This window comes from Nicotiana tabacum, chromosome 2 (genome assembly GCF_000715075.1).
Source record: "Nicotiana tabacum cultivar K326 chromosome 2, ASM71507v2, whole genome shotgun sequence".
Taxonomy (NCBI): domain Eukaryota; kingdom Viridiplantae; phylum Streptophyta; class Magnoliopsida; order Solanales; family Solanaceae; genus Nicotiana; species Nicotiana tabacum.
This window is the reverse complement of record NC_134081.1, coordinates 33,194,319-33,266,407: the sequence shown is the minus strand read 5'-3', so window position 1 is coordinate 33,266,407 and position 72,089 is coordinate 33,194,319. Positions and strand designations below refer to the sequence as shown.

The following is a 72,089-nucleotide window of genomic DNA, read 5'->3' as shown; positions in this document are numbered from 1 at the left end:
AGATTGTACTCTCGAACACTTATACCACTCTGCTTGAGGCCCAAGAACCGATCCACTATAGAATCTCGTACCTCTAATGGAAATTAGTGATCAAGAAAGGCATCTGAATACTCCTTCCATATAGCTGGAGGTGCATCTGATCCTCTAGACCGTTCCCAAGACTCACACTATAAAATGGCCACATCTCGTAGCCTAAACGATTCTCCAATGCCTCTGTCTCTGAAGCATGCATAACTATCAATACCCTCTTGAGTTGGTCAATAAAGTCTTGAGGATCCTCATCTGGAGTAGAACCTTTAAGCATTGGTGGGTTCAAACTGATGAACTCTCGGACTCTAGAACTCCCTGCACTATCAGAAGGACCAACACCTGTTGATGCACTGATATATCACTGCTGAGTAACTACTAGCTGTGTCAGCAGCTATACTGCGCCTGCAACCCCTTGATCTGCAAGCTCGGCTGGAGGAACTAGAGGGACTGGGTCTTGAGGAGCTTGTGGTATTGTGTCCCCTCTAGCATCCTCGAGTGGTGATGGAGTAGGAGATACATGAGAAGGTGACTCTCTCTGCGCCTAATATCTAAACACATAGCCAGGTGGGGCCTTACTAGTACCTTCTCCTGCATCCGTATAGGTTCAATGACTAGCGGTAGTCTTTCTAGTGACTGGCATCACTGAAATGTATAAAGAACGAATTAGACTCGAATTCCTTAGAACTCAGATCTTTTGCACGATCTATGAGATGAAATAATAGTAACCATTCATACATGCTCGGAAACCTCTTGTTTATAAGTATGGTGCATAACACGCCCATAAGCAAGACTCGACTAGACACGACTTGTAGACTCCCTAGGATAGACCTGCTTTAATACCAAGTTTGTCACACCCTAACCTAGGGTGGTGTGGCTAGCACTCGGTGCCTCCTTTCCCAAGCGTAGCACTCTAAAACGAAAATCACATGAACATATAGAAACTTCGGCCGACAAGGCCTCAACAAACCATAATCTGTATGGAGATACAATCAACATATATATATATAGGTCGACGAGGCCACAATTCATGACCATGGGATGTCATCTGGACATCTCAATCTGAAGAGGGTAGATAACCCAAAACATATATACCTATATACAAAGCCGACAAGGCCACAACACAGGTTTACAGACCAAAAACAAGGCCGACAAGGCGATACATAACATCTAGACAACCCCAACTAAGTTTACAAGCATCTAAGTTCAACATAAATGTCATATGGTCGAGATAGGGCCCCGTCCTACCCTTCATCTGTATATACCCAAGACACAACTCGAAACATCAGACTCGGTAGCTCCGAAAGAAGTGAAGCTTATCATCCAATAGCTAAATTCAACAAGATCCTACTGGAGAGGTCTATCTAGGCCTCTACTTGAACCTGCCGTATAAAATGCAACGCCCCCAGAAAAAGGGGCATTAGTACGAATGAAATGTACTGGTATGTAAGGCATGGGAAGCAATATGAAAGCATAAGTTGTAAATAGGGCATAAGAAGCAACACGATAACCTAAAATGCCACACAGGGCGAATAATGTAACCATGGAACTGTACTAAAATATCAATATATATATATATATATATATATATATATATATATATATATATATATATATATATATATATCTACTTATACTTATCCATCGCCTACCGATTATATCTCGATAGTATTTACATGTATCCATCGGCCAACCTATAATCGTTCGGTGGTGTTTATATATATCTACATCCATCACCCAACCGATATTCACTCGGTGTTTTTTATTTATTTATATACATTAATATTAATAGAACTATTTTCCCATTTAACTTGTAAGGCTCTTCCTTTTTATTCTTAATACGAAATTTGATCGACTCGTTGAATAACACTTTGCATACTCTTCATTTTGGGGAACAAGATGTACAACCAACTCAGAATAGTGTAACGACCCAGCCGGTCGTTTCGAGAGTTATAGCCCCGTTCCCCCATTTACTACTCTATTTGTGCTTTAAAGCTGTTATATGACTTATCGGGTTAGTTGGTTCGGGTCCGTAGAGATTTCGGAATGAATTGAGATACTTAGTCTCATAATGGAATACTTAAGTTGGAAAAGTTGACTGAATGTTGACTTATATGTAAACGACCTCGGATTTGAATTTTGATGGTTCTGTTAGCTATGTTAGGTGATATTGGACTTAGGGGCGCGTCCGAATTGTGATTTGGAGGTCCGTAGTAGAATTAGGCTTGAAATGGTGAAAGTTGGAATTTTTGAAAGTTTGACCGGTAGTGGACTTTTTGTTATCGGGGTCGGATTCCAATTCCGGAAGTTAGAGTAGGTCTGTGGTGTCATTTGTGACTTGTGTGCAAAATTTGAGGTCAATCGGACGTGATTTGATAGGTTTTGATGTCGTTTGTAGAATTTAGAAATTTCAAAGTTCATTAGGCTTGAATCCATATACAATTCGTGTTTTTGATGTTGTTTGAGGTGATTTGAGGGTTCGACTAAGTTCGTATCGTGTTTTGGGACTTGATGGTGTATTTGGTTGAGGTCCCGGGGGCCTCGGGTGAGTTTTGAATGGTTGGCGGATCATTTTTAGACTTGGCTTGATGGCTGAAGACTGTTGGTGTAATTGTTCTGGTTTCCTCTTACGCATTCGCGAGAGTGGTCTCGCGTTCGCGAAGGAGGCGTACCTGGGTAGAATAAAAGATTCAAAATCGACAGTTTCAAATTCATATCACAAAAATTATTTGGGAGATCGGTAGAAGGCGATATTTGGAGAGATTTTCACGTGGGTGTTTGGTGTAAGTGATTTCTATCTAGTTTTGGTTAATTTCCATGATTATGCCTTTAATTCTATCATAAATTTGTTATTTGGGGTGGGAAATTGGGGAAAATAAGGAAGAGTTCTTGGGCTAGATTTTTGAGGTTTTGAATGGGATTTTAAGATTGGATTTGATTAAGTTTGGTATGGTAGACTCGTGGTTGAATGGGCTTTCGGATTTTGTGACTTTTGTCGAATTTCAAGACGTGGGCCCGGGGGCCGGTTTGTAGCCAATTTCGGATTTTTGAATTATAACTTCATAATTTCTTGTAGAATTGATCACTTTAGCCCGTATTGATTGTATTGTACTGCTTGTGGCTAGATTCGGGTCATTTAGAGGTTGACTTGCGAGGCAAAGGCGTATTGGAGTAGGGATTTGCTCAGATTGAGGTAAGTAACACTTCTAAACATGGTTCTAAGGGTACGAAACCCCGAACTTATGTGTTATGTAATTGGTATTGAGGTGACACACATGCCGAGTGACAGGCGTGCGGGCGTACACCGTGAGAATTGTGACCTGGTCGATTCCAAGGCACTGTACAGTGGTTCTATCTTGTTGATATCCTTGTTTTCATCATGTGATAAAGTAATTGATCTGTCACTCATGCTAGATATCATGTTTAGGCTTTATGTCGGTACTGTTGGGGCCCATAGTGGTCGTTTCTTGCTGTTGTCTTATTGATTTCATTGATATTTCGTACTCAGTCTTATTCATTCATTTCATATCATATCTCAGTCTCTGTTGTTATTTATTGATACATCATATTATTGTTTCCGGGCTAGTTTCATGACATTTTGAGCCCGTGAGAGAGAGCCTAGAGAGATTGATGACTGAGTGAGGCCGAGGGCCTGATTATGAGTGACATTTATGGGATCGGGCTGCACACCGCAGCGGTTATACTGATTTATGATAGCACTTGGACTGAAGGAGCCCCTCCGAAGTCTTCATACACCCCAGTGATGCGGTTGATTATATTGAGGGATGGATCTGCCCTGGATATGGATCTTGTCCAAAGTATTATATACCTGGAGATGGATCTTCTCCACGGGCTGGATTGGCCCTACTCAGTACTGGGTGACTGATGGTCAGTGATGTATATATTTCGGGATGGATCTTCCCTGGGCTGTAAGGGCCATATACGGTACTGAGGTATTGAGCCTTTGAGAGTGTGAGCACATGAGGCTGCCAGCATAGTGTGTCACATATAGCATGTGCATTGGCATGTAGAAGTAGAGGAGTTATATTCTTCATATCATTCAGATTTAATCCATTTTACTATTTTGAGATATGTATCGAACTTGAAAGCATGTCTACGTTTCTGCACTATTACTTTCTATATTGAACTGTGCCAGTTGAGTTCGTCACTACTTTCAGTCCAAAGTTTGGATTTATTACTTATTGAGTTAGTGGTACTCACGCTACACCCTGCACCCCGTGTACAGATCAAGGTGCTTACGGTCACGACAGCTGCTGAGTGAGGAGTCGAGATCTCGGAGACTATCGAGGTAGCTGCATGGCATTCGCAGGCCTTGACTGTCCTTCATTATTTTTATTTGTATTTCAGTTTTATTCCTCACACATTGTAGTAGGTTGTATCCTAGTATAGATGCTCATGTACTCGGTGACACCCTAATTTTGGGAGAGATTTGTATTTCGTTGTGGTTTTAATTCGGTTTTTAAAAGTTTTTGTTTATATTAACTGCTTCCGTTTAATTTTCAAAGCTTTTACTTGGTTGAACTGGTGGAGTAGTTAGCTTGCCTTGTTCCATGATAGGCACCATCACGACGGTTGGTTTTGGGTCGTGATAAGTTGGTATTAGAGCTTAGGTTACACAGGTCTCACAATTCATGAGCAGGTTTAGTAGAGTCTTACGGATCGGTACAGAGATGTCTGTACTTATCTTTGAGAGGCTGTTGAACCCTTAAGAAATTTCATATACTTGTATTCTTGTCGTGCTGATTTGTTGGTTCCTGTAACTAAGCTTTTGTTATTCTATTCTCTCACTGATGGTGAGGACACGTACTACTGGGCAGGATGGACAGCCACAGGTACCACTAGTTAGGGCCGCGAGAGGCCGAGGTCGCCGTAGAGGCCGCGGTAGGGACAGGGATGCAGCTCGAACAACAACTAGGGAAGCACCTACAGACCCACCAGTCGCTCTAGCTCAAGAGTAGGTACCCGATATAGTTGAGCCAGTGGGGCCAGCTCAGGCACCCGTTGTGCCCATTGTGATTCTAGGCCTTCAGGAGGCTTTGTTCCAGATATTGACAGTTTGCACTAGCCTTGCTCAAGTGGTTTTGGCTCAGGCCGCACCTGCCACTTCTCAGGCCGGGGAGGTACTCATACCCCTATTGCCCGTACTCCAGAGCAAGTAGTGCAGGGACTTCAGATACCGGGGGCACTACCAGCCCAGCCGGCTGCAACTGTTCAGGCCTCGGTAGTCCCTGTTATGGCTGATGATGAACAGAGGTGACTTGAGAGATTTGGGAGGCTTTGACCTCCATCATTTAGCGGTGCTGAGTGAGAGGATGCTTAGGGCTTTCTGGATAAGTACGAGCGGATGCTTCGGACAACGGGTATTCTGGAGATCAGTGGGGTCTCGTTCACTACTTTTCAGTTTTATAGGGCTGCCTTCAAATGGTGGGAGGATTATGAGAGGCGCAGGTCGGTCGGTGCAGCACCGCTTACATTGCAAGAGTTCTCCGTTCTCTTCTTGGAGAAGTTTGTGCCGTAGTCTTGCAGGGAGGAGCTGCGCAAACAGTTTGAGTAGCTTCGTCAGGATAGCATGTCGATGATGCAGTACGAGATGAGGTTTTCTGAGTTGTCTCATAATACAGTTTTGCTGGTTCACACTGATAGGGAGAGGATTCAGAGGTTCATCAATGGCCTCACATATCAGTTGCAGTGGCTTATGACTAGGGAGAAGGTATCTGGTGCTACTTTTGATGAGGTAGTCGACATTGCTCAGCAGATAGAGATGGTCCACAGTCAGGAGCGGGTTGAGAAGGAGGCCAAGAGACCTCGGGGGTCAGGAGGTTTTAGTGGTGTTCTTTCTTGAGGTTAGTTCCACCACGGCAGGGGTCGTCCTTATAGGTATGCTCAGACGGATCATCCAGTTCATCGTGGTGTATCATCAGGCCATGGTTCATATAGTACACATCAAGTCCAGTCATCTCTCAGTGACGTTCCAGCTCAGAGTTCATCCCATGCACCTTCAATTCAGGGCTCATCGACACCGGGATCTTCTAGCGGGTATTCTGGTGCTCGGGGCTCCCTCCAGTCCCCACTGCCATTTGTGGAGAGGGGTTATTTTGAGTGTGGAGATATGGGTCACATCAAGAGGTATTATCCCCACCTTGCGGGAGGTCCAGCTCAGCAGAGGAATCAGCCTACAACTTCAGCACCCGTTACTTCACCACCCGCCCAGCCAGCTCAGGGTGGAGCTTAGTCAGTTAGGGGTCGCCCTAGAGGGGGAGGCCGATTAGGTGGCGGTCAGGCCATGCTATTCCTGACAGACCAAATGCTATTTTTTCAGACGCAATGATCACAGGTATTGTCTCAGTTTGCCACAGGGAGGCCTCTGTACTATTTGACCCTGGTTCCACTTATTCATATGTATCTTCGTATTTTGCTCATCATTTAGATATGCCCCGTGATTCCTTAGTTTCATCTGTTCATGTCTCTACGCCGGTGGGAGCCTGGAAACTAGAGTTGACCATTATTGTGGACCGTGTATATCGGCCGTGTGTAGTGACCATTGGGAGCCTAGAAACTAGAGTTGATCTCTTATTGCTTAGTATGGTTGATTTTGACGTGATCTTGGGTATGGATTAGTTGTCGCCATGTCATGCTGTTCAAGATTGTCACGCTAAGACTGTGATGTTGGCGATGCCGGGGTTGCCGAGTATTGAGTGGAGAGGTTCTTTAGACTATGTTCGCAGTAGAGAAATTTCATACTTAAAGGATCGGTGGATGGTTGGGAAGGGTTGTTTATATTACATGGCCTTTGTGAGGGATGTTAGTGCCGATGCTCCCACTATTGATTCGGTTCCGGTGGTGCGGGAGTTTTCAGACATATTTCCTGTAGACTTGTCATACATGCCGCCCGGCGGGGATATTGACTTTGGTATCAACTTGGTGCCGGGCACTCAGCCTATTTCTATTTCACCCCATCGCATGGCACCCACTGAGTAGAAGGATTTGAAGGAGCAGCTTCAGAAACTCCTTGATAAGGGGTTTATTTAGCCTAGCGTGTCACCTTGGGTGCACAAGTTCTGTTTGTGAAGAAGAAGGATGGTAATATTAAGATGTGCATTGATTATAGGTAGTTGAACAAAGTTACAATCAAGAACAAGTATCATTTGTCGTGTATTGATGATCTGTTTGACGATCTTCAGGGAGCGAGGGTGTTCTCCGAGATTGATTTGAGGTCTGGGTATCACCAATTAAAGATTCGGGACTCAGATATTCTAAAGATAGCATTCAGGACCCGTTATGGTCATTATGAGTTCCTTGTGATGTCTTTTTGGCTGACCAACGCCCGAACAACGTTCATGCATCTGATGAACAGTGTGTTTCAGCCTTATCTGGACTCGTTTGTTATAGTGTTCATTGATGATATCCTGGTGTACTCTCGTAGCCAGGAGGAGCATGCCCATCATTTGAGGATTGTATTGCAGCGGTTAAGGGAGGAGAAGCTTTATGCCAAGTTCTCCAAATGTGAGTTTTGGCTCAGCTTAGTGGCGTTTTTGGGGCACGTGGTGTCCAGTGAGGGTATTCAGGTGGATCCGAATAAGATAGAGGCGATTCAGAGTTGGCCCAAGCCGTCCTCAGCTACGGAGATTCGGAAATTTCTCAGCTTGGCCGGTTACTATCGTCTCTTCGTGGAGGGTTTCGCATCTATTTTATCGCCCTTAACCAAATTGACCCAAAAGGGTGCTCCTTTCAGGTGGTCATATGAGTGTGAGGAGAGCTTTCAGAAGCTCAAGACTGCCTTGACCACAACTTCAGTTCTAGTTTTGCCTTTAGCTTCAGGCTCTTATATAATATATTGTGATGCTTCTCGTATCGGTATTGGGTGTGTCTTGATGCAAGAGGGTAGAGTGATTGCTTATGCTTCATGCCAGTTGAATCCTCATGAGAAGAACTATCACGTTCATGATTTGGAGTTAGCTGCCATCATTCATGCATTAAAGATTTGTAGGCATTATCTCTACGATGTGTCTTGTGAGGTGTTTACGGATCAGGGAGTCGCTAGCAGTTGTTCAAACAAAAGGATCAAAATTTGAGACAGCGGAGGTGGTTGGAGCTGCTAAAGGACTATGATATCACCATTCTGTATTATCCCGGGAAGGCCAATATGGTGGCCGATGCCTTGAGTATAAAGACGGTGTGTATGGGTTGATTGGATTCATTCCCATTGAAGAGAGACCTTCTGCAGTTGATGTTCCGTCTTTGGCCAACCAGTTCATGAGATTGGATATTTTGGAACTCAGTCGGGTTCTAACTTGTGTCATTTCTCGGTCTTCCTTATATGATCGCATCAGAAGCGCCAGTATGATGATCCCCATTTGCTTGTCCTTAAGGACAGGGTTCATCACGGTGATGCCAGAGATGTGACTATTGGGGATGATAGGGGTATTGAGGATGCAGGGTCGGATTTGTGTGCCCAATATGGATGCGCTACGTGAGTTGATTCTTGAGGAGGCCCACAGTTCGCGGTATTCCACTCATACGGGTGTCGCGAAGATGTATCAAGACTTGAGGCAACACTATTGGTGGAGGAGAATGAAAAAAGATACAGTAGGGTTTGTAGCTCAGTGCCTTAACTATTAGCAGGTGACGTATGAGCATCAGAGACCGGGTGGATTGCTTCAGAGGTTAGAGATTCCAGAGTGGAAGTGGGAGTGGATCATCATGGATTTCGTAGTTGGGCTCCCACGAACTTCGAGGAAGTTCGATGCTAATTGGGTGATTGTGGATCGGCTGACCAAGTCCGCACACTTCATTCTGTTTGGTACTACTTCTTCTTCAGAGCGGTTGGCTGAGATTTACATCCGAGAGATCGTCCGCCTTCACGATGTGCCAGTGTTCATCATTTCAGATTGAGGCACGCAGTTTACATCACAGTTCTGGAGAGCAGTACAGCGAGCGTTCGGCACCCAAGTTGCGTTGAGCATAACATTTCGCCCTTAGATGGACAGACAGTCCGAGCACACTATTCAGATATTGGAGGACATGCTACACGCTTTTGTCATTGATTTTGGGGGTTCTTGGGATCAGTTTCTGTGACACGCGGAGTTTGCCTACAACAACAGCTACCAGTCAAGCATTCAGATGGCTCCATATGAGGCTTTGTGTGTGAGACGGTGTAGATCTCTGGTGGGTTGGTTCGAGATGGGGGAGGCTAGACTACTAGGTACTGACTTGGTTCATGATGCATTGGACAAGGTTAAATTGATTCAGGAGTGGCTTCACATGGCACAGTCCAGACAGAAGAGTTATGCCGACAGGAAGGTCCGTGATGTTACTTACATGGTTGGGGAGAAGGTTTTGTTGAAGGTTTCACCCATGAAGGGTGTTGTGAGATTCGGGAAAAAGGACAAGTTGAGCCCTCGGTTCATTGGGCCTTTTAAGGTACTTCAGAGGATTGGAGAGGTGGCTTATATGCTTTCCCTTCCACCTAGCTTGGCGAGTGTGCATCAAGTATTTCATGTTTCTATGCTCCGGAAGTATGTCGGTGATCAGTCTCATGTTCTAGATTTCAGCACAGTTCAATTGGATGGTGATTTGACTTATGATGTGGAGCCGGTGGCCATTTTGGATCGGCTGGTTTGAAAGTTGAGATCAAAGGATATAGCATCAGTGAAGGTGCAGTGGAGAGGTCAGCCCGCTGAGGAGGCTACTTGGGAGACTGAGCGGGAGATGCGGAGCAAATATCCATGCCTATTTGAGACTCCAGGTATATTTCTAGACCCGTTAGGGGATGAATGTTTGTTTATGAGGGGGAGGATATAACGACGCGGCCGGTCGTTTCGAGAGTTATAGCCTCGTTCCCCCATTTACTGCTCCATTTGTGATTTATAGCTGTTATATGACTTATCGGGTTAGTTGGTTTGGGTCCGGAGAGATTTCAGAATAAATTGAGTCACTTAGTCTCATAATGGAATGCTTAAGTTAGAAAAGTTGACTGGATGTTGACTTATGTGTAAACGACCTCGGATTTGAATGTTGATGGTTCCGTTAGCTCCGTTAAGCGATATTGGACTTAGAGGCACGTCCGGATTGTGATTTGGAGGTGTGTAATAGAATTAGGCTTGAAATGGAGAAAGTTAGAATTTTGGATAGTTTGACCGGGAGTGGACTTTTTGATATCGGGGTCGGATTCCGATTTCAGAAGTTAGAGTAGGTTCGTAATGTCATTTGTGACTTGTGTGCAAAATATGAGGTCAATCGGACATGATTTGATAGGTTTTGACGTCATTTGAAGAATTTGAAAATTTCAAAGTTCATTAATCTTGAATCCATGTGCAATTCATGTTTTTGATGTTGTTTGAGGTGATTTGAGGGTTCGACTAAGTTCGTATCATGTTTTGGGACTTGATGGTATGCTTGGTTGAGGTCCCAGGGGCCTCGGTTGAGTTTTGGATGGTTAGCGGATCATTTTTGGACTTGGCTCGATGGTTGAAGACTGCTGGTATAATTGTTCTGGTTTTCTTTTACGCGTTCACGAGAGTGGTGTCGCATTTGCGAAGGAGGCGTACCTGGGAAGAATAAAAGATTCAAAATCAAGGGTTTCGAGTTCATATCACAAAATTGATATGGGAGCTTGGTAGAAGGCGATATTTGGAGGGGTTTTCACATGGGTGTTTGGGGTAAGTGATTTTCATCTAGTTTTGGTTAATTTCCATGATTATGCCTTTAATTCTACCATTAAATTTGTGATTTGGGAAAAATAAGGAAGAGTTCTTGGGCTAGATTTTTGAGGTTTTGAATGGGGTTTCGTGACCATATTTGAGTAAGTTTGGTATGGTTAGACTCATTTTTGAATGGGCTTTCGGATTTTGTTACTTTTATCGGATTTCGAGACGTGGGCCCGGAGCCGGTTTGGAGCCAATTTTGGATTTTTGAGTTTTAACTTTGTAATTTCTTGTAGAATTGATCCATTTAGCCCGTATTGATTGTATTATACTACTTGTGGCTAGATTCGGATCATTTGGAGGCCGACTTGCGAGGCAAAGCGTATTGGAGTAGAGATTTGCTCGGACTGTGGCAAGTAACACTTCTAAACTTGGTTCTGAGGGTCCGCAACCCCAAACATATGTGTTATGCAATTGGTATTGAGGTGACGAACATGCTGAGTTACGGTCGTGCGGGCGTGCACCGTGAGAATTGTGACTTGGTCGATTCCATGGCACTGTATAGTGGTTCTATCTTATTGATATCCTTGTTTTCATCATGTGATAAAGAAATTGAGCTTTCACTCATGCTAGATATCACACGTTTAGGCTTTATGCCGGTATTGTTGGGGCCCATAGTGGTCGTTTCTTGCTGTTGTCTTACCGATTTCATTGATATTTCGTACTCAGTCATATTCATTCATTTTATATCATATCTCAGTCTTTGTTATTATTTATTGATACATCATATCATTATTTCCGGGCTAGTATCATGACACTGTGAGCCCGTGAGAGAGAGAGACTGGAGAGATTGATGACTGAGTGAGGCCGTGGGCCTGATTATGAGTGACATTTATGGGATCGGGATACACGCCGCAGTGGTTATACCGATTTATGATAGCACTTGGGCTGAAGGAGCCCCTTTGGAGTCTGCGCACACCCCCAATGAGCGCGGCTGATTATATTGAGGGATGGATCTTCCCTGGATATGGATCTTGTCTGAAGCATTATATACCTGGATATGGATCTTCTCCACAAGCTGGATTGGCCCTACTCAGTATTGGGTGACTGATGGTCAGTGATGTATATATTTCGGGATGGATCTTCCCTGGGCCGTATGGGCCATATACAATACTGAGGGATTGTGTATTTGAGAGTGTGAGCACATGAAGCTGTCAGCATGGCGTGTCACATACAGTATGTGCATTGGCATATAGAAGTAGAGGAGTTATATTCTTCATATCATTCAGATTTGATACCTATCGATCTTGAAAGCATGTCTACGTTTCTGTACTATTATTTTCTATATTGAATTGTGCCGGTTGAGTTCGTCACTACTTTCAGTCCAAATTTTGGATTTGTTACTTATTAAGTTGGTTGTACTCACGCTACACCCTGCAGCCAGTGTGCAGATCCAGGTACTTATGGTCACGGCGGCTACTGAGTGAGGAGTCGAGATCTCGGAGACTATCGAGGTAGCTGCATGGCATTCGTAGGCCTTGGCTCTCCTTCATTATTTTTATTTGTATTTCAGTTTTTATTCCTCAGACATTGTAGTGGGATGTATCCTAGTTTAGATGCTCATGTACTCGGTGACGCCCCGATTTAGGAAGAGATTTGTATTGCGTTGTGGTTTTACTTCGATTTTAAAAGGTTTTTTATATTAACTTCTTTCGTTTAATTTTCAAAGCTTTTACTTGGTTGAACTGCTTGAGTAGTTGACTTGTTTTGTTCCACGATAGGCGACATCACGACGGTTGATTTTGGATCGTGACAAATAGCATCTAATATGTCAATTAGTGACGAGAGATAACTTATGAAACAAATATACTCCCAGTAAGGGACAACAGAGTACAAGAATAGAATACTCATTTAGATACTTCGTTTGGGAAGACGATATTCATTCGGAATCGTGCTATGAAAGAAGGGACTGACATTATATACCTTTCTCTCTTCACTCAATGACAACGACGAACCTAGTCCACTCAACAAGTTAATCTACAATAATTACAATAATTCTAAGGTCAAACTAACGAAGCAAGTATAACAATACGTTGAGCGGCAAGCTCGCTTTACAACTAACTAAATCAAGTTTCTCCTCCGCCCTTCCTCTCTCTAAAGCTTACAACTACAACAGCAACAACAATAACAACAACACACCTATATTCTTATCAAAATATTTTCAGCCCTTCAACACAACAAGAACATCCTCAAATACACTACAACAACCCAAATAGTCCGACAATTTTGTAACAATAATAATAACATAGATTCACGGCTTTCGATTATCGTCCCATAAGTCCTTTGTCAATACAAATACTCGAACCGCTCATCCAAACTCATATACAATGCTAGGATAAAAATCTTACCTCAATAAATGGAGAATTAGATCCTTAGCTTGCTCACACCACAAGAAACTTCACTTCTACATCAAGAAGAACTCAAGGTGAAATCTTCCAAGTTGAAGACAAACTAAACTAGAAGGGTTTGTTTAATTCTTACCTTATTTCTTTGAAGAAGAAGAATAAGATGAGCTAGAGTGAATTTTCCCTAAGCTTGTGAAAGTAAAATATCCCCAAAAATGAGGATTTGCAAGATCATGAACTTATACAAAAGGCTAGCCGTAAGGATTCTTACAAAGGAGCTTTTGAATAACAAAGTCACATCTTATCTCTATTTGTATAGGTTGGTGGACAACACTTACCTAGAAATGAGTGTCTTAACTTTGCATAATTGATACTATTGATAAGTATCAATTTGTATGGACAAAATAGCTTGGATGGTGGAGGAGGCAAGTTTTGTCTTTACTTGATAGAAGATAATTAAAAAGATTATATATACATGGACACTTTGAACTTATCTCTAATAATTATTGAATTTATTTAATGTTAATAATATGAGTTATGTATAAATACATGTACCTATATGTCATATAATAAATCATAAAATATTCTCATTAACTCTCTAAATTATACAACTTCTATTCTTCATTACTATATTAATTAGCCAACTCCTAGAATTTACTTTCACTTGATATATTCTTGTATATACAAACAAGGGTCCAAACTCGCTGGGTAAATCATACTATAACTTTACGAATGACTGTAATCCGCCGAGTTCATATGGATCAACTACGACACATTCTAACGTAAAAGATATTGAATGTTACAAGAAAGTTCCTCAGGATCGAGTTTACCTACATACGTTGAGCGGTCCAAGACATAACCTAAAAGTATGGGGTGTAACACCATATTAGCTTTATTACTATTAATATTATTGTTGATCGGGCTACACGCTGCAGTAGGCCTTATTGTCTTATTTATTATTATGGGATCGGACTGCACGCCACAGTAGGCCACGTTGGATTTATATTAGCGTTTGGGCAGGATCTCCCCCTCCAGAGTCTGACATACCAGCAGTGAGCACAGGCACAATGATATATATACACGTGCTTTGGTGAGGGGCTTATGAGCCAGGCACCCATACAGTGCTGAGTGATTGTGTGTGTGTTATAAAGTGGGCAAATGAGTCCGACAACTTGGGTATGTTGAGGGTGAGAGTACCTGGGAATATCATCGTGAAATCATTCATTTGACATACATACTTGGCATGTAGGCATAGAGATATATTCTTCCTCATGTTAGACGGTACTGTGATATTTATGATTTGACATGTAGGCATAGAGATGTATATTCCTCATTCTAGATGGTATATGATAATTGATGACTTGACATGTATATTAACATGTAGGCATAAATATGTATTTTCCTCACGCTAATTGGTAAACGAAAATTCTTATCTGCTATTGTGAATTGGAAATACAATTATATTGATAAACTCATGTTTAGTTGATTTCAGTTGTAATATCTAGACTTGACAGTTATACTTGAAAATCATGTCTACCTTTCCGTAACTGTGAACGAGCTGAGCATAGTATATTTTGAGCTATCAGTTTTACTGCCTCCATTAAAATATTATGAGTTAATATTGGCTATTGGTGTGGGACACTCACTTTCTTCCGAGCTCGTCACTACTTTCAACCTAAGGTTAGGTTTATTACTTATTACATACATGGGGTCGATTGTACTCATACTAAACTTCTGCATCTTGCGTGCAGACTTTTGAGCTGATGTTGATGTGTATGGTGGGAGCGGGCATTGAAGATGTACCTGCGTTCTGATTATAGCTTCATATTGTTCTTGATAGCTTTAGATTTATAAATTTATTTATATATATTTCGAACAGATTATGTATTTATTTTGTACCGGCTTTATAAATTCTAAGTCTTAAAAGCTCATGACTTGTATCACCAATTCTTGGAATTTTGTATAGAAAGTTCAGTTATTTTATTAATTAATTCTTGTTATCCTATTTGAGTTGTGTTGTCTATCATTTGGCTTACCTAGCGAGTTAGGTTAGGTGCCATCACGACTAGCTGAATTTTGGATCGTGACGGTCCTGGTCCACCAAAACAACCTCCAATAACCTCAATTGTGAATAGGATGTAATTGTTGATGCCACTGATTTGTAAAGAAATTGCTGACATAAACACCTCTCTGTCACTGATTGAGCGACGTTAGTGTCCGGTATCAACGTAGTAAAAATTGTGCTGTGTTTCTTTCTTCCAAAAATTGCCAAAAGATGGTTTGAAATTCAATTTATAAGGAATCAAGTAGAAGCCCTTGTGCCGCCTTCGTATATCCCACTGTAATGATGGATTTAGCCTCTAATTATATATATATTTTAATCTATTTTGTTGTTGCAGCAAACAAGGCTAAGAAACCAAATTCTTATCCCTTTTCTAAACCCCTTGCCATAGTGCATCTTTTCCGTAAGTAACCATGTATTAATTTCTTTTTTTTTTACCTCACGTTTTGGCTTTAGAAGCCATATGCTCAATTATAATAGGTTCTGCCCGGGAAGCTCTAGCAACAACCATATTTGCCAAGAGTTCTCTTAAACAATGATATCATAGAAAATCCCATTAAAAATAGCAGCCATGATTCTCCAATTCAGCGCCTCCAAAATTGTCCTTTTACATATTCCTCGGCGTTTTAAATGCAGCTAGCAAGAAAAGTATGGGCTTAGCGCACTTCACCATTATAACGTGCACAATAGTAAATAAGGCCCATTAACTATTTATCTAATTCAACTATTCAAGCGACATTCTTCATATCCTTCAATATATAATGTTACTTTCAATGTAAATATGCATCTATGCACTCATAGGTAAACTCAATGATTTTAATTATCTCTATAAGTATTTCTAACAACTCTATAAAAATAGGAAACTCTTAATAAGACAATAAGTTAATAGTCCTTTCTAACAAATACAATCCACTTCCAAATATCATAATATTATTTGCATAAATTTTATTATCTCCAACCACTATAGATGATTAAATCAAGCGACGAGAATGTTATTGTCTTAAAACGAGTCACGAAGATATCCCGGGGTGTCACATTCTCTCCCACTTAAATGAATATCGAACATAGGATGTTCGTACCCGTGAAAGTAAGATGTGAATACTTCACCGTTATATTTACTCTATCTTTTCATACTTATAAGTATATATGCACCACGTAACCCAATTCAAAACCATTGCCTCTCGTGTCCTTGACACGAGAAATGCCTGAAGCAGTCTCTTTAAATATAATTGTGTTACTGACATCCAAAACATTTCTTAATGACAACAAAATAGTAACATTTTCTAGTCACATAGTCTAATTATTTTATACCAAAACCCAATTAGTCTACCACCTAAAATACCAATTTAGCCGCCCCACAACTCTTCATGATATACAAATTTCTTCGAAAAGGCATTTAGAAGAGCATCCCATAGTACTTGATACCTACAAATTCCTTTCACTTATTTTACTAACGTTTCTACAAAATCCATTATTAATATAACTAGTTTTTGTTACTAAATATTAGCATGGTAATAATCCACCGTAAAGATTAGGTATTAGGCTCTTAAATTCAAGCATGACATATCTACTCTTATTTTAAAACTTTGTATACGGTCAAAATCATTTTCAACCTTCGTATGAACTGGTCGAAATAGTAATGCATTGGATCGAAGAGAGTCTTCGTAATATCAGGTTGAGGTCCGGAGTCGGGTCATCAAGCTTCGAGCCCTAGGGACCGATCAATGTCGAGCTCGATATTATTATCGAGCTCGAATCCAAATCGAACTATGATGAGAAGTGAAGTTATCGAGCTTATAAGGCAGAGACCGACCAACACTGACCCTGAATCAATACAAGGCTCCGAATCAGAATCGAACTCGAGTCAATATCGAGCTCGAGTCAATATCGAGCTCATATACAAGAGCTATTGCAACCGCACTAGAGGAAGGAATCCTGGCAGGAATTATGGAAAAACTGATTCATCATGTGTTCCCTACTATGTATTTTTTATTATATCTAAAGTAGAATCCCCCACTATAAAAGGGATGGTTGTATTTCTGTAAAGGGCAAGTTTTTGACATACATTGTAACTGAGATATCATACACTCATATATGGAAGAGTTACCCTTTTTAGCTTCATAGATTGGTTCATCTTGCCTAATCCATAAATTATCTTCTTTCCAACTTTGCTTATTTTTCATTCTTTGCAATCAATATTTAATATTTCCATTTTACTCTTATGATTTGAGTCAAGTTATACCACGTATCCTTAGAACTACATACAAATTCAACTCCATCCGTTTTTCGGGTAAACAGTTTGGCGCCCACCGTGGGGCTAAGGATAATAGTGATTATTTGATACGAATCTGCAAATAAACACCAATTCACGCTTAATTTCGGAAGTGCCTTTGATTTCTGATTAGCAACGACGAACTCTCAATTTAAATGGCCTTACCTGTCGACAACGAAGCTGGCCTTCAAGGCGACAACAACAACTTGACGCCCAGGGCCGGAATGCCACTTGTCGATGCCCCTGGAGCTCGAGTCGAAGTGCCATTAGATGTTAATTCTCATGTGGCCATTAAGGCAAACCTACATTCTGAACCTGAAAGTAGCATTCACGGTTGCACTCAATCTGTAGTTCGAGATACCCATAACGTCGAGGAAAACGACGTCAGCTTGCGTATGATTTTTAAAATGCTGCAAGCTCAACAGGTAGCGAAAGCTCAGTCACAGAGTCTAACCCAGGTACCGAGCAGGACGGAGCCCAGTCCACCCAGATAAGTCATCCATAGAACAGAACCAGCTATAGTAAAGTCAAATGTGCAAGAGTCAGGGACTAATCCCGAAATTGCTAAGATGTTCAATAACTGACCAAACGAGTAGAATCAGGAGAAAGGAGGATCGAGGCAAACGATAAAAATGTGGAAACATATAACTCTACGGTTGATCAGATCCCGGGAGCACCACCGATACTGAAGACCTTAGATTCTAAAACATTTACACAAAAGCCTTTCCCCTCAAGCGCAGCTCCTAAACCGATCCCAAAGAAGTTTCGCATGCCCTAGATTCCTAAATATAATGGAACGACCGATCCCAACGAACATGTCACCTCTTTTACATGTGCCATCAAAGGGAACAATCTAGAGGACGATGAGATCGAATTTGTATTATTGAAAAAATTCGGTGAAACCCTGACAAAGGGAGCAACAGTATGGTATCATAATTTACCGTCTAACTCTATCGATTCTTTTTCTTTGCTTGAAGATTCTTTCGTAAAAGCACATGCTGGGGCCATAAAGGTCGAGACCAGGAAGTTGGACCTATTCAGGGTAAGACAAAATGATAACGGGATGCTAAGAGAATTCGTATCTCGCTTCCAAATGGAACGAATGGGTCTACCGCCAGTCACAGATGATTGGGCTATTCAAGCTTTCACTCAAGGTCTAAACGAACAAAGCTCAATGGCTTCACGGCGGCTGAAGTGTAACCTAATCAAGTACCCAGCTTTTACTTGGGCCGATGTGCATAATCGATATCAATCCAAAATAATAGTCGAAGACGACCAGTTGGGCTCTGGGTCCGTTATTAATAGGGCTGCCAACTGAGAACAGAGGTCGATCAAAGACCGATACCGGCCGTATAAAGGAAATCCTACAAGCTTGGTATGATAAATGACTAAAACGATACTACTGTAAAGGTACGATCCCCTCCCCTATTCAATTATATTTCGAAACTAACCCTTGCAGATGTTCGACCAAAGACGAGGATTAATGAATTCGATCAGGAACAAAGACGGATTACTCAACACGAAGCCTTAGTATCCGAGGCCTCATTACAATCAACCTCGAATACTAGGGGGCATACCATTGTCACTCAACATATCAACGATGATTATCAAGAACGGTGCAAAGGAAGTTACTTCGTTATATCATGGCAACAAGGTCTCAACAGGAAATATTGTAAGGGCCAAATGGTCAAACGAGCCATGCCCATGTAGTTGGCCCGAGCCCTGACACAAAAACACATGTATAATGACTTACAAGGAAAAATTTCTTCTTTACCGATATCTCATGTCCAAGAAAAATTCCTCTATTTTGAGATCTATTATGAAAAAGGGCCGATCATTACCCCATATATCGGGGGCTGCCAACCGAACAATCAACGAGTTCGAGCAACACTCACTCGACTATAAAGCCCAAGGGCTACATAGACTCAAGTTCAAGCAATCATTCTCACTCGGGGACTATCTACGAAGCCCAAGGGCTACCCTATTTTGAGTTTGAGCAAGAACTCACTCGACTACTAAGCCTACGGGCTACATTACTTCGGGTTCGAGCAATCACTCACTCAACTACTAAGCCTAAGGGCTACATTGCTTAGAGTTTAAGCAATCACTCACTCGAACACTAAGCCTACGGGCTACATTATTTTGAGTTCGAGTAATCACTCACTCAAATACTAAGCCTACGGAATACATTACTTCGAGTTCGAGCAATCACTCACTTGACTACTAAGCCTACAGGCTACTCTTATTTCGAGTACGAGCAATCACTCACTCGACTACTAATCCTACGGGCTACTCTTATTTCGAGTGCATCACTCACTCGACTACTAAGCCTATGGGCTACATTACTTCGAGTTCGAGCAATCACTTACTCGACTACTAAGCCTACGGGCTACATTACTTCGAGTTCGAGCAATCACTCACTCGACTACTAAGCCTACGGGCTACTCTTATTTTGAGTACGAGCAATTACTCACTTGACTACTAAGCCTATGGGCTACTCTTATTTCGAGTGCATCACTCACTCAACTACTAAGCCTACGGGCTACATTACTTTGAGTTCGAGCAATCACTCACTCGACTACTAAGCCTACAAGCTACATTACTTCGAGTTTGAGCAATCACTCACTCGACTACTAAGCCTACGAGCTATATTACTTCGAGTTTGAGCAATCACTCACTTGGCTATTAAGCCTACGGGCTACTCTTATTTCGAGTACGAGCAATCACTCACTCGACTACTAAGCCTACGGGCTACTCTTATTTCGAGTTCGAGCAAACAAACACTCGACTATTCAAAGCTGAAAAAGCAAAGGGAACCACCCACAAAGCCCGAAGGCAACAATGATTGAAATTCAAACTATCTATTTAGCTTAAAACGCTATTTTGCTTCAAGAAGAAGAAAATTTCATATTTACAAATTTTGTACTACGGCAACTCAGCCAAAAGGAAGTTCTTTATACAAAGACCGAAAGCGGTATCAAAACAACACAACAAACTTCCTAAGACCCTAAATGGCTCGATCTTCATCGGAGGCAGTGTTCTTGGCATATTCCTCATCTTCAGACTCACCTAAGTTATTGGAGTCCTCTTTAGGAAAGGCCAACTTTCGAGCCATGGTCTCCTCCGCCCTGGCAACTTCAATCTCGGCCCCAACATCGAAGCCCTGGGTACTGACCTCCTCGAGTTCTTCTCTCCGAACTGAGCCAATTTGGCATCGACTCTTTTGTTGGCCTCGATCACCTCAGATCTGGCCACTTCAAGTTCATTAGCCAAGCCTACTTTATCTGAAATGGCCAAATCTAACTGATGCTGAAGCTCTTTCATCTTCTCGATTAGCCCCGAGGCATTTTCTTTCGTAGATCGAAGTTGGGCATCAGACAACTCCAACTGAGCTTGAACGGCTTTCTTTTTCGAGGCAAGGATATCCATACTCTTTTTAAATTCTTCTGCCTCAGCCAGTAGCCCATCTACATGTGAGTTAAGCCGTCTGATCTGCTCGATCCTCTGCCGAACCTGCAGAATCGGATCGTTAGTGGTTATCTCTTTTTCATCTTCACTATCATGGAAAATTCGGAATACCTGCTCAGCCATCTCCTCATGCTCTTCCTGAGTTGCTGTCAAATCTGCTCGAAGTTTTTCACTAAGGAGCTTGTAAGAGTCACTCTTCTCAGTGAGGCTCCGAACCTCTACATCATGCTTCTCTCGGATTCGAAGAAAGGCCTCGTGATGCAACATCGAAACCTACAAACAGAAGGAAAAACATTAGAATTACCTACAATTTTAAGTGTAAAAGAAGCAGCAAAGATGCCATCACAGTTACCCGATTCAAAGCGTGTTGGGCCTCGTTAAAGAGATAGGCGGGCCCCACTGCATTCATTACTGATTGATCTTCTTCGGTCACCAAGAACCGAAGGTAAGTGGAAATCCCCACGGGGGGAGAAATAATTCGGGTATCCTCAGGTACGGAGTGCACTATCTTCCGCCTACGGTCGGGATCGACACTCGGGGCTGGGAATCGGTCCACCAGTTTGTGAACCAATGAAGGCTCGACAGAACCCGACCATGATACTTTTTTGGGTACCGGTATTCCACCAAGACCGGTAACCTCCTCCGAGGCACCTGATTCGAGCCCCTCCAGAAAACCGTGGATATCGGCCGACTCATGGATGCCCTCAGAGGATCGATCCTCCAACATACTGGCCTCTTGAATCATGGCATCCGAAATCTAAGGGGATCCACTAATATCAACTATCCCGAATTCATCCCTCGAAATATCTTCTACTTACCGAGAAGTCCTACCCTCGGTATCCCCTTCAATCATCTTAGCTCGAGAAAGGATAATCTCAGCTTCTTCTTATTCTGGGATTATGGCCAGGATTCCCTGATTTGCTTCCACCAAATCAGAAGATTGTTGAATCACAACATTAGCCCGTACACAGGCTAAATTCTCCTCTCCTTCTTCGGGCTCGTCCCTTAATTGACGAACCACTTCAGAAGGCACGATAATGGAGCCCCCCTTCGGCTTTCGAGATCTCTTAGCCGGTTTCTTCTTTTCCAAGTTTGGGGGGCTCGGTACGTCTTTTCTCTTCCTTTCTTTTACCTGCTTCAGGGCAGTAACTTCTTCATCACCAGATGGGGGCCTTATGACTACATCTTTTTCGAGTCATACAAAGGGAAAAAAGGGAGCAAGTAAATAAATAAGAACAAAAAATAGACAAATCGATAAAGAAATTTACCATGACTACGGGCCTCCCATCGACCCTTTGATAATTCGACCCAAGCACGCTCGAAGTACGGTCTCTGTAGCACCAGACCTTCGACCCATTATTTAAGATCCGGGATCGGTTCTGGCATCCGAGCTACGGCTGTGATAAGAAAAGAAAAATGGATCAACAAAATGAAAGGAAATCACAAAATCAAAACGGGCAAAGAGTAATGTTTACTCACGGCTCATATTCCATTTCTCAGTAAATGGCAAGTCATCGGCAGGGATCAAGTCCGAAGTTTTGATTCGAACAAAACGGCCCATCCAACCCCGATCCCGAGTCTCATATATGCCTTAGAACGGCGTTTTGGTTGCTTGGCGAGCAAGCTTGATCAACCCTCCTAGATAAAGTCGGGGACTATAAAGGCGCATAAGATGATCGAGGGTGAAGATGCGCCCCTCGATCTTGCTCGAGAAAAATTGAAGAAAAATCACTATACTCTAAAAGGAATGATGGATTTGGCCGAGGGTCACGTCGTACCTCTTACAGAAGGCAACCATGACGGTGTCTAGAGGGCCCAACGTGAAAGGATAAGTGTAAATACTTAAGAACCCTTCGACGTGGGTAGTAATTGATTCATCAGGCGATGGGATTACTATAAGTTTATTATCCCAGTTGCATTCTTATATGACTTTATCGAGAACTTTCTGGGTAATTGAACACTAGTACCTTGACATCGGCTCACACCGACGTGGTACTGGAGAAGGCTTTCCAATTTTAAAATCACCTACAGTCGAACACCCTACCAGAACGAATTCCTCAGGGCGGGGCTCCTCCACATCCTCTCCACCTGCAGGTCGAGATGAAGAAGCGGCCTCTTTTTGCGGAACAGTTTTAGACGTTTTTTCCATCTAAAATTCTGTGAACGAAGAACGGGAGTATTTGGTGTTTTGAGAAGGGATTTGCAATGAAAATCACATATTTGCAGACGGAAAACTCAGAAGATGCGAAAAGGAGCTTTGAAGATGTGGAGATCTGAAAGTAAAAAATAGTAAAAAGAGGGGTTATTTATAGATTAAGCAGCGGCGGTTCAATATCAGAAGTGGCCGACCACCGTCTGACACACATTTAATGCCTTAATAAACTGAACCGACGGGACAGCTATCACGTACGTCATGGTCGGGCTCGATGCAAACGTCAGCATATATCTGATCGAGCCTTTGGGAAATCATATCATTTCTCTCCACATCCTTCCCGAGAAACGAGGAAACTATCTGTATACAGTCAAAACCGTTTTCAACCTTCGTACGAACTGGTCGAAATGGTAATGCATTGGATCGAAGAGAGTCTTCGTAATATCATGTTGAGGTCCGAAGTCGGGTCATCAAGCTTCGTGCCCTAGGGACCGATCAATGTCGAGCTCGATATCCAAGTCGACCTATATTGAGAAGTGAAGTTATCGGGCTTATGAGGCAGAGACTGATCAACACTGACCCCGAATCAATACAAGGCTCTGAATCGGAATCGAACTCGAGTCAAGATCAAGAGCTCGAGTCAATATCGAGCTCATAGACAAGAGTCGTTGCAACCGCACTAGAGGAAAGAATCGTGGCAGGAATTATGGAACAGCTGATTCATCATGTGTTCCCCATTATGTATTTTTTATTATATCTAAAGTAGCATTCCCCGCTATAAAAGGGATGTTGTATTTCTGTAAAGGGCAAGTTTTTAACATACATTGTAACTGAGATATCATACACTCATATATGGAAGAGTTACCCTCTTTAGCTTCATAGATTGGTTCATCTTGCCTAATCCATAAATCATTTTCTTTCCAACTTTGCTTATTTTTCATTCTTTGCAATCAATATTCGATATTTCCATTTTACTCTTATGATTTGTGTCAAGTTATACCACGTACCCTTAGAACTACGTATAAATTCAACTCCATCCATTTTTCGGGTAAACAAACTTGAAGTACATTATAATAATTTTCCCCCTTTTTCCTCATCCAAACTATCGAATACGTAGCTTTCTATTACGACAAAAATCTGTCGTCGCTAAATTCAAACACTATCGTCATGAAAAATTCGACTGTCTTTTTATTGCATCACAATTCATTTGTTAATTCATACTATCTCTTTAAAATTTAAAACAACTATGTTTAATTAATAACTCAAAAGTTCATTCCACTTTATTTACGATAATTAAATGGAGCCACTCAAAAATACATTTAAAGTTTATAAAATTTTACAGGCCATTGCATTCTCCATCACTAAAAAATATATTCTCTCTCAAATTCTTGCCAGCCACATCTATGATAAGAGATGTGTGCACACTTCTCTTTTTATACACCTCTCGTAGGTCTATTCGAACTAACCAACACTTACTTTCTTATCACGATGTATGTCTCAACATCCTACCAATAAAACCCTCTTGATGGTAGCTTCATATAAACAAGTACTACCTTCTTCTTTTTTAATAACTAAGATTTCTATATATCGTATATGAAAACCACACTCTTCTTAGCATGTCTCTCGAATATACCAATATTTTGGCAACATCACCCTTATAGTCAGGACTAATTCCATTTTTATATCTATCCCACAGCTAACACCAACCCCCAACAGTTAAAATAAAACCAGCATATTGTGGAGTTCCAAGCGACAATGTACCGTCAATTACATGCAAACGAAGCACCGGGCGGTCCCATACTATCATTCAATAATTATAAATAAATATAATAGCACAAAGGCTCAACATACATAGAACCTATCATACAAGGACTAACCTTGTCGATTTGCGAATGTGAGTTCCTGTTTTTTTATAAAATATTAAACCCATAAGGAATAAGGGACCTAACAAAACCAGTTAATCCATGCCTAAAGTTGACTTTAATATCACGACATCACTAATAATAACGAACCATATCCAGAGGCATTAAGCTGTAATGATCCGACCGGTCGTTTTGAGTGTATTAGCCCTGATCCCATATTTACTATTTTTTCCGTATCTGTTTCTGCTTATGTGACTTGTCGGGAGGTCTTATTTTTGGTTTCGAAGTGTTTTGGGACACTTAGTCCCTAAAACGGAAGCTCAAGTCTTAGGATTTTGACCGTAGCCGGAAGTGTATGAACACGACTCCGGATTGGAGTTTCGTCGATTCCGTTATCTCCGTTGGGTAATTTTAAACTTAGGAGCGTGCGAATATTTTTCCGCACCCGCGATGGTCGCAAAAGCGGGCAACTGGGCGCATGTGCGAGTTTTAGCTGCAGATGCGATGGGTTTCTATACCTGTGATAGGCGTAGATGCGGTCTTGAAGCCGCAGGAGCGGAATCTGAGATTTTAAGTGGAATCCGCACCTGCGATGGATTTTCCGCAGGTGCGGCGTCGCAGATGCGACAGTGGATCTGCAGATGCAAAAAGTCTGGGCAGAATATTTAAAAAGCAAGGGTCCGCGATTTTAGTCTTATTTCACCATTTGAGACTCGGACTTAAGAGATTTTGGAGAAGATTTTAGAGGGGATTATTGAGATAATCTTCTTGTACTCATTTTTTATCATAAATCTTGATTCCCCACTAATTTCCTCACCTAATTAGCGAGATTTTGAAGTGAAATTTGGGGGTTTAGGGCTTGAGAATTGGAGAGTGGATTTTGGAGATTTGGAGGACTAAATAATGTCGGATTTTGATGAATTTAGTATGGTTATACTCGTGAGTGAACGGGCTTTCGGGTTTTGTGACTTTTGTCGAATTTCGAGACGTGGGCCTGGGGGGCAGGTTTGAGCCTATTTCAGATTTTAGCTTATAATTTCGTATTTTTCTTGTGGAATTGATTCTTTTAGCTTATATTAATTATATCGTACTGCTTGTGGCTAGATTCGGGGCATTTGGAGATTGATTCGAGAGGCAAGGGCATTGCGGAGTATGATTTTTGCGCGGTTTAAGGTAAGTAACAGTTTTAAATCTGGTCCTGAGGGTATGAAACCCCGAATTTTGGTATGATGTGACTATTTTGGAGGTGACGCACATGCTAGGTGACGGTCGTGTGGGCGTGCACCGTGGGGGATTGTGACTTGGTCCGTCCCGTGAGACTGTAAAGTCGAATAGACTATTGTTAATTACCTGTTTTCTCTATGTTATAAAAATTTAACTACAAATCATGTTAGAAATGATGCTTAGGCTATGTGATAGTACTGTTGGGACCTACAGAGATCGCGTACTTGTTGAATTATTTGCTAATTGCTGTCTTGTATTCAGTCATGGTTTTACTTGCGCATTATATCTCAGCCTCTTCTTGATTCTTGTTGATACACTATGCTATTTTGTTTGGGCTGATCTTTATGATTTTTGAGAGCTCGAGAGACTGAAGAGGTTGGTGACTGAGTTAGGGCCTGAGTGACGAGCTGTGAGCTATAGGTATATATATATATATATGGATCGGGTTACACGCCGCAACGAGCCGTATGGCTATTTATATATTATGGGATTGGGTTGCACGCCGTAGCGATATAGAGCTTGGGCTGAAGGAGCCCCTCCGGAGTCTGCACACCCCCAGTGAGCGCAGGTACCTATTGAGTGTGAGTACTAAGGGTTGAGAGTCGAGTTATTGAGCTCTTGTGATGAGTTGAGTGATTGTTGTCCTGAGAGGATGTACTTGTTTTTTCGTTTGTTGATGCACTTAGTTGCTATCTTTCATTGTCATGAAATTTCTGAAAGATTCTATATCCGGATTTTACCTACACTGTAACTGTATAAAACTGATTTGATTTGAACTGACGGATTTGAAAGCATGTCTACTCTTTGCTAGAATTATGGAAAATGAACTGTATTTGTATAGCTCATCACTACCTTCTCAGTTCCTTATTTATTTCTGTTACTTGCTGAGTTGGTTGTACTCACGCTACACCCTACACTTCATGTGCAGATTCAGGTTGTTTGATCACAAAGGTCATTGAGTTCGTGCGCGATCCAGTACCGGAGACTCTAAGGTAGCTGCCGGCGTCCGCAGAACTTGTCTCTCCTTCTATGTTTTCCTTCTTTTCTGTATTGATACTTAGACACTGTTTTATTAGACTGGATATCTAGATGCTCATGACTCAGTGACACCCCGATGTCAGGCTATTTTTTCGCACTTTTGTTTTTTGGGTTTTACCCCCATTTTTATGAAAAACTCTGGTTATTTTAAATGTCTTAGTTCATTTCTGTTAAATTTTGAAAGTGTTTTGGAAAGGTCTACTTGCCTAGTATCACGATAGGTGCCATCACGACGGGTTAGGTTTTAGTTCTTGACAAGTTGGTATCATAGCCTTGGTTACATAGGTCTCACGAGTCATGAGCAAGGTTAGTATAGTCTTGCGGATCGGTACGGAGGCGTCTGTACTTATCTTCGAGAGGCGGCAAAACCCTTTGGAAAAACTTCACATTCTTGAGTTCTTGTTGTGCGAATCTATTGATTCTGGTGACTAAATTTCTGTTGTTCTAATTCTCTTACAGATGGTGAGGACGCATACTACAGGGCAGGATGGACAACCACCAGTACCACCAGCCAGGGCCGCGAGAGGCCGAGGTCGATATAGGGGCAGAGGTGCAGCCCGCACAGCAGCTGGGGCAGTACCTGCAGACCCACCAGTTGCCCCAGTTCAGGAGCACGCTCCAGTTATAGACAAGCATGTAGGACCAGCTCAAGCACCACCCGTGCCCATTGTGATTTCAGGCCTTCAAAAGGCATTAGCTCAGATTCTGACCGTGTGTACCAGTCTTGCTCAGGCGTTCTCTGTTCCGGCCGCAGCAGCCACTTCTCAAGCCGAGGGAGGCGCTCAGACTCCCGCTGCCCGCACACCAGTGCAGGTGGTACAGGAATTCCAGACACTGGGGGCACCACAAGCCAAGCCGATTACCGCTACTCAGGATTATGTTGTTCCTGCTATGCCTAAGGATGAACAGCATAGATTGGAGAGGTTTGGGAGGCTCCAGCCTCCATCTTTTAGTGGTGCAGAGGGAGAGGATGCACATGGTTTCTTGGACTGGTGTCAGAGGATACTCCGTACGGCAGGTATTCTGGAGACCAGCGGGGTCTTGTTCACTACCTTTTAGTTCTTAGGGGCTGCATTCAGTTAGTGGGAGGCTTATGAGAGGCGTAGGCCGATCGGCGCAGCACCCCTTACCTGGCAGCAGTTCTCCATTCTCTTTCTGGAGAATTTCATGCCTTAGTCCCGTAGAGAGGAGCGACGCAGACAGTTTGAGCAGCTTCGTCAGGGTGATATATCTGTGACGCAGTATGAGATGAGATTTTTAGAGTTGGCTAGTCATGCTATCTGGTTGGTTCCCACAGACAGGGAGAGGATCAGAAGGTTCATAGATGGCCTCACTTTTCAGCTGTGATTGCTTATGACTAAAGAGAGTATGTCCGGTGCTACTTTTTATGAGGTTGTCGATATTGCCGATCATATTGAGATGGTTCACAGCCAGGAGCAGGTCGAGAGGGAGGCCAAGAGGCCTCGTGGACAGGATGGATTTAGCGGTGTTCCTTCTGGGGGCAGTTCCACCACGGTAGAGGTCGTCCTTTCAGACATGCTTAGATGGCTCGCCCAGTTCACCGTAGTGCATCATCTGGCCATGGTTCACACAGTTATCAGCAGGGCCATTCATCTTTCAGTGCTCTCCCAGCTCAGAGTTCATCTCGTGCTCCATCGGGTCAGGGCTCGTCTATGCAAGGTCCTTCTACCAGCTATCACGGTGCTTAGGGCTCCCTTCAGTCCCCAGCACCAGCACCGGGGAGTTGCTATGAGTGTGGAGAGTTTGGTCACATGAGGAGGCAGTGTCCCCGCCTAGTGGGAGGTCTAGCTCAGCAGAGGAGGCAGTCTATGACATCAGCACCAGTTTCTTCACCAACCGCTCAGCCAGCTCCATGTGGAGCCCAGTTAGCTAGGGGCCGCTCGAGAGGGAGAGGCCGATCATGGGGCGGTCAGGCCCGTTTCTATGCTCTTCCTTCTAGACCAGATGCCATTGCTTCAGATGCTATGATTTCAGGTATTGTCTCAGTTTTCCATAGAGATGCCTCTGTATTATTTGACCCCGGTTCCACTTATTCATATGTGTCCTCGTATTTCGCTCATTATCTGGTTATGCCCCGTGAGTCTCTAGTTGAATCTGTTCATGTATCCACTCTAGTGGGCGATACTATCATTGTGGACCGTGTATATCGGTCATGTGTGGTGACTATTGGGAGTTTGGAGACTAGAGTGGACCTCTTGTTGCTTAGTATGGTCGACTTTGACGTGATTTTGGATATAGATTGGTTGTCTCCATGTCATGCTGTTCTAGATTGTCACGCTAAGACCGTGACGTTGGCCATGCTGGGGTTGCCGAAGATTGAGTGGAGCGGCTCTATAGACTATGTTCGCAGTAGAGTGATTTCATACTTGAATGCTCAGCGGATGGTTGAGAAAGGTTGTTTATCTTATCTGGCCTTTGTGAGGGATGTTAGTGTAGAGGCCTCTGCTATTGATTCTGTTCCGGTGGTGCGAGATTTCCATGATGTGTTTCCTGCAGACCTGTCGGGCATGGCGCTTGACAGGGATATTGATTTAGGTATTGATTTGGTGCCGGGCACTCAGCTCATTTCCATTCCTCCATATCGTATGGAACTGACAGAGTTGAAGGAATTAAAGGAGCAGCTTCAGGAACTCCTTGATAAGGGGTTTATTCGGCCTAGCGTGTCACCTTGGGGTGCACCAGTTCTATTTGTGAAGAAGAAGGATGGTACTATGAGAATGTGCATTGATTACAGACAGTCGAAGAAGGTCACAATCAAGAACAATTATCCATTGCCGCGTATTGATGATCTATTTGACCAGGTTCAGGAAGGGAGGGTATTCTCCAAGATTGATTTGAGGTCAGGGTATCACCAGCTCAAGATTCAGGACTCAAATATTCTTAAGATAGCTTTCAGGATCCGATATGGCCATTATGAGTTCCTTATAATGTCTTTTGGGTTGACCAACGCCCCAACAACGTTCATGCATTTGATGAACAGTGTGTTTCAGCCTTATCTTGACTCATTCGTTATTATATTCATTGATGACATCCTGGTGTACTTTCGTAGCCAGGAGTAGCCTGCTCAGCATCTGAGGATTGTGTTACAGCGATTGAGGGAGGAGAAGTTTTATGCAAAGTTCTCCAAGTGTGAGTTTTGGCTCAGTTCAGTGGCCTTCTTGGGACACGTGGTGTCGAGTGAGGGTATTCAGGTAGACCAGAAGAAGATAGAGGCAGTTCAGAATTGGCCCAGACCGTCCTCAGCCATGGAGATTCAGAGTTTTCTCGGTTTGGCTGGTTATTACCGCTATTTCGTGGAGGGCTTCTCATCTATTGCATCGCCCTTGAATAAATTGACCCAAAAGGGTGCTCCTTTCAGGTGGTCGGGGGAGTGCGAGGAGAGCTTTCAGAAGCTCAAGACTGCTTTGACCACGGCTCCAGTTCTAGATCTACCATCAGTTTTTGGTTCTTACATAGTGTATTGTGATGCCTCGCGGATCGGCATTGGGTGTTTCCTGATGCAGTAGGGTAGAGTGATTGCTTATGCTTCGTGCCAGTTGAAGCCCCCATGAGAAGAACTATCATGTCCACAACCTTGAGTTAGCAACTATTATTCACGGCTTAAAAATTTGGCAGCACTATTTGTACAAGGTCCATTGTGAGATTTACACTGATCATTGGAGTTTGCGGCATCTGTTTAAATAGAAGGATCTTAACCTGCGTCAGTAGAGGTGGTTGAAGCTTCTTAAGGACTATGATATCACCATTTTGTAACATCCCGGGAAGGCCAATATGGTAGTCGATGCCTTGAGTCGCCGGGCGGAGAGTTTAGAGAGCTTAGCTTATCTTCCAGTAGTAAAGAGGCCACTGGCATTGGATGTTTGAGCCTTAGCTTGCCAGTTTATTAGATTGGATATTTCTGAGCCGAGTCGAGTATTGGCTTGTGTGGTCTCTCAGTCTTCTCTTTATGATCGTATTAGGGAGCGTCAGTACGAGGACCCCCATCTGCTTTTCCTTAAAGACATGGTCCAGCACGATGATGCTAAGGAGGTCACTATTGGGGATTATGGTGCATTGAGGATGCAGGGCATGCTATGTGTGTCCAATGTAGATGGTTTGCGTGAGTTGATTCTCCAGGAGGCTTACAGTTCGCGGTATTCTATTCATCTGGGTGCCGTGAAGATGTATCAGGACTTAAGACAGCATTACTGGTGGATGGGAATGAAGAAGGACATAGTGGAGTATGTATCTCGGTGCCTAAATTGCCACCAGGTGAAGTATGAGCATCAGCGACCAGGTAAGTTGAAAGTTCAAAGTTCATTTGAGTTCGAATTGAGGTGTGATTCATCGTTTCGATGTTGTTATGTATAATTTGAGGCCTCGAGTAGGTTCGTGTTATGTTACGGGACTTATTGGTATATTCATACGATGTCCCGAATAGCTCGGACGGGGTTCAGATCGTTTGGAGTCTTGTTGAAGTTGCTGGAATTTTTGGTTGTTAGTGTCTTCACACCTGCGCATAAGGGACCGCAGATGCGTGCTCGCGGTAGCATGAAATTTGTCGCATAAGATACCTGGGGAATGCTGGCTTAGGAGGCTTCTCAGAAGGGTTCGACATGCGCTGAAGCGCGATCGCAGAAGCGACCTTGGACATCGCAGAAGCGGCCACTACTGGCCAAGGCTGTCTCACCGATGCGCGACCTTGTTCCGCAGAAGCGAAGGTCGCATGTGCAACCTACTGTCTGTAAATGCGAAAACGCTGGGCTGAATGCTTTAAGTTCGAGGGTTGGCCATTTTTATCACATATTGAGCTATAGACTTTGGAATTGGGTGATGTTTGAAGCAATGTTTCACCATATGGATTGGGGTAAGTATTCTCTAATCGCTTTTGATTATATTCCATGAATCTATATTTGATTTTGGCATTTGGATTATGAATTGTAAAGGGAAATTGGGGGTTTTAGCCTAAAGTTTCATAGAGTGAGTTTTTAAGTTTTGAACATCGATTTGAAGTCGGATTTGGATGAAACTAGTATGGTTGGAATCATAATTGAATGGGTTGTCGGATTTTGTTAGTTTTGTCAGGTTTCGAGGTGCGGGCCCGAGTTTAACATTTTGGTCAATTTCTGGATTTTGATTAATGATTCGACCTTTATCGATTGAATTTTTTTTCCCTTAGCATTATTTGATGTATTTGAATTGCTTTTGGCTAGTTTCGAGCCGTTCAGAGGTTGGTACGTGCGAGACGGCATTTTTAAAGCATCGTTTGGCTTTCTCGGTATTGGATTTGGCTTGTTCGAGGTAAGTAACACTTCTAAACATGGTGTTGAGGGTATGCAACCCAAATTACGTGCTATGTGATTGATGTTGAGGTGATGCGCATGCTAGGTGATGGGCGTGTGGGCGTGCATCGTGTGAATTGTGATGTAGTCAATTCCATGGAACTGCATCGTTGAATAATCTTTTTGTTATCTGTATATTCCCCATGTGTTAGAGAAATTGAGCTGCAAGTCATGTTAGAAATCATGCTTAGGCTATATGTTGGTACTGTTGGGACCTACAGAGATCACATTACATGTTGAACTATTTACTTAATTTGAAATAACACACTCAGTCACAACTATTAATTGCATATCATATCTCCGTTTCCGTTGTCATTTATTTATACAATATATCATCATTGTTTGGGCTGATTATTATGATTTTTGTGAGCCCAAGAGACTAGAGAGATTGATGACTGAGTGAGGCCGATGGCCTGATTGTGAGGATATTTATGGGATCAGGTTGCATGCCGCAAAATATTTATTTGATTCATGCCATGATTTGCTTATAGCGCTTGGGCTGGAATTGCCCCTCTAGAGTATGCACATCCACAGTGGACGCAGGTACCTTTTGAGTGCGAGTGCGAGTGTCGAGTGATTGGGAGGATTGAGTGACTGTGAGGACTGAGTGAATGGGAGGACTGAGTGGACTGATACTCTGAGAGTATGCATATAGTTGTTCACAATGTTGTATTACATTCGACATGCGCACTTGTCATACAGGCATAGAGATGCAAGTTAATTGTTTGAGATCTAACTCTAGAAAATTCACTTCTAATGTTCAAGTGAGTCTCTCGAATTTATTCAATTATTAGTTCAAACGTTTAGAAAAAACTCCTCTCTCGATTAAGTTTTAACCTCACAAGATGAACCAATTTAAGCACGTGAAGATATGCAAGAATGCATAGTGGATTGGTCTTTAGGTAAACCTCTTTCGATTATTCTCCTAACTAGGTTTCATCAATATTTTAACTAGCCTCTTTCGATTACTAAGAAGAATTAATGAACTCAACCAACAATATAATGCAAAGAAATCACAAGTTATGCCTCTCTCAATTACATGAACAAATGAATATAGATGCAACAGTTAAATCATCCAAAAATGCTTCAGTACATGAAACTAGAGTTATAATCCACAAAAAAATATCAATACACCAAATCCATCAAACTCTAAAGAGAACTACTCCATATATATGGATAAATTCATCCCAAATAAAATTAAAGTATAGGAAAACATAAATTTAATCCAAACTCGGGTCTTGAGTGAGGAAGGAATGATAAGATACTTGTGCTTTTGCTCTTCCAACACCTCCTTAGCTTCCTTAGGTCTAAAGTATGTCAAACGTTCAGGAAATAACGTTTTCCCATGTATTTATACCAAGTAGGGTCGGGCCTAGATGAAATCACCTTCTCCTAGCCGAAATAGGAAACTTACACTGTAAATATTGCACAGGCGTGCTGCATGGGGCGACGCGCCATGCGGGGCATTAGTGGGGAAATCCAAAGAGTTGGTTTCTGATATGAAATAGGAATTTGCACAGCTACAGCACCCCACGCGCCACAGCAGTGAGGTTTTCTCAGAGTATGGATTTTTCTTCCGTTTTGACATCCAGACTTGGTCCTCGACTGCCGAACACGATCCCGGCTTAATCCCCTGAGATTTTACTCAGACTTCAAAGCTCCAAATCACTCAAATTCATTTCATAATAGCTACATAGCTCGGAATGACTCCTAAAATGCATAAAACACACAATAAGTGCAAAACACTATCAATTAAAGCTCAAAAACAAATAAAGTGCAGTAAATTAGAGTGCAATAAGCGACTAAACTATGAGATTATAGCCTACCATCTATTAAACCATAGCTCGTCCTCGAGCAATCAAACTACACTTCATATAGACATGACCTTTTTAAACAACTCTCCTAACTTATCACACTAAGAATAATTAAAACATATTAAGCACTCTAATGTAACATCCTCACCTCAAGATTTGACTCAAAAGCACCATGCAATTTTCACAACCCGCTCACTTGCTCTAACATAGAGGTCAATGACATTACCTTTCCTTAGTGAATTAAGTTCCCTCACACAACGGTAGAGAGTAGTTCCACACACAATAAAATTTAAGAACAATCAGGAACTCAAGATAGAAAAAATTCACTCATTCTCAGAAAACAACATTCATATGCCAAAAACGATGTACCATAGGCTTGCCAGTAGTGTACTACTCTACTAATTAAGCGCATTCAGTCAAGGATCAAGTAGGACTTTAATTAGTTGTAATGTAGGCTGAGGGACGGGTAGGATACATTTAGATATAACAGTGACTACACCTCCCTAAGTACTTTAATACATAATTACTCATTCAAAACCCCACACTTATGTCAAACTATAACTCCACCTTCACATCAATATACATCAACTCCTACTTCTTTAACCACACACACAATAAGAGTTACCACTATCAAGGAATATTTTTCACAACAATACAACTATTTTTTCTTTTTCTTTTCTTATTCAATTCAAGTGGCTCTTACTTATTCAAAACAATGCACCTTCCTCCTATTTCAATATTTCCTCTCAAAAGCCAAACCAATACCCCACACTTTAACTTTTACAAAGTTCATAACAAATTCAAGTGCTCACGAGAGGTACAAGGTTAAAATAGACGGTCAATTCAAACAAAAGGGTAAATCTTGTAATGTGGTTGCCAAGGAAACAGGATTACAGGCTCAACGGGGTTAACTAAGATACATAACAATTAGGTGGGTAAAACATATATATGGCTCAACTAAGAAACACCTATATCACTTCCATGACTAAATAAAATTACTATTTCACTTAGTAAATATACGGGGCAAGTTCTAGAAATCAACTGCAATGCACAGAATACCCAAAACCTCACACACACATGGCACGTAACTCACTCAGGATTGAACTCATCAAGACACTCTAAGCAAAGCAGTTAAGCAAATTTAAGTTCACACAATTTAAGGTACTTACACAAGAGTCAAAAACTAAGTCGAAGTTTCACAACTAAAGCACTCACTATTCTCAAGGTATAATAAAGTCAAGAGATATTGCCTTCAATTCAAATCATAACACAAGGTTTCCTACAGTCAAAAAAAATAAAAACTAACCACTCCCGGTTCAAACAAAACCATTGGAAAAGAACCGCGGCACAAAGAAAAACCAAGGGGGAATTATTACACTACTTAACAAAAGAAAATCATGCTGTCTTTTTATTTCGACTTTAATCCTTCAAGAAACCCATCGAATGATATCCATCATCGGGAAAAATTGAAAAGTTTTCAATTTTTATGGTTTTTCCAATTATTTTCTATCTCTAACTACTACAACTACCAAACAGAAAACTAATATACATACATACATACATACATACATACATACATAATATCCCCCACCCTACACTTTAAGTTGTGGCATGTCCCCATGACACACAATTGAAAAGAATAAGGTAAAGGAAACTTCCCTGAACCTATAGTCGGGGTCTGAGTCGAAGTTTGGATCCATTTCCCACCTTCGGACTAATGCGCACATCCATGCCGATAGCTTCTTCTCAACCTTTTTGGGGTACACCCCATACTTATCTTTCTCACTCACTGCAGCCTTCTCTTTCAAGCTCTTCACTTTCTACTCAACACTCACAGCTGGTTTTTCTTTTTGTTCCCCCTTTTCTACATTCATATCAAAAGTCACCTTCTCCGCACCCACTCTAAGCATCAGTTTCCTCTCGTGTATATCCACTATTGCTCTACCCATTGCTAAGAATGGTCTTCCTAGGATGAGGGGGATCTCCTTGTTCTTCTCCATATTCACCACTATAAAGTCTACAGGAAATACAAACTTATCCACCCGAACTAACACATCTTGCACTATCCCCTCGGGTATTAAAGTCTTCTGGTCCGCCAGCTGCAAAGATATTGGCACCGACCTTATCTCTCCAATCTCCATCTCCAGTTTCCTGTAAGTAGATAGATGCATTATATTAATTGAGGTACCAGAATCACATAATGATTTATTAAAATGAATCGTTCCTACAGAGCAAGGTATAGTAAAACTCCATCGATCTCCATACTTTGGTGGAAGTTTATTTTGCAATATCACGCTGCAATGCTCCGTGAGCTTCACCACTGCAGTCTCCTCTATTTTCCTCTTCTTTGTAAGGATGTCCTTCAAGAATTTGGCATAGAAAGGCATTTGTGAGAGCACTTCTGTGAATGGTAAGTTTACATGAACATGTTTCAGCATTTACTTCCTCAATTTAGGATTGACACTCATGAGTAGAGTGTCCTCTTCCACATATATCACAAGTTGCGTGAGGCTCACTTTGTATCGAGGCAATGGTCAGCTTCCTTATCTCTTTGTCCATAGCATCAAGTTGTACTTGCACAGATATGTTAGCATCAACCAGGTGAACACCAGTTGATATTCTTCTTTTCGCACTCTCAGAGGGCCATTGATTTGCATCTTCTGATAAGTCATCAAGAATTGTTACTATCTCCTCTGAAGTCATCTTCCTCAACGGGCCTCCATCTACATTACTCAATGTTCTACGGGAGGCCGGTGTCAATCCATCCCAAAAGTCCTGGAGTTGCATCCAGAGGTCAATTCTGCTATGTTGACACTTTTGAACAATCTCCTTAAAACTTTTTCATGCTTAAAGAACCGTTTCAGTATCTTTCTGGAAGATGTTACGGATTTCTCTTCTAAACTTGCCCGTTTTAGTTGAGGAGAAATATTTATCAAATGATTTTCTGGTCATCTCCTCCCATGTTCTAACCAAACCTGTGGGCAAGCTTCGAAGCCACTGCTTTGCATCATCATTGAGAGAAAAGGGAATTCCCATTAATACACCACATCTTGTGACACACCATTATATTGAAAGGTGTTCACAATCTCCTCGAAGTCCATTAGATGTGTGTTTGGATCTTCCGTTGGCTTCCCTCTAAAGACACAACAATTCTAAAGGGTTTGAAGCAACCCTTGCTTTAACTCGAAATTATTTTCTGCAATTGGAGGTGGTTTCACACTTCATAATCCTTGATTGTAGACCGGTCTAGCATAATCGCCAAGTGGTCTCCCAAGTATGTGAGCTATATTTTTGAACTGGTCTTCACCCAAGGGTTGATTTTGAGCAATTCTATGACCCCTCTCTTCTTCATAGATAATCTGTGCATCTCTAATAGCTACTTCTTCAGCATCCCGTGCAGCTTGTTCTCGTTGTTGGGCTGCTTCTCTTGTAGCCAAATCTACATTATCCTCACCGTTTCTATCCATAAGTTTTTTGGTTGAGGATTGCCCAACCTTTTCTTACGTTTCAGTGAGATTTCTTTCCATCCTCAGCTGTCGCTGTTGTTTTTCTATCTCTGGCTCGTATGGTAGAACTTATTTTGCAGAAGCTCGAGTCATGCACCAATCTGCACCTGTAACATGCGCATAGTCAACGGACAACAAACGTAAAGAAGAAAAATAAAATAAAATAAAAAAGAAAAAATCCTGAATTAGCACTACAAACTATTTTAAACACTATTGATTGTCAATCCCCGGCAACAGCGCCAAAATTTGACGAGCTCGAAACACACACTTAAATTATGCTCGCTAGTCAAAGATAGTATAGTAAAATATCGTATTCACAGGGATTGGAGTTAAACAGTATATTCGTAGTTTCTAGCTTGATTGCTATCCAGGAGAATCAACAATCGAGATTTATATGATTAATAACTAATAGTAACTAAGAATCTAGAGCTATTGACTAATGACAATCGAAACAAAGATAAGCAAAGCAAGTTATCAGTGGGAGAATATAGGGGTTTGATAAGATAGGTGCAAGATAATTGTTTGAGATATAACTCTAGAAAATTCACTTCTAATGTTCAAGCGAGTCTCTCGAATTCATTCAATTATTAGTTCAAACGTTTAGAAAAAACTCCTCTCTCGATTAAGTTTTAACCTCACAAGATGAACCAATTTAAGCACGTGAAGATATGCAAGAATGCGTAGTGGATTGGTCTTTAGGTAAACCTCTTTCGATTATTCTCCTAACTATGTTTCATCAATAATTCAACTAGCCTCTTACGATTACTAAGAAGAATTAATGAACTCAACCAACAATATAATGCAAAGATATCACAAGTTATTCCTCTCTCGATTACATGAACAAATGAATATAGATGCAACAGTTAAATCATCCAAAAACGCTTCAATACATGAAACTTGAGTTATAATCCACAAACAAATATCAATACACCAAATCTATCAAACCCTAAAGAGAACTACTCCATAGATATGGAGAAATTCATCCCATATAAAATTAAATTATAGGAAAACATAAATTCAATCTAAACTCGGGTCTTGAGAAGGAATGATGAAATCCTTGTGCTTTTGCTCCTCCAACTCTTCCTTATCTTCCTTAGGTCTAAAGTATGTCAAACATTCAGGAAATAAAGTTTTCCTGTGTATTTATACAAAGTAGGGTCGGGCCCAGATGAAATCACCTTCTCCTAACCGAAATAGGAAACTTACTCTGTAAAAATTGCACAAGCGCGCCGCATGGGGCAACGTGCCATGCGGGGCATTAGTGGGGAAATCTAGAGAGTTGGTTCTGATATGAAACAAGAATTTGCACAGCCGCGGCGCCCCACGCACCGCAACAGTTAGGTTTTCTCAGAGTACGGATTTTTCTTGCGTTTTGACATCCAAACATGGTCCTCGACCCCCGAACACATTTCCGGCTTAATCCCCTGAGATTTTACTCAGACTTCAAAGCTCCAAATCACTCAAATTCATTCTATGATATCTACATAGCTCGGAATGACTCCTACAAGGCATAAAACACACAAAAAGTGCAAAACACTATCAATTAAAGCTCAAACACAAATAAAGTACAGTAAATTAGAGTGCAATAAGCGAATAAAATATGAGATTATAGCCTACCATCAACACCCCACACTTAAACCATTGCTCGTCCTCGAACAATCAAACTACACTTCATATTGACACGACCTTTTTAAACAACTCTCCTAACTTGTCACACCGAGAATAATTAAAACAGATTTAGCACTCTAACGTAACATCCTCGCCTCAAGATTTGACTCAAAAGCACCACGCAATTTTCACAACCCGCTCACTTACTCTAATATAGAGGTCAACGACATTACCTTTCCTTCGTGAATCAAGTTCCCTCACACAACCGTAGAGAGTAGTTCCACACACAATAAAATTTAAGAACAATTAGGAACTCAAGATAGAAAGAATTCACTCATTCTCAGAAACAACATTCATATGCCAAAAACAGCGTACCATAGGCTTGCCCGTAGTGCACTACTCTACTAATTGAGCAAATTCAGTCAAGGATTATGTAGGACTTTAATTGGTTGTAATATAGGTTGCAGTACGGGTAGGATACATTTAGATATAAGAGTGACTATACCTCCCTAAGCACTTTAATACATACATTTCATTGTTCAAAACCCCACACTTATATTAAACCATAACTCCACCTTCACATCAATATACATCAACTCCTACTTCTTTAAGCATACATACATCAAGAGTTACTGCTATCAAAGAATATTTTTCAATTCAAGTGGCTCTTACTTGTTTAAAGGAATGCACCTTCCTCCTATTTCAATAGTTCCACTCAAAAGCCAAACCAACACCCCACACTTTAACTTTTACAAAGTTCATAACAAATTCAAGTGCTCGTAAGAGGTACAAGGTTCAAATAAACGGTCAATTAAAACAAAAGGGTAAAGCTTGTAATGTGGTTGCCAAGGAAACATGATTACAGACTCAACGAGATTATCTAATATACATAACAATTAGGTGGTTAAAATATATATCTGGCTCAACAAAGAAACACCTATATCACTTCCAAGACTATATAAAACTACTATTTTGCTTTGCAAACACACTAGGCAAGTTTTAGATATCGACTGCAATGCACAGAATACCTAAAACCTCACACACACATGGCACGTAACTTACTCAGGATCGGACTCATCAAGACACTATAGTCAAAGCAGTTAATCAAAGTTAAGATCATACAATTTAAGGTACTTACACAAGAGTCAAAAACAGAGCCTAAGCATCACAACTAAAGCACTCACTATTCTCAAGGTATAATAAAGTCAAGAGATATTGCCTTCAATTCAAATCACAGCACAAAGTTTCCTACAGTAGAAAAAAATAAAAACTAACTACACCCGGTTCAAACAAAACCCTTGAAAAAGAACCGCGATACAAAGAAAAACTAAGGGGGAATTATTACACTACCTAACAAAAGAAAATGATTTTATCTTTTTCTTTCGACTTTAATCCCTCAAGAAACCCGTCAAATGATATCCATCGTCGTGAAAAATTAAAATTATTTCAATTTTTATGGTTTTGTTTTTCAATTATTCTCTATCTCTAACTAGTACAACTACCAAACAGAAAACTAATATACATACATACATACATAATATCCCCCACCCCACACTTTAAGTTGTGGCATGTCCCCATGACACACAATTAAAAAGCATAAGGTAAAGAAAACTTTCCTGAACGTCTAGTCGGGGTCTGAGTCGAAGTCGAGATCTATTCCCCTCTTTCGGTCTAATGCGCACATCCATACCGACAACTTCTTCTCAGCCTTTTTGGGGTACACCCCACACTTATCTTTCTCGCTCACTGCAGCCTTCGCTTTTGAGCCCTTCACTTTCCATTCAATACTCGCAGTTGGTTTTTCTTTTTGTGCCCCATTTTCTACATTCATATCAAAAGTCACCGTCTCCTCACCCACTCTAAGCATGAGGTTTCTCTTATGTATATCCAATATTGCTCTACCCATTGCAAGGAATGGTCTTCCTAGGATTAGGGGGATCTCCTTGTTCTCCTCCATATTCATCACTATAAAGTCTACAGGAAATACAAACTTATCCACCCGAACTAATACATCTTCCACTATCCCCCTCGGGTATTAAAGTTGTCTGGTCCGCCAGCTGCAAAGATATTGGCACTAACCTTATCTCTCCAATCTCCTTCTCCAGTTTTTTATAAATAGATAGAGGCATTAGATTAATTGAGGCACCAGAATCACATAATGATTTATTAAAATGAATCATTCCTACAGAGCAAGGTATAGTAAAACTCCCTCGATCTCCACACTTTTGTCGCAGTTTATTTTGCAATATCATGCTGCAATGCTCCATGAGCTTCACCACTGTAGTCTCCTCTATTTTCCTCTTCTTTGTAAAGATCTCCCTCAAGAATCTGGCATAAGAAGGCATTTGTGAGAGCACTTATGTGAATGAAAAGTTTACATGAACCTGTTTCAGCATATCCAGAAATTTCTCAAATTGCTTGTCTAATGTTTCTCTATATATCTTTTGAGGGGAAGTTAAATTAGGTATATGTTTGCTCTCCTCATGTTCCTCCCTTTTTGCTTTTTCTTCCTTCTTCTTCTTCTTCTTCTTCTTCTTCTTCTTCTTCTTCTTCTTCTTCTTCTCAGTTTTCATCGGGCCTTTCTTCTTTTTTTCCTCATCATTTTTCAGCTGCTCCCCACTTTCTTTTTCAAGTATCACAAATTTTTAGTTCAGGGTGGGATCTTTCAACACTTGCCCACTTCTCAGAGTTACAACATTCACTGTTTCTTTGGGATTCTTTTCAGTGTCAGCAGGGAGAGTGCCTGGAACCCTCTCAGATAATATTGTTGTAATTTGTCCTACTTGTCTCTCTAGGTTTCACAAACTAGTGCCCAATTCTTTGATAGCTGCTCCATGAACGTCCAGCCTCTCATCTGTCTTGATAATGAAAGCCTTCATTAGATACTCTAGACCAGGTTGAATGGGTTGTTGTATGCTGGAGCTCCTTGTCCCTGCGGTCTAGAGTTATTTTGCTGCCAAGCATTCACAGTACCTCTAGGTGAACTCCATGAAAAACTAGGGTGCCTATTACCCATTGCATTGAAATTGTAGTTTCCCACAACATTTACTTCCTTAGTTGAGGCTTGACACTCATGAGTAGGGTGTCCTCTTCCACATATATCATAAGCTGTGTGAGGCTCACTTTGTATCGAGGCTAAGGTCAGCTTCCTTATCTCTTTGGAAATAGTATCAAGTTCCCTGCACAGATGTGTTAGTATCAACCTGGTGAACACCAGTTGATCTTCTTCTTTCCGCACTCTCAGAGGGCCATTGATTTAAATCTTCAGATAACTCATCAAGAATTGTAACTATATCCTCTGGAGTCATGTTCATCAATGGGCCTCCAGCTACATTGCTCAATGTTCTACGTGAGGCCGGTATCAATCCATCCCAAAAGTCCCGAAGTTGCATCCAGAGTTCAATTCCGCTATGTTGACACTTTAGAACAATCTCCTTAAACCTCTCCCATGCTTCAAAAACCGTTTTAGTATCTTTCTGGAAGAAGTTATGGATTTCTCTTCTAAACTTGCCCGTTTTAGTTGAGGAGAAATATTTAGCAAGGAATTTATTGGTCATCTCCTCCCATGTTCTAATCGAACTTATGGGCAAGCTTTGAAGTCATTGCTTTATATCATATTTCAGAGGAAAGGGGAATACCCTTAAATACACCATATCTTGTGACATACCATTGTATTGAAAGGTGTTCATAATCTCCTCGAAGTCCAATAGATGTGTGTTTGGATCGTTTTTTGGCTTCCCTCTGAAGACACAACAATTCTTAAGGGTTTGAAGCAACCCTTGTTTTAACTCCAAATTGTTTGCTGCATTTGGAGGTGGTCTCACACTTAACAATCCTTGATTGTAAACCGGTCTAGCATAATCGCCAAGTGGTCTCCCAGGCATGGGAGTTATATTTCCGAATTGGTCTGCACCCAAACTTTGATTTTGAGCAAATCTACGACCCCTCTCTTCTTCGTAGATAATTTGTGCATCTCTAATAACTGCTTCTTCAACATCCCATGCAACTTGTACTCTTCATTGGGTTTCTTCTCTCGCAACCAAATCTACATTATCCTCATTATTTCCAGCCATAAGTTCTTTGGGTAAGGATTGCCTAATTATTTCTAATGTCTTAGTGAGATTTCTTTCCTTCCTCAGCTGTCGAAGTTGTTTTTCTATCTCAGGTTCGTATGGTAGCACTTCTTTCGAAAAAGCTCGAGTCCTGCACCAATCTACACCTGTAACATGCGCACAATCAATGAATACCAAACTTAAAAATGGAAAAATAAAACAAAATAAAAAAGAAAAATTCCTGAATTAGCAATATAAACTATTTCAAACACTATTGATTGCTATCCAGGAGAATCAACAATCGAGATTTATATGATTAATAACTAAAATTAACTAAGAATCTAGAGCTATTGACTAATGACAATCGAAACAAAGATAAGCAAAGAAAGTTATCAGTGGGAGAATATAGGGTTTTGATAGGATAGGTGCAAGATAATTGTTTGGGATCTAACTCTAGATAATTCACTTCTAATGTTCAAGTGAGTCTCTCGAATTCACTCAATTATTAGTTCAAACAATCAACAAAAACTCTTCTCTCAATTAAGTTTTAACCTCACAAGATGAAACAATTTAAGCACGTGAAGATATGCAAGAATGCATAGTGGATTGGTCTTTTGAAAAACCTCTTTTGATTATTCTCCTAACTAGGTTTAATCAATAATTCAACTAGCCTCTTTCAATTACTAAGAAGAATTAATGAACTCAACCGACAACATAATGCAAAAATATCACAAGTTATGCCTCTCTCGATTATATGAACAGGTGAATATAGATGCAACAGTTAAATCATCCAAAATGCTTCAATACATAAAACTAGAGTTATAATCTACAAAAAAATATCAATACATCAAATCTATCAAACCCTAAAGATAACTACTCAATAGATATGGATAAATTCATCACAAATAAAATTAAAGTATAGGAAAACAAAAATTCAATCCAAACTCGGGTCTTGAGTGAGGAAGGAATGATGAAATCCTTGTGCTTTTGCTCCTCCAACTCCTCCTTACCTTCCTTAGGTCTAAAGTATGTCAAAAGTTTAGGCAATAACATTTTTCGATGTATTTATGCCAAGTAGGGTCGGGCCTAGACGAAATTACCTTCTCCTAGCGGAAATAGAAAAATTACTTTGTAAAAATTGCACAGGCGCGCCGCATGGGGCGACGCGCCATGCGGGGCATTAGCGAAGAAATCTAGAGAGTTGGTTCTGATAGGCAATAGGAATTTGCACAGCCGAGGCGCCCCATGCGCCGCAACAGTGAGGTTTTCTCAGAGTATGGATTTTTGTTTTGCGTTTTGAGCATGTGTACAATTGCAGATAACTCCAAATCATGCACCAGATAGTTTTTATCGTGGGGCTTCAGTTGGTGCGACACATTGGCAATCACCTTACCGTCCTTCCCCAATACATGTCCAAGACCAACCCTCGAAGCATCACAATAGACTGTGTACTTATGATGACCAATTTGACCATCCATTTTAAAATTAAATTATTTATGCTTAATAATTTTCAATAAATATGGTAAAATATTTTATAATCAATAATACCTATTTTTATTAAAATATAATAGGAAATAGTAATTAACAATGTTGAATTAATAATTTAGTATTAAATATTTATGAATTATATTACTCCTACTATTTTAGAATTATTTAAATGATCTTTATATTTTAATAAACAAGTCTTACAATTAATTTAATAAATTAACCTTTTGTTTTTAATTATATCGCTTCATTACTTTAATTCGAATTTAGCCACATAATTTAATAAATAAAGTGTTTTAACAGATAAATAATCAGTTACAGTAATTTATAATATATTTAATGATTATATTCTATCACATTTAATTATAATTAATTAAGTTTAATTAAGTTAATCTTTAAAGGAGTTAAAAGATCAAAGGATACAATTGCAACTAATTAACTAAACTCAATATGATTATGGATTAAATTTTATTTCAGCTGATTTAGCCCAAAATACAAACCCAATATAGCCTGACCCGGTCCGGAACCAACCCTCTCTATACAAGATGGCGATATATGGCTTCCTCTGTAAGCCAATTAAAAGGTGCCAAGTAACCCGTCTTCCTCACTCACAGAGAAAACACAAATAGATCCGGACCGTTGATTCAATTCATCAACGGTCCGTGTTTAATCTCTATTTTCTCCTTTCTTTAATTTTGTTGAGACCTTAACTCCACCGTTGAATTATAGGGATCCAACGGCCGTCTCCTTTTGTAATCAAAACATTTTATTAAATCCTTATGCCTCGAATTATCAGGGTCATTGATCAAACAATACAACGGCCCAGGTCTCGTCTCCCACTTTTAACCCAAAGAGGACCCCCTAAACCCTAATCACTTTCCAGCAACGACTGTCCTAATTCCCTTTTCTTCTCTCATTTCTCTCATCCCCATCAGCCCCATCAGTCCTAAAACCTTACATAAATTTATGCAGATCACAAATCCGACCTCAAATCATCCTTCTGTCCCTGCTAACTGTGAATCCCGCCTGGAACTTTCCCCTTTCGTTACCCTAATTTGAATCTCTAACCCAGAAGCCCTAGACCTAAAGGTGAAACCTGGTATTTCATCTGTCCTTCCTCTGTTCCGTCGAATCAGAGCATGCACGACTATCATCTTCAGCTTCGCTAATATTATTCATTGCCCCGAGGTCAAATGTAGTAACCTTTGGGCATTAGGGCTTGACATATGGACCAAAGTCTTCAACGGTCGACCTCCTCGTGACTAGGTAAATCCTACACTATTTTCCCCTTTTCCTTCTAATTTTACCTGCTTACTATCATAATCCACCCTATCGTCACTCTCCACTGTCTGTTCCAACTCATCGAAATCCTAAGTGGCTTGAATGCCACTATAAATAGGGCATTCAATGTTTCTACCTAATAGACACCAACACACTTAATGTCATCGGCAAATACACTGAAATAAGAAAAAAGTTTATGTTTTTCTGCTAAGTATTAAGTTTCAGTAGTTTCTCCCTAATTTCTCTTTTCCTCTTTTCATTTCTGCTCGAGTTCGATCTCTGTGAGTGGATTGTTTGGACTCCTAAACTGCTAACAATCGACTCTTGCTTAGTTTGTTGCTCTGTAGAAGGTCAGTGTATACTGACCCTGTCTCTATCTTGTAATTGTGTAATTTTTTGTGATTTTTTTCTGTTAATCACCTTTCGCTTATGATATACATAAGTTGTACATGACTATACTTGTTATATTCTGTTTGTTATATGCCATTTCCACTATTGAGTTGATAATTTCCTGATAAATTATGTTGTCCTGATACTGCTATCTGATCTATGTTGTTAATGATTTTTATCTCCCATAAGTTACCTAGATAAAATGCTTCTGTGATGTTGATACTCTTCTGAACAAATCCTGTTGAACTTTTTTATGATTAGTTGAACTAAGTCTTAAGTTGATGTTATGTGTGATTTATCTCTATTAGTTAAATTTTAGCTATACTACTATGTTTAGCTAACTCGATTCAGTTATGCTCTTAAGCCTCTCTTAATGACCTGTTAAGATTTCACATCTGTTGCATTAGCCATATTGATCCTCATATTTTTGATCTTATACCACACTGTTTTGGTTCAATAAAAATGATTCTCATCACAGAACATGTCTTACATTTGACTTGTTTGCCTTGATGATCTTAATTGAATATTTTGTTGGTTTAAACCATGCCTGTTATATGCACCTAAGGGTTCATGCAAGTCTATCATTGTAGTTTAAACTCTTGTGAAAGACTTGTCAGCATAGCCATCGCACAACCTGCTCACTTGCTATGTCCAGATCTGTCATGTCCCTTTGTTGTTTTATGACTATGAACTCTTTTAGTAGTGGCTATCTGAAATCTTATTGTATGTTGGTTGAATGACTCCTTGTTACATCCCGTACCGTAGCATTAGGATGTGCCGTAGTAAATACACATGAGTTCGAAGGGATTATGTCTATTAAGAGGTTATAGAGGGTTTAAGACATTATTATTATGAGACCCTGTAAGTTTACAACCTTGATACCGTTAGATATTATGTTAGTGTGGTAGTTTCTTTTAAGCGGAGTATTTTAGTAAAAGTTTTATAAGTATAATTTTAGATAGTTACCATTATTATAATTTTTGGATATGGTAAATTATATACATAATACGAGAAAGTTTATAAATAAGATTTTCTTTATTGTAAAAAAATAGAAGTTATTTTCTCACAAAAGAAGGTTATGTTTTTACCATTTTTAGAATTAAGCGTACGAAAATTTGTACTCTTTATACGAGATTAGCAAAATTAAAAGTTGAGAAAATATATGTATTTTTACATGGATATTTTAACGAAATAATAGTATATGTATTGATTTTATATGGTACCACGATTTATTATTTTAATATTGTAAATTTGTAAAAGTAGTACTTTAAGTATTTTTATATTGTAATAGTAGTACTTTAGAATGAGGACAAGACTATCTTTGAGGTTATAAGTGCTTATGATATTTATAACAAGTGATAAGTAAGTTCCATGAAGGATAAAGGGTAAACGAATCAAAGAAAATAAGTTTAGTTGAAGGTTGTCGATTTAGGATAAAATACGGTTCGAGCAATAATACCTGATATTTATGGACTAGTGTTATACAAGGAAACACATGACCACTATAGTAGGATACGTAAAGTGTATTAAAAGTGAGTAGTATTTTAAGTAATTTGAGATAATTCCTGATTATATGGATAATCGGGTAATTATTAATTTTAGTGAAAAATTAACACTTAATTAAAATAATTGGTGGTCTATTGTTGAAAATGGATAACCACCCACGTGGCATTAAGCCACCCCATGAATGGTGACTCTTAAGTCATTATAATAGGTGGCAAAATTAGAGATATGGGATTTGGCATGCATAAGAAACGAAAGTCACATAATTATTCCATTCTTAAAGAAAGGGTTAAATGTACCTTTTCAGGGATTACAAAATGCTTTGTTCACCTAAATCATTACCTACTATATAACCCCATTAAAGTACACTTCAAAATTCCATATTCAATTGCAACAGTACCTTTCACCCTCTAATTCTAACAGGTAGTCAATCTTCCTCGTGTATCTGTTGTCTTCTCATTCCTGTGAAAATATACTGCTTCTTTCAACTAGTATACAAACTTATTTAAAAAAACGTCTTATATCAGAATGTGAGTCAATGGATATTCACGCAAGAATTCAAGAATTCAAGGATTCAAGCAAGAAAATTCCGTAAACATCTTAGCAACGTGACTCTAAAAAAGTCCGGTATGACATTTCTCAAGAATATCATACGAATATTTCCCTACTTCGATCCGTCGTTATGCATTGTCGCAATCAACGATATTAAAGGGATTGTCAAGAGAATAGGTTCAAGTATGTTAAGGCTAATCATTCTTTCCTTTTTGGCATGATCCAAGAAACGATACGTAAACGTAATGATATTCCATAAGTGGTTCTACTCTTAGCAGTTAAGGATGTCTATGTTATTCATTCCCGTAAAGTGATATTCAAGCATGTCTAAATAAGTATCTAGTTCTCTATTGAGGTATTTGATAAAGATGTTAATGTTTATAATATAGTGATGCATGTACATGCATCTTCATGCATTTCCACCGTGCTACGGCCGGTCAGGCAGTTACTACCGGTTGGGCAGTTATGTATCATTATTTATCACCGGTTGGGTAGCCATGCATATTCATTTATCACCGCACTACGGCCGGTCGGGTAGTCATGCATTTACCATCGAGTTATGGCCGGTTGGACAGTTACATATTTACCACCGAGGTACGGCCGGTCGGGCAGTCATGCATTTACCACCGCGCTACGGACGGTCGGGCAGTTACCACTGATCAGTTGGGCAGTCATGCATCATACGAAATGGATAATAGAAATAGTCTCAAAGAGAAGCACTATGTATGTAAATATAATAAGTATGCATATACGGTGGCACTTCAGAGATTCAGGTTAATTCTTATATGTCTTTAATTAAGGTTGACTTATTGTTATGTTTTAGTTCTACCTTACATACTCAGTACAATATTCGTACTAACGTCCTTTTGTTGGGGACGCTGCATTCATGCTTGCAGGTATAGATAATCAGTTTGACGAGCCCTCATAGTAGACGAGATTGGCATTCAGCGAAGGCTCAATAAGACTCCACCTCATTCGGAGTGCAGCCGAGTCTATGAGTCATCGTGTCAGAGTTTTGCTACAGATTTATGGGTAGGCCGGTACCCTGTCCCATTTATGTCAAATAATCTTAGAGGCTTTGTAGATAGAGGTTCCTTTTGTACAATATGTCAGAGGTCTTGACGGTCCAATGTATTCATATTTTAAGAACGATGTTTCATTAATACAAAGTTATGGCCCACTTATAGTTATACATTACGAGTTGTGGCCATGGTGGCCCATGATAGTTACAAAGAAAAAACAAGAGTTGCAGAGTGGTTCGCTCGGGCCAGCACGGCATCGAGTGCCAGCCACGCCTCCCCAGGTTTGGGCGCGTGACACTCCTATTGACCTCTATGCTTGTGCCTATGTTCATCATACTTCTGCTAGTTAAGTAATGCCCATGAATCCTTACATGTTCTTTAGTTGAGAAAGTTTCATGTTTAAATTACTATGTTCATTGCTGAAAACTTCTCTTGATAGATTGAATCATGTCCGCCTTAATAACTCAGCAACTTGAGTGAATAATGCTGAACATAGGATCGAAAAAGTGGAAAGCCTACTGGTAACCTGGATAGTAAGGTCACTCACATGTTTAAGTAAACTCATTAAGAAATGTTTGCCATGTTCTCACCCATTAAGAATGAACATCCCTACCCATTGTCTCATATCTGGTTGATATTTTTATCTATAAGGAACTTAATCAGGAATTTGGAATTATTTGAAAACCCGATAGACTGCAACTAGATATCATGCTATTAGCTTTGAACTAGACTAGAATTGACCTTTCTACTTACATTGATATCTCTGCTGGTTGTTATCTTTGGGAAGCCTGAACAAGTCTGTTAGTACAGGTGTTTAGTGAAGTAAGGTCTCAGCCATGTATATGTTTGCCTTAGACTATTCTGAGGATTACTAAAATGTCTGTTGAAGTACTCTGAACCTAATTAAGGATCCTAAAATGTTGAACCCTTAGTAGAATTAATGAAACTAATGCATATGTCTCTCTTTTCCACCTATTAATGCTTAGATCATTTAATCAGGCACCTCTGAACATGAATTGGTTAAATACAACACTTATATTCTGATAATATACTACTAGCCCTCTTTACAACCGCGTAGCTATTGGGCATTTGGTCATCACGTTTGTGACTGTCATGTCACGTTTGCATAGACGTTTTTGGTAACTGGGCATTTTGTTCTTCGCGGTTCGCGAAGCTTTTTCCGCGATAACGATGTATACACCTGGGTAGTCTATTTAACATCTCTATTTCGTGGGTTTGGTTATTATATCACATTTTAAGTTAGAGAGCTCGATTTTGGGCGATTATGGAGGGGATTTTCATAATTTGGAATGGGGTAAGTACTTTTGACTCGGATTATTCATTATTCATGATTCCATCTTTGTTTTAGCATTTAATTAGTAAATTAAATTGAAGAAATAGGGTATTTTAGTAAAAACCTTCCAAAAGTGAAAATTGAGGATTTAAAGGTCAATTTGAGGTCGGAATTGGATGAAATTGGTATAGTTGAACTCGTAATATAATGGGTGTTCGTAATTTGTGAGTTTGACCAGGTTCTAAGGTGTGGGCCACGGGTTGACTTTTTGATTTTGATAAAGATCGAATCTTTATTGTTTGAAGTGGTTTCCTAAGGCATTATTTGATGATATTAAGTTGTTTGTGACTATATTTGAGTCGTTCGGAGGCCGATTCGAGTGGGAAGGGCTTTTTGGAGTATTAATTTGCACATTTTGAGGTAAGTAGCATTTCTAAACTTGTATGTGAGGGTAATTATCCCTGGGAACTATGTTATTTGTGATGTGTTGGGGTGACACACATGCTAAGTAACGGGCGTGTGTGCGTGCACCGGAGTATTTATGATACGGGTAGACTTTAGACTATTTCTGGCCTTACTTTGCTATCACACCTTTTTATATCCACGTTTTTACCTACTTTGTTGATTATCTGAACTATGGTTCATGTTATAAATCATGTTTAGGCTATGTGATTAATTGGTTGAGACGTAATGGAGCTATTTCTGTTGTTTTGAGCTATATGTCTTAGCTGTAGTTATACACCCAGTCATGATTCTTCATTTGCATATCCTATCTCAGTCCCTATACTTTATTCATTGTTATATCATGATATTGTTGATTTCCATATGTGATACTATTTGCGCTGAGTGATATGAGATTGTGAGCCCTTGAGACTTGAGAGGTTGATGTTTGAGGAAAGACTTAGAGCTGTGTTGAGAGTGTTATTTGGATCAGGTTCCACGCTGCAATAGGCCATATTGGCTTTTGATTCGTGCTTGGGCAGAATCCGCTTCTCCAGAGCCTGACTTGCCAGCAGTGAGTGTAGACACAATAATATATACACGTTCTTTGGTGAGGGGTATTGATACTAGGCACCCATATAGTTCTAAGTGATTGTGTGTGTGTGATTAAGTGGGCATTTGAGTCAAGTTCCTTCAGAGTGCTGAGAGTGAGAGTACTTGAGGATATCACTATGAAATCATTTGCTTGACATGCATATCAGACTTGTAGGCATAGAGATGTACTTTTCCTCATGCTAGCTGGTAAAAATATTTAGTATCCGTGTGGGGCTATAACTTTTATACTTGGAAGTATGTCTATATTTCTATAATGTGAATGAGCTAAATATGATAATTCCTTTGAGCTATTTATTGCTACTGTCATCATTATATCCTGCGTTGTTATTGATATTGGTCTCTGACTGTTTCGTCTGAGCTCGTCACTGCTTTCAGCCCAAGGTTAGGTTTATTACTTATTGAGTTTATGGGGTTGAATGTACTCATACTACACTCTACACTTCGTGTGCAGATCCATGTACTTCCAGATGTGGTGATTGCTAGAGTTGTGTTGGTACCAGTACTTGAGAGACTACGAGGTAGCTGTTATTACGTCTATAGACCATGAAGTTCTCTTTCATTTATTTCCTTTGTTACTATTCTATTGTCCAGGCAGTTATATTGAGGAATTGGGTTTGTATTTTGATATTTAGTAGTGCTCATGTACTCGTTAACACAAGATCTTTGGGATGCTTGTAGCAGTATTGTTGTTGTTTTCATTAGTTATTTCAGAATATTTCTTTTATTGAGTTTATTAAATCATGTTTATTCAAAATTGTTGTTATTGTGTGACTGATGGCTTGCCTAGAAAGTAGTGTTAGGCGTCGTCGCGGCTCCGATGGGAGTTGAGTCATGACAAGTTGGTGTTAGAGCACTAGGTTGCTTAGGTCTCGCGAGTCATAAGAAAATTTAGTAGAGTCTTGCAGGTCGGTACAGAGATGTCTATACTTATCTTTGAGAGGCTACCGAACTATTAGAAAAACTTCACTTTCTTATATTCTAGTCGTGCGGATTTGCTATTTTCGAAGTTTGAACATTGACTCTTCTATTCTCTCACATATGGTGAGGACATGTGCAACCGGATCAGGCAAATGGCCACCAATACCACCAGTTAGGGCCACGAGAGGCTGGGGCCGCGGTAGAGGCCGAGGTGGGGCTTGAACTACAACTAGGGTAGCACTTGTGAAGGTACCAGTTGCTCGGAGCAGGTTCCAGATACTGTTGAGCCGGTGGGACAAGCTCAAGCACCGACAGTGCCTATTGTCATTCCTAGCCTTCAGGAGGTATTAGCTCAGATTTTGAATGTGTGCATGAGCCTGGATCAAGCGGTTTCGATTCCAGTTGCACCAGCTACCTCACAGGCTGGGGGTGGTGCCCAGACTCCTATCGCCCGTACTCTAAAGCAGCGAGCCCAGGGTTATCAGATGCTAGGAGTGTTACCAGTTTAGTTAATTGTTGTTGCTCGGGCTGAGGTTGGTCCACCTATGACTGATGAGGAGCAGAAGAGATTGGAACGGTTTAGGAGGCTTAAACTACTATAGTTCAGCGGAGAGGAGTCAGACAATGCTCAGAACTTTCTAGATCGATATCAGCGGATTCTTTGCATAACGGGTATTTTGGACACCGGTGGAGTTGCATTTACTACTATTCAGTTGGCAGGGACAACCTATAAATTGTGGAAGGCTTATGAGTTAAGCAAAACAGCTGGCGCAGCAGCACTTTCGTGGCATGAGTTCTTAGTTCTCTTTTTAGAGAAGTTTGTTCTCCAGACTCGCAGAGAAGAGCTGCGTAGAGATTTTGAGCAGTTGTGCCAGGGAGATATGATTGTGGCTTAGTATAAGATGAGATTTGTAGATTTGGATCATCATGCAGTATGGCTAGTTCCCGCTGAGAGAGAGGATATGGAGGTTCATTGATGGCCTCAACTATGGTCTACGTTACAGTTTGGCTTGAAAGGCTTAGACGGATTCTAGGTTTGACTAGGTGGTCGATATTAACAGGTGCTTGGACCAGGTTCACAGGCTTGGGTGTGAGCAGCGGGAGGGCCAGAGGTTTCGTGGTTCAGGTGGTTTTGGTAGACCTCATATATAGGTCAGTCACATCACAACATGGGTCATTCTTATAGGCCCGCTCAGATGGCTCGTCAGGTTCCTCGTGGTTTATCAGCTAGCCATGGTTCATACAACACTCGTCTGGTTCAGTCATCTTTCAATGCACTCTCAGCACAGAGTTTGTACTGTGCTCCATCAATTTAGGGTTCGTAGTACCGGGTTCTTCCAGTTGTTATTCTAGTTCTCGGAGTCCAATCAGGTCCCGCAGTCATCCTTAGGTCGAGATTGCTACCAGTGTGGGGAGTTGGGGCATGTGAGGAGGTTTTGCCCCTGTTTTATTGGAGGTCCCGTGTAGCAGAGAGGTCAGGCTATGACTCCCACACCAGTTACTACACCACCTACTCGGCCAGCTCGGGGTGGAGGTCGTACGAGTTGAGGTCACCCTAGAGGGGGATGTCCGTCAAGTGGTGGTCAGGCTTGATGCTATGCTTTTTCCGCTAGGCCAGAGGTAGTTTCTTCCGATGCTGTGATCACATGTATTGTTTCAGTGTGCCACAGGGATGCTTTAGTGTATTTGACCCTGATTCCACTTATTCATATGTGTCATCATACATTACTAGTTATTTAGATATGGCTCGTGATTATTTAGTTATGCATGTTCATGTATCTACGCCGGTTGGTGATTCTATTATTGTAGATCGTGTGTATCGATCGTGTATGGTGACTATTGTGGGGTTATGAGACCATAGTTGATCTTTTACTGCTTAGCATGGTTGATTTTGATGTAATTCTGGGCATGGATTAGTTTTTGCCATATCACGCTATCCTTGATTGTCCCGCTAAAATTGTGATGTTGGTAATACCGGAGGTGCCGAGGTTAGAGTGGAGAGCCTCCCTGGATCATGTTCCTAGTAGAATGATTTCACATTTGAAGGTTCAACGGATGGTTGAGAAGGGATGTTTGGTGTACTTCGCCTTCTTGAGGTATATTAGTGTTGATACTCCTACCGTTGAGTTAGTTTTGGTAGTGAAAGACTTACCTGATGTGTTTCAAGCAGACCTACCATGCATGCCACCCGACAAGAACATTGATATTGGTATTCATATGGTGCCAAGCACTCAGCCCATCTCTATTTCACCGTATCGCATGACCCCTATAAAGTTGAAAGAGTTGAAGGAATAGTTACAAGAGCTACTTGATAAGGGCTTTATGAGGCCTAGCATGTCCCCTTGGGGTATGTCAGTTCTATTTGTGAAGAAGAAGGATGGTACTATGAGAATGTGTATTGACTTCAGGCAGTTGAGCAGAGTTACAATTAAGAACAAATACCCTCCGCATTGATGTCTTATTTGATCAGCTTTAGGGTGCTAGAGTATTCTCGAAGATTGATTTGAGGTCGGGGTATCATCAGCCAAAGATCCAGTATTCAGATATTTTGAAGACGGCTTTTAGGACACAATATGGTCACTATGAGATTCTGGTAATGTCCTTTGGGTTGACCAATGCCCTAGCGGCCTTTATGCACTTGATGAACACTTTGTTCCAGCCATATCTTAATTCCTTTGTCATAGTATTCATTGATGATATATTGGTGTATTCATACAGCTAGGAGGATCACGAGCAGTACCTTAGGATCATACTCCAGAATTTGAGGGAGAAGAAGTTATATGCTAATTCTCCAAGTGTGATTTTTGGCTTGATTTGGTGGCATTTTTGGGGCACGTAGTGTCCAGTAAGGGGATTAAGGTAGATCCGAAGAAGATTGAGGCAGTTCAGAGTTGGCCTAGACCGTCTTCTGCTACTAAGATCCAGAGTTTCCTTAGTTTGGTCGGGTATTATCGTTGTTTTGTGAAGGGTTTCTCGCCCATTGTTACACCTTTCACTAGATTGACCCATAAGGATGCCCTATTCAGGTGGTTTAAGAAGTGTGAGGAGAGCTTTTAGAAGCTCAAGACTACCTTGACTACAGCTCCAGTTCTAGTTTTGCCTTCGGGGTCCGTTTCTTATACAGTTTATCGTGATGCTTCACGGATTGGCATTGGATGTGTGTTGATGCAGGAGGGAAGAGTAATTGCTTATGCTTCGCGTCAATTGAATCTTCATGAGAAGAACTACCATATACATGATTTGGAGTTAGCATCCATTGTTCACAAATTGAAGATTTGGAGGTACTATCTCTACGGCGTGTCTTGTAGGGTATTCGTAGATAACAGGAGTCTACAACACTTATTCAAGCAAAAGGATCTGAAGTTGACGCAACATAGGTGGTTAGAGCTACTAAAGGAGTATGATATTACCATTCATTATCACCCGGGGAAGGCCAATGTAGTGGCCGATGCTTTGAGTAGGAAGGCTGAGAGCATGGGGAGTCTTGCTTATATAACAATTGGGGAGAGACCGTTAACATTGGATGTTCAGGTTTTGGACAATCGGTTTGTGAGGTTGGATATTATGGAGCCTAGCCGGGTTCTTGCTTGCGTTGTTTCACGATATTCTTTGTTTGAGAGCATCAAGGCGCATTAGTATGATGATGCCCACTTGCTTGTCTTGAAGGACACGGTGCAGCATGGTGATTCCAAGGAGGTTACTATTGGTGATTATGGGGTATTGAGGATGCAGGGTCGGATTTGTGTTCCAAATGTGGATGGTTTTGCGTGAGTTGATACTTGAGGAGGCCTATAGTTTGCGGTATTCCATTCATCCGAGTACCACAAAGATGCACCAGGATTTGAGGTAGCATTATTGGTGGCCGAGGATGAAGAAAGATATTATTGAGCAAGTTGCTCTGCATTTACACACCATAATGGATAACGTGCCATACGAAATATTATTATTATTATTATTATTATTATTATTATTATTATTATATAATAATAATATTTTTTATTTTTACAGTAATAGTATATTGTTCTAAATAATATGTATTAACAGTAACAGTAGAAACACACGATGAAAGCAAAGTAATAGACCCAACTTATATAAATAACTAGTGTAACGGTCCGCGCTTCGCGCGGTTATTAACAAAAAAAATTGCATTTTATTGACATAATAATGCATTTAAATTATTACGTGAAATCTTCTTCAAAAATCTCTGTAATACAACCATGATATGCTTCTTTTCGGTCATTACTCATTACTACTGTTGTCTCTTGGCAAAGGCCTTTAAGAGGCTGATAAGGCAAGACAACATTTGCATTGTTATTGATAAAATCGGGAGCCAGTTTGATTAAGGATAAGTTTCTACAATCTTATTTACTAATTTCAATGCCTACTCCCTCATAAATCTGAGACAGTAAGATACATAAAATAAATTTTTAGGGTCCATAAAGTGCCCAAAATTCAGTTTCTATAAAATATTTCGAAAAATTATCACGCAGATCACGATCATGACAAAAAAAAAAAAAAAAAAAGAAATAAAGAAAAATATCTTCTGTTAAATTCCCATATCGCCAAGTAAAATCATCTTTAAGACTCAACTTTATGATATATGTGATTCAAACTTAGAATGCATACTATGCTAAAGGTAAATTAATACTACTAAATAAGTATCAAGTAAATTCATCATACTGTAATAAACCCAAAAGAATCATCTATTCAAGTCTTTGTTTGAATTTACATACACAAATATTCATAACATGCCACAGAAAAAATATATCAAACGGATATCAAAATCGACCATCGGCTACAAATACATTAAAAATATTCACATATACAAGTTCATATTTTTGCATACAATATTAACCATTTCTACTCCCACATGGACCTTTGAATTTCTTCTGCATTGCTTATGTGGATTACTTATAGAGAAGTTCTAATTGGCCGTGACTTTCTATCTAGTGGTTATCATATTTGCGCCCGTCAATATTTGTTCTTTCAGCTTGAGAAGCACAAACTCCCGGCATTTGAGGCAATATATTTTTTTAATATCACATAAGACTAATAAACATTATTGATAGAAAGTGATGTCGATATTTAACAACAATCAGGAGCACAAACTCTAATGAAGTTCAAATATTGTTTTACATGCTCTCCTTGGCAGCTCTTCGGCTCCATTTTCTTCCCAAAAAATATTGAAAAAATGAGACTTTGATAATGGAGAGGAGAGTCCTCTCTATAGTTATTTCTTTTAACAAATGCACACTAAAAGAAGTTATAAATAATTATAGAAAGGAAAAAGGGAAATACGTATAAAATAAAGAAAGATAAATACCTTTGATGGCCTAATTTGCATATGCTTCGCATTGTTGGAGGCAACAAAGTAGAGGGGCTTATATGAGCCAAAAAAGCAAGGCCGTTACTATTTATTGTGACTCTTCACTCTTTTTCTATCCCCACTAATACAACTCTTCATTGCTTTCTTTATTAGCACAATTAGTAAATAAATAAATAAGAACGGGCAAGGCAACTGAAGGGGTATATAACCAATGTGCACTTCAATTATAAGTTAATTAATTCATTTCTCTCTTTTTATATTCCATAACTGAATTCTCTTCATAACAAAGTAGTAATTGCACTTTTTTGTATATTCCATAACTGAAATCTCCTCATCCATAAGCCTCATCAGTTTCGTTATTAGTTCTAGGTAGTAAATAATTTTTTTGTATTAAAATTAGAAAAAAAATCTGAAAAAACCAGAAAAAAGATAAATATGAAAGTTGGCCATATAGGGATGCCACATCAGCTGGCCAATTCCCAGCTTTATATATTTATATAGATGAGAAACAAACAACACATTATTTATGCGTTTCGAACGTGTTCAATCAACAGATTATATCAGCACATATTGTGTGCCCTTTGTGTGTTCCCAACAGAATCCTTATTGATTTAGATTACCTATTATACTTACAATCATGAAAATTGTGTTTTCTATTTTTATAATGAATTTATATTTTCCTATTTAACTACACTTACCTACTCCATTCACTTCTTCATAAGGTAAAATAAATACATTATTGTAAGTTAGTGTCGCTGGAACAATAGTCCAATTAAATATTTCTTAATGGCTAGTTCATTACAAATACCAAATGCACCAAACGAAAAGGGAACTATCACTGCTCAGCCGGGTGATTTATACGTTGATGAAGGAGCATCTTGGTCCGACAGATGAACTTGTAATTATCTACTCTAGAATTATTTTTTCCTGTTTTATAAATGCGTTTCTATTGATATTACATGATATATATGGTGTTGTCTACGGATAATACCTTCGTCCATATATTCACATGTACCAGACACAACTAGTGATGGCAAAATAGTTAAAAGAAAATATTTATCCACCTATATTATTCATTAAAAAATGGGTTAGATAATGAACTTTTTAAAAACGGGTCAAATATGGATAAGAACCATATTATCCACTTAGAAAATGGATAAGCAATGAATAACTAACGGGTTTAACTTTTATATTTGTAAAGCCTCAAATTGAGGGTTTCTCAAGTTTAGGAGACTAGGAATTTTTCCAAAAAACGATCATATTCAAGAAGTCATGGATAATATGGATATCCGTATTATCCGCCGATTAACCCATTTTTTATCCGTATTAAAAATATGGATCGAATCGCATAATTTATCCATTTTTTACATTACCTGTTTTGACCCCTCATACCCGTCTGTTTGCCGCCCTAGACACAACTATTCTGAGTTTCCGACTACGCTATGACAGAAGGGTAAAGAGTGAATTATTACCTTAGCAAGCAGGAAACAGAGACAATTTATTCAAGGTGGCTCCGATTTATAAGAGAAAATTATCCGCGAGAAGGGGACGTTGTACTATGTGAATATTGGGAGCGCAATAACAATAATGTTATAAAATATAACTCAAATTAACAATATAGAACAAGAAAAAACAAGCTAAGAGATATAGAGAGAAAGAGAGAAGAGATTCTTATTTCTTCTTCAATTGTGTGTATTTTCCTATCTATTACAAGGCCTTTATATAGGCATGAAAAGTGAAGAAAATATGTCATTGAATATGTCATTAAACATAGAAAATATGTCATTGAATATGTCATTAAGCACTGAGATGAAAATCATGGAGGAAGAGTAGACATCCACCATAAACACTCCCCCTTGAATGTCCATATATAATGTGCCTCGTTAAAATCTTATTAGAAAAAAATATCCCAGTGAAGGAAAAACAGTACACATGTTTAGAAATACGCTTTTTGGTTGCCTCATTAAAAACCTTGCAAGAAAAACCCAGTGGGATAAAACCTTGTAAGGGAAAAAGAGTACAACGCGTATTAACTCTCCCTGATGAGAGCATCAATTCAGATCCTTGAGCCTTTGCATCCCAATTTTGTACACTAGTTTCTTGAAGGTTGACGTTGGTAGAGATTTGGTGAATAAATCAGCCATATTATCACTTGAACGAATCTGTTGCACATTGATATCACCATTCTTTTGAAGATCATGTGTTAAAAATAACTTTGGTGAAATGCGCTTTGTCCTATCTCCTTTTATAAATCCTCTCTTCAATTGGGCTATGCATGCTGCATTGTCTTCATACAAAATTGTGGGTAGTTTGTCATACTTCAAACTACATTTGTCTCGAATTAGATATATTATAGACCTCAACCAAATACATTCTCGACTTGCTTCATGAATAACAATTATCTCAGCATGATTAGAAGAAGTAGCCATGATTGATTGCTTAGTTGATCGCCAAGATATGACAGTGCCTTCACATGTAAACACATAGCCTGTTTGAGATCGAGTCTTGTGCGGGTCAGATAAATATCCAGCATCGACATAACTAACAAGATCGGGATTGCAATCATTGCCATAAAATAAGCCCATATCGATAATCCCTTTTAGATACCGCAATATGTGTTTAATTCCATTGCAATGTCTCCTTGTAGGAGCATAGCTAAATCTTGCTAAGATATTAACTGAAAAAGTTATGTCAGGCCTTGTAGTGTTAGCAAGATATATTAGTGCACCAATTGCACTAAGATATGGTACTTCAGGACCAAGAAGCTTTTCTTTCTTTTCTTGAGGTCGAAACGGGTCCTTATTCACATCAAGTGACCGAATAACCATCAGAGTACTTAATGGATGTGCTCCATCCATGTAAAATCGTTTCAATACCTTTTCTATGTAGGCAGATTGATAAACAAAAATTCCGTTTGCCAAATGTTCAATTTGCAAACCGAGACATAATTTTGTCTTTCCGAGATCTTTCATCTCGAATTCCTTCTTTAAATAATCAATTGCCTTTTGAAGTTCTGTAGGAGTTCCAATAAGGTTTATGCCATCAACATATACGGCAAGTACAACAAACTCCGATGTTATTTTTTTTTATAAAAACACATGGATAAATGACATAATTTATATAACCTTCCTTTAATAAATATTCACTAAGGCGGTTATACCATATTCTTCCTGATTACTTTAGACCATACAAAGATCTTTGCAATTTGATTGAAAACATTTTCCTGTACTTTGAATTATGTGCGTCAGGAATTTTAAATCCCTCGGGAATTTTCATGTATATTTAAGTATCAAGTGAGCCGTAAAGGTAGGCTGTAACCACATATATAAAATGCATGTCAAGCTTTTCATGGACAGCAAAACTAATGAGATAACGGAATGTTATAGCATCCATAACAAGAGAATACGTCTCTTCATAATCGACGACATGCCTTTGTGAAAATCCTTGTGCAACAAGGCGTGCCTTATATCTTTGTATCTCATTTTTCTCATTCCTTTTACGTACAAATACCCATCGATTGCCAACATGCTTAACATCATTAGGTGTTTGGACTACAGGCCCAAAAACTTCATGTTTCGCAAGTAAATCTAACTGAGATTGGATTGCTTCTTGTCATTTTGGCCAATCACGTCTTTGTCGACATTGTCCAACAGAATAAGGTTCAGGATACTTATTATCTTGCATAATTCTAGATGTAACATTGTATGCAAAGACATAATCTACCATTATATTCATTCAATTTAAATCTGTCTCAATATCGATTGGGTTTATTGATAGTTCCTTATTTTCTTGAGTTTCGGTCTCATTGATTTCCTCATGAATCTCAGGATTGGTTAAATCATGGATTTCTTTATGAGACTCATTCATAGTGTCATCTTGATCATTTATTTTTCTTTTTCTAGAATTTCGATCCTTAGAACCTAATGGTCTACCACGCTTTAGGCCTGCTTTTGACTCATTAGCTATGACGCTAGAAGATTGTCCAACAGGGACATCAATACGGATTGGAACATTCTCTGCATGGATAAGTGATTTCATTATACTTTTCAGATCCGTAAATGCATCAGGCATTTGATTTGCTATTTTCTACAAATGGATAATCTTTTGTACCTCTTTTTTATAAATAGAGGCACGTGGATCAAGATGAGACAATGATGTATTTTTTCACAAAATAAATAGAGGCACGTGGATCAAGATGAGACAATGATGTATTTTTTCAAAAAATTTCACGTTTGGTTTCACCAATTTCTCCCCCTAATTTTAGGAAAAATGCCTCATCGAATCGACAATCTGCAAATCGAGCAGTGAACAAATATCCTGTTAATGTTTCAAGGTAGCGAATAATGGAGGGCGATTTAAACCCAACATATATTCCTAACCTTCTTTGGAGATCCATCTTGGTACGATATGGCGGTGCTACAAGCACATATACAACACATTCAAAAATTCTTAGATGGGATATATTAGGTTCATGACCCAAAACTAATTGCAACGGAAAATATTTATGATAATTTGTCGGTCTGAGACGAATTAGCATTGCTGCATGCAAAATGACATGACCCCAAAAAGAAGTAGGTAATCTCGTTTTCATGAGTAATGGTCTTGCTATCAATTGCAGACGTTTAATTAAAGATTCTGCAAGGCCATTTTGAGTGTGAATATGAGCTACAAAATGTTCCACTTTTATCCCAATTGATAAGCAATAATCATTAAATGCTTGGGATAAAAACTCAGTGGCATTATCAAGTCTAATAGACTTAATTGGATTATCGTGAAATTGTACCCGTAATCGGATTATTTGTGCCATTAATTTTGCAAATGCCAAGTTGCGAAATGACAATAGGCATACACGAGACCATCTAGAAAATGCATTTATTAAGACCATAAAATATCTAAACGACCCACTAGGTGGGTGAATAGGTTCACAAATATCCTCTTGTATACGTTCCAAAAATGCAGGGGACTCAATCCTAACTTTTGTTGGTGATGGTCTAATAATCAACTTGCCTTGATAACAAGAAGTGCAAGAAAATTCATTATTTAAAAGAATCTTTAAATTCTTTAATGGATGCCCATTTGAGTTCTCTACAATTCGTCTCATCATAATTGATCTGGTATATTCCAATCGATCATGCCAAAGTACAAAAGTATTGGAATTAGTAACCTTTTGGTTTACGATAGAATGTTCCTCAATTGCACTAATTCTTGTCCAATACAGGCCACAAGATAAAGATGAGAACTTCTCAATAACATTTTTCTGGCTAGAGACATTCTTGGTAACGATGAGATATTTGAGATTATTCTCATCTATTGTCTCAATATGAAATCCATTTCGGCAGATATCTTTAAAACTCAACAAGTTCCTCTTGGACTTGGAGGAGAATATTGCATTCTCTATGATAAGTATTGTTCCTTTAGACAAAATTATAGTAGCTCTTCCAGAACCTTCAATTAATTTTGTACTATCATATATTCATCAACATCTATATGGTGAATATCTATTTTAAAGAGAAAGTTATATCATTATGGTCATGGTCAAAATTAGATGCAAGATTTTTTTCTTGCATTATTATTGTCCTTTAATAATTACATTGCCAAAATATTTTGGCGTACAATAGGTACGTGACCAATGACCATTCATGCCATAATAATGACAATATTTTCTTATTTCATCTCAAACCTCCTTCTCGAGGTGAGTGTGGTATATTTACTACCGCTAGCACGTTTATATTCTTGCAAGAATGAATATGTATTCATAATGATTATCCCATTATTTTCACATTCACTTCAGGAATGGAACATAATAATCCATGCATGCTTTATAAAATCTCATGCCATATCAATGACAAGCATCACTTTCTTAAAGTGAAGGATTATTTTGAGAGCCATTATTGTTCTCATTACCATAATGATGACGATTATAATTTCGTCCATTACCACGTCCACATCCATTCATACCTCTACGATAACATCATGTCTTATTTTAGACTTATGGGACGAGTTTCCACTATTGGTGGCGATTGAATTTAATTTGCATATGTGAACTTTCATTAACTAAACTCAATCAAATAAAAAGTATCAAGCAAATATAGAAAAACATATAATCAATTAAAATCTACGTGTCCTATGTGATAATTACCCCACTTTAAGATGGAAGAGATATGTAATAAAATAGAAAGGAAAAATATGTGCTCTCTCAAAAGTTTTCACTTCGTGTTTCTTAATATTAACACATAAGAACATAATACTTGTTATAGGAAAAATATTATCATTCTTTACACCAAAAATCCTTACATGATTTGATGAACTTTCAAGAAACACTTTTTCGTAAAGCAAGTTTGTTCATGTATGGAAACATAAATAGCAAAGTGTAAAAAAACTTAAAAATTAATTAGAAAAGGCTAACCGTGATGGCCGAATATATGCTGGCATTGTACACCTTATACTGTCATCGTTCTTAGCATATTGTTAACATTAAATGACGCTACCGGCACTGGCCGCATCATAAGAACTCAGTTGGCTAGAACTTCGTACTGATAACGTGTTATGAAATATAACTCGAATAAACAATATAGAACAAGAGAAAACAAGCTAAGAGATATAGAGAGAAAGAGAGAAGAGATTCTTATTTCTTCTTCAATTGTGTGTATTTTTCTATCTATTACAAGGCCTTTATATAGGCATGAAAAGTGAAGAAAATATGTCATTAAATATGTCATTAAGCATTGAGATGAAGATCATGGAGGAAGAGTAGACATCCATCATAATTTGATATTTCTTATAACAAATAGTTAAATTTCAAGTATCAATTTTTAGAAGCGAATTTGCACCACAATCCGTTGATACCGTAAAGGGTGACAACCCCGGGGACAAAAAAAAAGCTTTTGATTATTGTGGATTAATTTTTATATACCAAAATTAGAGTACTGTCTCTATGATATCTGGACAATATTAGTTGTTTTTAAAATGCCAGTTTAATATACCAAATATTATTGCATTCACGACGGTCTATCCAGACATTTTCTTTTTTAAATGTTAAATTTATTGTTATTTACAAGCAAGTCCCTTGACATAGGTTTTCCTCCCTACTAATCTAACAATGGATGAATTTGTTGTATACATTATATTTTTAGCGCATTTAATGCATTATGACAATTTAAAATAACATAAATGTGGTTCAACTACTATTTATCGACACAATTGTATAGGGTAAAATCGGTTCACATTAAATGCTCGAATGACAGAGTGACACGTGGAATCAGGGAAAGACGGAAGATGAAGCGAGTGGAAATCAAGACCGAGGACAATGGCTTCGGTTGACATCGGGTAGACCCCAAAGGAAACATTATTAACGAGAGCAAATAAATATTTGTCACCAGATGACATTCAATGAAGAATATTCATCAGTATTAAATACGCATCCGTTACAGAGAATTTTGGCATTCATGACCCACCGTTACATATTCTTCAATGACCCCCATTGTTGTCATTTAAGAGAGGCTTGATCCTAGGACCTTATTCCATAGGTATAACTATAAATAGTGACTTCAACAACCATTGTAACACACGAAAATTCTAACAAACTTATGCTACACATTATTCTAAGCTAAACAATACTTTATTTTCTGTCTAACGTTATTCTTATTGCTGCCTTCGGAAAACGTACTCCCTGAACCAAGCTATCTGCTATTCAATCTCGATTTCAATGCTAAGTCTTGCATTTAATTTAATTTATTTATTATTTCGGGATCAAATCGATTCGCTTGTCTATAAATCACACTATAATTTCAATTATACCGTTTAACGGGTAAACAGTTTGGCGCTCACCGTGGGGCTTAGACAACTGCGTAATTGAGTTGATCCTTGCATCTATTACTAACCTGTTTGATTCTTTGTTTCTTCGCAAAAATCATAAAAAATGGCAGCCAACGATGTCAACAGGGCACACAACGTTGAGACACAAGAAAGCCTACCTCAACACGAGGATTCAATCAGCGGCACCTGCAACGAGGAGGACGTAGCAGTGCCTATCCATGGCGGGCATTATACCCGACACGTACGGGAGGCGGCTCCTGATGATGTTAAAGACGAGTACGTTGCGGAAACAGTGAGGATCTTGAGAGAACAGCAAAAGGCCATCACGGTCCATCTCTCACAGCAAGGCCCGGCCATGACAAAACTAAGGAAAGCGTTGTCGGGTGCTTCCAACAATGCGAATGGAAGAGGCCCAGTTCCTTCAGGTGCTCCCGCAAATCAAGCAGTGCAAAGGATTGATAACAACACCCCAATGGGTGAGGTCGGCTTCGATAGGGCCGAGAGGGAGGGGAGATCGACAGCAGATCTGGTAACAACAATGGTAATGATCCCTTCAAAATCGAGCTCATGCGGTTTATAAGGGAAATAAATGCTCGAATGGACCAAATTTTGGGCACACCACCAGTGCTGAAGAGCCCGGACTCAAAGAAATACACCTAGTTGCCGTTCAAACTGAGCGCGGCACCAGAGTTAATTTTGAAGCGGTTCAAAATGCTAGATGTACCGAAATATGATGGGACTTCGGACCCACAGGAGCACATCACCACCTATACAACGATGGTGAAAGGAAAAGACTTGGCTCAACATAAGATTGAGTCGGTCCTGCTGAAGAAGTTCGGAGAAACCCTCACGAAGAAGGCCCTTAAATGGTACTCACTCTTACTCAAGCACTCAATAGATTTCTTTGAGATGCTCGTAGACTCTTTCATCAAGGCCCATGCCGGGGGCCAAGAAGGTCCATGCCCGAAAGGCGGACATATTCAGAATTTTGCAAGGAGAGTCTGAGTTGCTGCGTGAGTTCGTGACCAGGTTTTAGAAAGAAAGGATACTGCTACAGGTCGCGCCAGATGAATGGGCAGCTGAGACATTTACTAAAGGGGTTGAAACCCGAGGAGCTCCGACGCCTCTCGGAAACTGAAAGAAAGCCTGCTTGAGTTCGAGGAAACTACATGGGCAGATGTCTATAACCGCTACGAATCAAAGATAAGTATAGAAGATGATCAGCTCGGATTCCCGACATCAACTAAGGTTCGGGATAGAGAAAAGAACACAGTTAAATTGAAGGATGATTTTGACGCAGATCGACGATCTTCTAAGGGCCGGTTTTGCCCTACAAAAGGGCCGAAGGATGCGACAGAGGGTTCCGGTTGGCGGATAGGTTTGTTCCCGATAGAAGAACTGACCGTGATCGGAATAACAGGTCATTGCAAGACAAAGAGGTATCGGGTTCCCGGATTCTACCTATCTCAGGTTGTCGGAGTATAATTTCAATGTCAGCATAGTAGAGCTGGTATCGGCAATGAGAAACATCAAGGAAGTACGGGTCTCGAGGCCAATGGGGTCCGATTCTAGCTAGAGGGATCCTAATTTATGGTGCAAATATCATGGGACTAATGGCCACCGAACTAGGGATTATCGACATAAGTGCGAGGAGGTAGCGATGCTGTTGAAAACTGACTATCTCAGAGAATTCTTAAGCGACCGGGCTAATAACAATTACGGCCGCAACTGGGATAACGCAGAGCCCTCGAAGGCAGGAGACGACCCTCCATGACTAACCATCAAAATGATTTTTTTGGGGAAGGAGATCAATGGTGTAACATTTTAGGCAGAAAAAGACAAAGGTATCAGTTACTCATTGCAATAGACTCCAGAAAGTCACCGAGCATGACATCACTTTCACAGAAGAGGGCGCCGATGGCTTCATCTGCTGCACAACGATGCCATAGTAATTTCTCTTAAAATTTTAGATTTCAAGATTAAACGTGTTTTGGTTGACTCAGGAAGTTCAGCTAACATCATTCAATGGAGAGTGTTGGAGCAAGCCAAGCTAACCGGAAGCATCATTCCGGCAGCAAAACTTCTCACCGGGTTCAACTTAGCAAGTGTGACAACCCAAGGGGAGATCTTGCTGCCCACGAATGCCAAAGAAGTCATGAAGACTACCTTATTTGAAGTAGTAGATGGCGACATGGGCTACAACATAATTCTTGGTAGACCATGGCTACACGAGATGTAGGTCGTACCATCAACATATCACCAACTTCTGAAATTCTCAACTCCAAAGGGAATCAAACAAATAAGAGGAGATCAACCGGCAACAAGATAGATGAACGTGATCTCTGTTTCCAGCAATAAAGGGAAGGAATACGCGGCATAACAATTACAGGAACCGACGTCTGCTCCCGAACCAAACGAAGACGACAAAGGGGAAGAGCGGTCAGAATCCCACCAAGTACCAAGATATTTCCAGGTACCGGAAGAAACGGATGCAACCAAGTCCACGGCGGAAGAACTCAAACAAGTGGCATTGTTTGAAAAGTTTCTAGAGAGGAAGTTTCACTTGGGGACAGGACTAAACCCCGAGCTCAGGTCAGGATTTATTAAATTTCTTAAAACTAACGTTGATTCTTTTGCATGGTCGCATGCGGATATGACATGTATCCCACTAGAGGTGGTCTTTCACAAGCTAAGCATGGACCCAAGCATCCCGCCAGTAAGGCAAAAGAAGCGACCAATTGCCGAGGTCAGAAACATGTTTATTAAAGAAGAGGTAACTCGATTGCTCGACATCAGTTCAATCCGGGAGGTAAAGTATCCCGGCTGGCTAGTTAACGTAGTGGTAGTTCCGAAAAAGAACAATAAATTCCGTACATGCGTAGATTATAAGGATCTGAATAATACGTGCCCAAAAGACTCATTCCCATTGCCAAACATTGATCAAATAATTGATGCAATGACCAGACACGAGTTGATGAGTTTACTCGATGCCTATTCCGGATACAATCAAATTAGATGAACCCGAAGGATCAGGAAAAAACTTTGTTCATAACAAACTTTGGCACATATTGCTACAATGTGATGCCCTTCGGGCTAAAAAACTCCGGAGCCACTTATCAAAGGCTTGTAAACAAAATGTTCGAAAAGAAAATAGGGAAAACAATGGAAGTGTATATCGATGATATGCTGGTTAAGTGTTTGAATACAGGTGACCATTTAAGGCACCTCCAGGAAACCTTCGATATCCGAAGCTTAACCCCAAAAAATGTGTGTCAAAGTCAGCTCCAATAAACTTTTGGGTTTCCTAGTGTCACAAAAGGGGATCGAAGTCAATCTCGACAAGATTAAAGCCATCGAGGATATTCCAGACTAGCTGACAAACGTGAAAGAAGTCTAGAGACTAACCGGAAGACTGGCCGCTCTAAGCAGGTTCATTTCTCGGTCTTCGAAAAAATGCCATCACTTCTTATCACTTTGGAAGAATAAGAACAACTTTGAATGGACTCCAGAAAGCCAACAGGATCTGAAAGACCTGAAGCGGTATCTATCAAGCCCTCTACTACTATCAAAACTGGAGGAAGGCGAATAATTGCTAATATACTTAGCGGTCTCAGAGGTAGCGATAAGTGCCGTTCTAGTCTGGGAGGACGAAGGTACACAACATCCTATATATTAGGTTAGCAGAATTTTATCGGGAGCAGAAACACGTTATCCGTACCTCAAAAAATTGCCCTTAGCTCTTGAAGTCGCCGCTCAAAAGTTTAGGCCTTATTTTCAGTACCACTCGGTAGCCGTGGTGACAACTTTTTCCCTGCGGAATGTCCTTCACAAACCTGAGGTTTCAGGTCGACTGGCCAAATGGTCAGTCAAAATTAGTGAATTTGATATCGAATATAAACCCAGGACTGTGATCAAGTCACAAGTTTTGGCCTACTTCATGGCCGATTTCAGTCTCGGGCCATTGCCTTTGGCCACAAAAGAAGAGGTGATGGTGTCGGAAACGATATCAGGAGTTTGGAACTTGTTCATGGACGGAGCTTCCAACGTGAAAGGGTCCGGGCTCAGGGTGGTCTTAATCACGCCCTAGGGAGAAGTCCTGAGGCAGGCCGTAAAAACTGTTCCCTTTACTAATAATGAAGCCGAGTGTGGGGTTTTGATTGCAGGACTTGAACTGGCTCAGGGACTAGACTCTGAGGTCATTGAAATCAAATGCAATTCCCAACTAGTGGTAAATCAAGTATATGGAATCTTGGACACCAAGGAGGAACGCATGCAATAATATGTGGTTAAAGTTCAAACTCTGCTCGCACGATTTAGGGAATGGTCAATCACCCACATCCTGAGATAAGAAAATGCGGAAATAGATGCATTGGCTAATTTGGGCTCGTCCATAGAAATGAAGGTATCAGATTCCAGTACGGTCGTATAACTCATGCCCTCGGTACTGGATGTGGACAGTTAATATGAAGTAAATACAACCAACCTGGTCTGGGACTGGAGGAATGAGATCATCGACTACCTTGAGCATGACAAGCTGCCTGAAGACCCGAAGGCGTCTCGGGTACTCGACACCAAAGCAGCTCGTTACAACTTCTGGGGAGGACAATTATACAGAAGGTCATTCCAAGACCCATTGGCCCGATGCTTAGGAGCTTCCGAGTTTAATTACGTAATGAGAGAGGTTCATGAAGGAATTTGCGGGAATTATTCAGGTGTAGATTCACTGGTGGTAAAATTATTTAGGGCGTGAAACTACTGGCCTCAGATGGAACAAGACGCCAAGGCATTCATTCAGAAATGCGACAAGTCCCAACGCCAGCACCTTTAGTGCACCAACTGGAAGAACTACTGCATTCAGTATTATCCCCATGGCCATTCATGAAATAGGGGATGGATATAGCGGGGCCGCTGCTACCGGCTTTCGGGAAGGTAATATTTCTTTTAATGTTAACTGATTACTTCACAAAGTGGGTTGAAGCATGTCCTTATCAGAAAATTGGCGAGCGCGAAGTGGTCGATTTCCTATGGGAAACATAATTTGCCGGTTTGGAATACCGAAGGAGATTTCCTGCAATAACGAGCCACACTTCACAGGCTCAATGGTCAGAAAATTCCTTGAAGACTTGAAAATTAAAAGAATCATATATTCGCCATACCATCCGAGCGCAAATGGGCAAGCGGAATCAACCAATAAGGTGATAATTCAAAACCTCAAAAAGAGGTTGGAAGCGGTCAAAGACAAGTGGCCCGACGAGTTACTGGGAGTGTTACAGGCATACCGAATGATGGACAAATCAAGTACGAGAGAGACACTTTCCTCTCTCGTATACGGTGCAAAAGCTCTGATCCAAGTGGAAGTAGGAGAAGCAACCTTGCGATACTTCCGGGTGGACGAAGAAACAAATAACGAAGCATTGCTGGTCAAATTGGAGCTGCTTGATGAACGCAGGGACTTGGCACATATAAGAATAGTGGCCCAGAAACAAAGAATAGAAAGGTACTTTAACCGGAGAGCATATCTTCGTTATTTCAAAATGGGAGACTTGGTTTTGAGGAAAGTGACTTAAAACACCCAAGAGCTTAATGCAGAAAAGTTGGGCCCTACATGGGAAGACCCCTACCGAGTTTCACCTGTCACTGGGAAATGATCATATGAAATAGATGACAAAGGCGGAGTCAAACTGCCCAAGCAACTGGAATGTGGTTCACCTGAAAAGGTATTATTGCACCACTTGTACTGAAAGTATGTGCTGCACTCTTTTTCCCTTCGCTCAGTTTTTGTCCCAATTGGGTTTTGCTGGCAAGGTTTTTAACGAGGCAACAACAAAAAATATACTACGAATAAACCGTCATCAGTAGTGATAAGACCTTTAATTGACAAGTCATGGAAGCAGCAAACCACTGCGAGATGGTTAAATAGTCTTTGGCCTGATGGCAAATTCCTAACGGTA

At 40.1% G+C, this 72,089-nt stretch overlaps 1 non-coding gene across 1 annotated transcript; it reads left to right on the top strand.

Annotated features, from left to right (window-relative positions):
* Positions 1-42,846: 42,846 nt before the first annotated feature.
* LOC142173989 (small nucleolar RNA R71) lies at positions 42,847-42,953 on the top strand. Its single transcript, XR_012703359.1, has one exon. It is a non-coding gene; the product is annotated as a small nucleolar RNA R71 (small nucleolar RNA).
* Positions 42,954-72,089: the final 29,136 nt, after the last annotated feature.